The sequence below is a fragment of the Gossypium hirsutum genome, chromosome D06, assembly GCF_007990345.1.
Source record: "Gossypium hirsutum isolate 1008001.06 chromosome D06, Gossypium_hirsutum_v2.1, whole genome shotgun sequence".
NCBI classification, from domain to species: Eukaryota; Viridiplantae; Streptophyta; class Magnoliopsida; order Malvales; family Malvaceae; genus Gossypium; species Gossypium hirsutum.
This window is the reverse complement of record NC_053442.1, coordinates 8,885,986-8,951,136: the sequence shown is the minus strand read 5'-3', so window position 1 is coordinate 8,951,136 and position 65,151 is coordinate 8,885,986. Positions and strand designations below refer to the sequence as shown.

General features: G+C 35.2%; 5 protein-coding genes, 3 long non-coding RNA genes, 1 other non-coding gene and 1 pseudogene across 9 annotated transcripts; 4 read left to right on the top strand and 6 right to left on the bottom strand.

The window, feature by feature from the left end:
• Positions 1 to 17,565: 17,565 nt before the first annotated feature.
• LOC107900306 (protein NRT1/ PTR FAMILY 6.2-like) lies at positions 17,566 to 22,732 on the top strand (annotated as a pseudogene).
• A 4,953-nt stretch (positions 22,733 to 27,685) lies between these two features.
• On the bottom strand, positions 27,686 to 30,659 carry LOC107899988 (probable polygalacturonase At1g80170). Its single transcript, XM_041095243.1, has 9 exons — positions 29,755 to 30,659; positions 29,506 to 29,649; positions 29,267 to 29,437; positions 29,154 to 29,180; positions 28,871 to 29,078; positions 28,713 to 28,794; positions 28,324 to 28,432; positions 28,137 to 28,253; positions 27,686 to 28,056 (listed from the first exon to the last, which is right to left on the bottom strand). The coding sequence occupies exons 1-9, from the start codon at positions 29,917 to 29,919 to the stop codon at positions 27,832 to 27,834; spliced, it is 1,248 nt and encodes a 415-aa protein (XP_040951177.1). The 5' UTR covers positions 29,920 to 30,659; the 3' UTR covers positions 27,686 to 27,831.
• A 319-nt stretch (positions 30,660 to 30,978) lies between these two features.
• On the top strand, positions 30,979 to 32,324 carry LOC107901292 (uncharacterized). Its single transcript, XR_001685211.2, has 4 exons — positions 30,979 to 31,233; positions 31,440 to 31,534; positions 31,621 to 31,839; positions 31,921 to 32,324. It is a non-coding gene; the product is annotated as an uncharacterized lncRNA (long non-coding RNA).
• LOC121218281 (uncharacterized) lies at positions 30,981 to 31,536 on the bottom strand. The gene is made up of 2 exons (XR_005914472.1): positions 31,395 to 31,536; positions 30,981 to 31,279 (listed from the first exon to the last, which is right to left on the bottom strand). It is a non-coding gene; the product is annotated as an uncharacterized lncRNA (long non-coding RNA).
• A 2,446-nt stretch (positions 32,325 to 34,770) lies between the features above and the next one.
• LOC107901294 (uncharacterized) lies at positions 34,771 to 36,952 on the top strand. The gene is made up of 2 exons (XM_016827226.2): positions 34,771 to 35,567; positions 36,209 to 36,952. The coding sequence occupies exons 1-2, from the start codon at positions 34,959 to 34,961 to the stop codon at positions 36,566 to 36,568; spliced, it is 969 nt and encodes a 322-aa protein (XP_016682715.2). The 5' UTR covers positions 34,771 to 34,958; the 3' UTR covers positions 36,569 to 36,952.
• Positions 36,953 to 37,233: 281 nt separating this feature from the next.
• Positions 37,234 to 39,697, bottom strand: LOC107901295 (uncharacterized). The gene is made up of 8 exons (XM_016827227.2): positions 39,543 to 39,697; positions 39,248 to 39,375; positions 38,973 to 39,045; positions 38,390 to 38,472; positions 38,121 to 38,159; positions 37,799 to 37,869; positions 37,612 to 37,725; positions 37,234 to 37,366 (listed from the first exon to the last, which is right to left on the bottom strand). The coding sequence occupies exons 1-8, from the start codon at positions 39,589 to 39,591 to the stop codon at positions 37,342 to 37,344; spliced, it is 582 nt and encodes a 193-aa protein (XP_016682716.1). The 5' UTR covers positions 39,592 to 39,697; the 3' UTR covers positions 37,234 to 37,341.
• Positions 39,698 to 39,797: 100 nt separating this feature from the next.
• LOC107901296 (protein BUNDLE SHEATH DEFECTIVE 2, chloroplastic) lies at positions 39,798 to 42,636 on the top strand. Its single transcript, XM_016827228.2, has 5 exons — positions 39,798 to 39,993; positions 40,083 to 40,180; positions 40,746 to 40,809; positions 41,619 to 41,715; positions 42,382 to 42,636. The coding sequence occupies exons 1-5, from the start codon at positions 39,936 to 39,938 to the stop codon at positions 42,458 to 42,460; spliced, it is 396 nt and encodes a 131-aa protein (XP_016682717.1). The 5' UTR covers positions 39,798 to 39,935; the 3' UTR covers positions 42,461 to 42,636.
• Positions 42,637 to 43,141: 505 nt separating this feature from the next.
• On the bottom strand, positions 43,142 to 43,214 carry TRNAR-CCU (transfer RNA arginine (anticodon CCU)). Its single transcript has one exon. It is a non-coding gene; the product is annotated as a tRNA-Arg (tRNA).
• A 7,011-nt stretch (positions 43,215 to 50,225) lies between these two features.
• LOC121218280 (uncharacterized) lies at positions 50,226 to 52,151 on the bottom strand. The gene is made up of 3 exons (XR_005914471.1): positions 52,072 to 52,151; positions 51,521 to 51,601; positions 50,226 to 50,500 (listed from the first exon to the last, which is right to left on the bottom strand). It is a non-coding gene; the product is annotated as an uncharacterized lncRNA (long non-coding RNA).
• A 1,441-nt stretch (positions 52,152 to 53,592) lies between these two features.
• LOC107901297 (heme oxygenase 1, chloroplastic) lies at positions 53,593 to 57,106 on the bottom strand. The gene is made up of 4 exons (XM_016827230.2): positions 55,469 to 57,106; positions 54,367 to 54,590; positions 54,016 to 54,123; positions 53,593 to 53,892 (listed from the first exon to the last, which is right to left on the bottom strand). Exons 1-4 carry the CDS (start codon positions 55,899 to 55,901, stop codon positions 53,800 to 53,802), a joined length of 858 nt encoding a protein of 285 aa, XP_016682719.1. The 5' UTR covers positions 55,902 to 57,106; the 3' UTR covers positions 53,593 to 53,799.
• Between the last annotated feature and the right edge of the window lie 8,045 nt (positions 57,107 to 65,151).

Genomic DNA, 65,151 nt, shown 5'->3' with positions numbered 1-65,151 from the left:
TATATAATAATAAAAAGTAAGATTAATTAAAATAATAATATATTAATGTGAAATTAATTAATTTGGTCATATATTATAAAGGCTCTACTTAAAAGAAAACATAATATATTATTAATTAATAAAACTATAAATCTATAAAATCATTGAATATAATTGGATGAATTTAAAATAATAAGAATTCAAGTTTTTTAATTAAATAAAATATTTTATATATAAATACTCTTTATAAATTTAAAAATAATTAAAATTTAATAGAAGTTGTGAGAATTATATATTTCAAAATAATTATAATTTAAACTGCAATTATTATTAAAAATATTGTGCTAATTTTAAAATAGAATTGTTATTTGAATAGAACTCTAAGCATAAAATATAGGAAAAAGACAAAAATATTGTGATAATTATAATTATAATTTATTGTTATTAGTTAAAAAAATTTGACGATGCTACTTTTATTAAAGTAAAATAGAGTTATTACTTAATTAGAATCCTAAGTATCTTAATAATCACTTAACTAATATTAGATTTAATTAAAAAAATTAATAGAAATACCAGGCATGCTTTATTGAAAAACTAGAAGTAATAATAAAACAAATCACCCATAAATGTAACCCAAATAGAAAAAGTAAATTATAATTATAAACTATTCTCATCAAATTTAGTAAATTTTTTTATTTAATAAACTATTCTCATCAAATTACCAAAATAATACATAAAATGCGAATTAGTTTATACTTTTTTTAAATAGTTTTACTTTAGGTAAAATATATTTACTTTAATAATAAAATAAAAGGCTTTTATGAGTAAAAATCATAGATTAAGAGCTTATTTAACTACAAAAATAGGTTGAGGGCTTGTTTATTAAATAAAAAAGTGAGTTGAAGTGGAATAAAAAGAAAATAATAAATAAGGAGGGCTTAGAAGGCAATTAGCCAAGTTTCAGCTTTGGCGCTGACACACCCACAGGCGACACCAATTCACTTTCAAAATTCAAAATGGTAAATTTACATGTCAGGTCCTTGAAACTGCAGATAGTTACATTTTAGTCCTGTGCCGCCAATGGGAATGACACCACCAGTGCCGCCAATGAGAAAGGCACCACCGGTGCCGCCATTCCATTACCCTCCTTCAGCCATTTTTTTTGGTATTATTTTGGTAAATAAGTTTTTTTGTATATTATTTTGGTATTTTTTTTATTTCTTTTGTATTATTTTAGTAAAAAACCCCTATTCAGCTTTTGCCGAAAGAAAGGAAGAAAAAACCTAAAGAAAATCCCCTCTTACAATCGGTTCAAAATATGGCTTTATAGCCGAAAATTTCAATATTTGCTGTCTTCTTTCCCCTTTTTTTTGTGCTGCTGTTGCGTGTTCCTTTTCACTTTGCAGGGACTGATGGTGGCGTAACAGTGAGCAGGTGGAGCAGAGGGCAGGTGGCTGAGGTGATGGTGGCAGAGTCATGGGAGTGGCGGCTGAGGGCAGTAGGCTAGGGTTTCAGTTTTCTGAAACCCTAGTTTGACTGGTGATTGGGTCCATTGGGCTTATTGGGCCGATTGTATTGGGCCATTTGGGTTAGTTTTGGGGCTTGTAAAGGGGCTATTTGGGTAGGTTTAGTTTGGGTTTAATTAATTTGGGTTTTGGGTCTCTACTTGTTGGGCCCGAGCATAAATTAGGCTGTACAAAGGTGTGATTTGTCTATTTCCATTATAATTGATATATTCCTATTGTTTTCTTTTTTTTTTTGTTCCTGGGAAATGGATTCAACTAAAGCTGATGTAACATCTACAATTCAATTCCTTCACTATTTCACCGGCTCTTCCAAAACCTAGAGGTAAATTGGGTACACAAGTTGTATAGTTTGGGATGAATTACCTTGTGTAGTTAGAGATATACCGCCTTGTTGTTGCAATTATTGTGGAAAACACCTCGTATAATCACTTGAAACGTTGCCCTAAATATTCATTTAATAAGGAAGATGAAACGCAAAAAGCTTTTATCTTTTAAACTACAAGAGGGTGGGGAGAATAGTTCAGGTCCTTTTATTTGGAAATTTGATCGAGCATTATGAAGAAAATATTGTGTTAAGATGTTTATAATGGACAAGCTTTCTTTTAGAATTTGATGGGTGTCGAATTTATTAAAAATAATATTCTTACACCTAAATAATATATAAATAGTAGTATAAGGTGTATAAGTAGCTGTCATATTGTACAAAAATAAAAATGAGAATTTAAATCTAATAAAGGTAAAAATAATAAAAATAGCGGAACCAAAATTTAATTAAATAAATCAATATGAAGAAATTTTAGCTTTAGGCTCAATTTTGCTCCGATTTCAAACCAATCCTTGATAATGAATATGTCTCAAACCATCAGCTCTTCCATGTGTAAATTAAATGTGGGAACACCCAACAACTAGCATTTACCAAACGAACAACCATGAAACACGCATCTACGATTTAACTCTTCGGTAGTCTTGCGAACTAGAAGGGTCCAACTCGAACCAACAACCTCAATCATGTGAGTTGTTTAGATAATTGCTATTTCCTTTGATAGAATCCAAACAACTACTTAATAGGATACGCCAATGTGTTCTTCACTAAACCGAATACAACAAACGATCGACTCAATACTTCCAATTGTACGCCTGTCAACACCCAATCAACGAGCTCTTTTTAATTGGGTGCCAACATAACTTTGTGAGATGATGAAATTTATTTCCTAAAATGAAGAAACAATAATACCAAAATGAATATTTTTAAATGCTGATTTGGGTTTCACGACTCTCTACCAAATTATTTATCCGACTAAAGTTAGATGGAAAATGTAGCTGGTAATAAAATTAAGCATATTCATACGAGGGATTTAACAAAAATTAAATAAAAGAATGGGCAAATTACCATTAAAAGCCCTTTTTTAAAATAATTACCGAAATGGGCCCGGTAAATAATTATTTACCGGAATGGGCCCATTTCCCAGAAAGCGCGTCCATGTCAGCGCGATATCAGGGTACGTGATAGGAAAATGCGTCCCTGAGGGAGCGTTTTGCCCGATTCACTGCTTTTAGGGTTTAAAGTTTAGGGTTTAAGGTTTTAGGGTTTAGAGTTTAGGGTTAAAGGTTAAAGATTAAATAAATAAGGGATTAGAGTTTAGGGTAGAGGTGTTCATGGGTTGGGTAGGGCCTGGTTCGGACGGGGCACAAAAAAATTTTGGCCCGCTTACTAGGCCCGGGGCCGGCTCGGCGCGAAATATAGGACTGAAATTTTGTCCAAGCCCGGCGGGGGAAAAAAATTTATAAGCCCAAGCCCGGCCCGGCCGGACTCAGTTTTTAATAAACAACAAAAAAATTATTTTAAAAATAAAAAGAATAAAAAAGTATTTTAAAATTAAAGAATAAAAAACATTTATTTATTTGTTATATATTCAAGCTCGAGCCAAAAAAGTGGTGCCTGAGGCCCTGCCCGTTTTCTAAACGGTCCTTGCTTTTTTGCTCAAATCCATAATTCATGCTTATATTTTTACCTAAACCCTCCCATATTTTTTGCCCGGCCCATGAACACCTCTAGTTTAGGGTTTGTCAATTAAATTATTTTTAAAATTTTCAAAATTGGATTAGTTTTCGTGTTTATTATTTTTTAAGAAAAATTCAATTAAATTAGAGTTTTGGTGTTTTTAAGCAGGATGCTTTGTTAGCAGAAGTACTGAAAAAGTAAAGCATTTTTGAACAAAGTAAAGCAGGATGCTTTAACTTATGCATATGTTATACTCAAAGAACCATCTACCGAAAACATTATTTTTTTTAAAAAGAAAAGGCAAATTAAATTAAAAGTAAGGTTTATATGTCATAAAAAATTCCGAACAAAGTAAAACATTTCTACAAGAATAATTCTTTGCTTTCAAAGTAAATTTTGTTCTTTTCTTGTCAATTAAATTATCTAATTGGTCCATCAATTGGGTTTACCAATTGACTATAAATAAGGCAAAATATTCCCTCAGATTGCATAAGTTAAAGCAAAAAAAATTTAGAGAGGCTAAAAAGGATAGAAATTGAAGATGAGTGAACGTATTAGTCTGTTATTTACTATGACGGTGAGGTTTGCCACACCGAGAACGGTGTTATTTTTTTATCGGAGAATATAGTGCAACTGGTTTTTGACCAGAACATAGATTTGACAGAACTTCGTAAAATAATTAGGCATAAAATATTCAGAACGATGCCAATGAAAGTTTTGTTTATTACGTATCGATTTTGTTCTTCTGTTAATCGAGTGACATATGACTCGTTCGACATAAGAGGTGCTCGTAGCTTGGAGGCAATGGTGCAGACTCATCTCGTTAGTGGAGCACCGTATATTGAGTTATACGTACAATTTACGTCTATTATATTAAAAGTGTAAAAGTAAATTTCTATTTTAGTACATGAAATAATATAGAAGAATTTCTATTTCATTACATAAAATAATATCAAATTATTCAAAATGTTTGTACAAATATATTAAAATAGCTTCTCAATCTCCGTGGCCGCCGGATTCAGTGCCACATGGTGGTCGTCGACGGTTACGCGCTGGATTCCTCCTTTGTCCAGCTTCTGGTGGGGGTTGTGGTTGGTTCAGCGGGGATTTTGGTTCCTCCGTTAGGGTATCTGGTTGTCGGTGTTGGGACGATGCGCCACCTTGATAGAATAGTGATTGTGGAGGTGTTTGCATCACCAACGGTGAAGCTGTTTGAAACCCATACGGTGACGGGGATTGGTAAAAAGTAGAGCTTCCCGACGGCCCCTTTTGTGATCCCTCGTGCGATGTTGGCATATACATCGGCAGTCTACTCGGTGTAACAGAAAATGGAGATGAACCGGGCCATTGACTCCAACCTGCCATAGGACTCGGAAAAGGAAACATATAAGAGTTAGGATAAATAAAAGGGCTAGAATATGCACCTGACATCATTTGAAAAGGCTGTGTCGTGGGTATCGTCGGTTGAACTGTTGGGTCAGATTATTACGTCGGTGCTCTTCGTTTGGCCTTTGATTGAATGGCTACTGATGATGGGCCGGGTGATTGTTTAGGCCTCGTTGATGGGCCTGCGTCGTCGTCCCTTCGTCTTGGATTTAAAGGCCCACGTCGTTCCCTTTGGACACGTAATTGCCTCTGTCTCTTCTCTGCAGACAGTATATATGGCTTTCCATGGATCCTAAACCATGGCATGTATTTCGGCATGCACGCTAACTTCAGAACGATGATCGGTCCTCGAGTAGGTATATAATCATACCGATCTTTCCAAATTCGGATGTAGTACGACCAGGATCTCAGTCAATCCGTATGCAATTGTCGTAGGTCGATTTTGTGGTGATTATCAAACACCTCAGGTGCCACGGGAATCGGTTGTCTACATTCAAATGACCGTAACACTCTGTCTAACTGGTGCATCTCCACGGTCGCTTAGTTGATCAATGCGACTTTCACCTGCCAAGCGTTTGGATTTTGGAAGTACTCATCTGGAATTACTACCCAAATTGCTGGATCTTCGTATGGTGTCCATTGAAACTATATGAACATGATGGAAATATTAGTTATATATATAATACTAAATATTAAATACCAATCGACTAGCTCATGATGGAAATACCAATTTTATTTAATACTTACTTGTGCTTCTGACTATTGGTCTAATAGAAGCCGTATATCTTCAAGAGAGGTAGGTAATCGAGCATAACTTGCCGGATGGTTCCACCTAATTAAATAAATTTTTAGCATACTATTATTTTTAAAAATCTACGTAATAATTGTAAAATCTAATATAAAATTTACCTCGTTATGAGTGAGAATGTATATGGGTGGTCCACTTGAGGACGTAAAAATGGAAAGCGAAACCGTGCCCATGACTGCAGTCGTGACAGGCAACCTCTGATTTTCACTTTACTCGGTCGCGTTGCCCCGCCCATCTCCCGATATAATGTTGCCAACACGGCAGACCCCCAACTCAATTCACCAACTGCTCTAAAATCAACGAGTTTCAACAGCCATCTTAGATGTACGAGGTTCTGTGACAAGTTCGACATCAGATAACCTCCAATTATCTGAAGAATGTATGCCCGAGCATATCGAATTCTTTCTATTTCGGTTGAATCATCATCCGGATCTGGGAATGTGTCTCGTAACCAGCCCATCTCAATCCGACCTCCGTTAATTTTCTCCAGAATAGCTCCCAAAAGCTCGTAGCACACCGCTCCCCAATCGCCATATTGAACAGACCCGGTGACTGGGTACCCGTCCACCGGCAATCCGAATTGCAGATTGACATCTTCCAAATTGATAGTGCACTCTCCACATGGAAGATGGAATGTGTGCGTCTCGGGTCTCCACCTCTCAATCAACGCACTGATAAGTTTCGAGTCCAACCTGCATCCCCGGCCTACCGTCGTCACGTGCCAAAAACCTGCTTCCCGTAGGTAATTCTCTACCAACAGTGATGGAGGACCATGCATATTACAGATATAGCATTCCAATATCCGATCTACAGACTTTTATAACAAATAATAAATTAATAATTATTTAAAATTGTATAAATACAAAAATCTTAAATAATATTTAAAAATAAATTTAACACTTACTATTTTCATTTGATCGACGGATATGTGCTTGTTATCAAGACGAATCAATTCTCCGGCCATTGCTAAATGCGTACAAAATTTTACGATTTAAAAAAATAAAAAAAATTAAAAATAGGGATTTAAGAGAAATTTGAGAGGAAATTGAGAGCAAATTGAGAGGAAATTGGGAGCATAATTGAAAAATGATTAATTTGTGAAAAAAATGAAGGGGTGGGGGGTATTTATAGCTTTTTTTTACCGTTAGGGGGCCCAATGGTCAAAAAAATGACCGTTGGTACTGTTCACGCTCGGGGAAAACGTGTCCCCAGGGACGCACTGACGTGTCAGGAAAACACGTCCACGTAAGCAATTTCAAATGGTTCATCTCTAAATGGTTCTTTTCACTCTACTCATGGCGGCTTCGGTTTAGCGAAGCAATTTCAAGACTTGGCATGTCACTTAGATTTTTTTACGTGAAATGAAATGACAACCCAAGCACCTCATCCTGATTACTAAGTCTAATCTCAGTTCCCTAACTTTTAATCAAAACTAAAGCTGTCAGCGAAGTAGTTTAACGAATTATCCAAGCAAGTTTAACGAATAATCAATTTCATGAAAGATAAATTGTGACACAACATTTAGTTCCAACGAAGCCCAACACTTATCACACAAACTAAGCTATGAGAAACTATTCATCAAATACCCAAACATTTAGATCGACAAAGCAATGTAGTTTCAACCCAATTCAAATGATTGAAGAATGATAAAGTGACAGAAATTAATATATGCAAGATCGGAATAAGCAACAAAATCAGTAGCAACAATCATTATAATTATTTCAAAATTCTCCCTACTTATCCTATGTTACCCTCAATGTGCACCAAAAATTAAATGTAAGGCAAAAGAAAAGAATACTCCCCATGTAAAGTCAACGAACGGGCGGTCGAGGTTGGGGTACCATTGTTTTTGCAAGAAAAAAATAAAATAAAAAAATAAAATATATAGAAAATAAAAAATAAAAAATGATTTTTAATGGAATAAAATGACAGAAATGAAATAAGATAAAAAAAATTATTTGTGGGTTGCCTCCCACGAGGACTTTTGTTTAACGTCGTTAGCTCGATGACCTTTGAATTTAAACCCTCAGTTTTTCGAGAATGAACTTTTCCACTTTGTGTACTTGGAATTGTTCGCAGAAAGATTTCAACATTTGACTATCGACCTTGAAGCACTTCACTGTCACACTAAAAATTGTTCACAAGCAATCATTTTATTATGAAACGTTTTGGTTTTGTCCTTGTAAATTCAAGCATTCTTGTACGCATCTCATCGAATTTTCTCGAGCTCTTGTATGTGTAATTTTTGAGACTCACCCAATTTTTTTAATTTCATATTGCATTGTTTACAACCCAGTAGGCTTTGTGTTCCAATTCAACTAAGAGATGGCACGATTTACCGAAAACAAGTTGGTAAAGTTACATGTCAATAGGTCCCTTATAAGTTGTCTGATATTCCCAAAGTGCATTGTTTAATTGTAGACTCCAATCCTTCCTATCCGACTTAACGATGTTTTTTAAGATTGATTTGATCTCTCAATTTGAAAATTCAACTTGACAATTTGTTTGCGGATGATAAGTGGCAGCAATCTGTTGTTTCACCACATACTGCTTCATAAGCGCGTAGACAACCTTGTTGTAGAAGTGCGTTCCTTGATCACTAATCAATGCTCTCAGTGTGCCAAACCTGAAAAAAATAAAAGTTTTTAGGAAATCCACAACAATTTTAGCAACATCATTACGAGTAGCTTTAGCTTTTACCCATTTAGAAACGTAGTCAATAACTAAGAGCATACAGAGGTTACCAAATGATGAGATGAAAGGTCCCATGAAATCTATGACTCACACATTAAAAATCTTGCATATATCTATAGGTGTAAGGGGGATTTGATTTCGACAGCTCAAGTTACCCACATTTTGACATTTTTCACAGATATACAGAAAATATATGCATCACGAAATATTGTTGGCCAAAATAAACCATATTTGAGTACCATATGTGCAACACGTTTAGGGCCAAAATGACTTCCACAAGCATAAGAATGGAAAAAATGAGAATGGATTATACCTCAATTTCTGCTACACATCTTCTAATTACTTAATCAAAGTAGTGTTTCAATAAATAGGGGTCGTCCTAAATGTAATATCAGGAATCTTTTTTTAATTCTGTATTTCTTAGAACATGGTAAATTAAAAGGAATAGTACTAGTAATGATATAATTTACCATGCCTACAAACCAAGGATAAATGGCTTGTGCCGAAAAGAGATTCTCGTTCGAGAAGTCTATTTTTTAGTGGTATATCATTATTCTAACACAACAATCGGCTCAAATGATCGACCACCAAATTTTTGCACCCTTATCGTTAATATCAAGGTCAAATTCTTGCAAAATTAGGATCCATATGATCAATCTTGGTTTTGCTTCCTTCTTTTCGATTAAGAATTTTAAAGTTGCATGGTCAGAAATAAACAATTACTTTAGTTCCTAATAAATAATATCTAAATTTACCCAAAGCAGATACAATAACTAAGAGTTCTTTTTCAATAGTCGAGTAGTTGCTTTGGGTGGCATCTAAAGTTTTCGAGGTGTAACAAATGAAGTATGGCTCCTTTTTAATTCTTTGTCCAAGGACGGCTCCCACACTATGATCACTTGTTTCACACATGATTTCGAATAGAAATTCCTAATTCAATAGTTGCACTATAGGAGCATAAACTAATTTTTACTTTAAAGTATTAAACACGTCCTTATATGCCTGATTGAGCTCGAACTCTTTGTCTTTTTGCAAGAGATGACAAAATGGTTGTGAAATCTTTGAGAAATCCTTGATGAAACGTATATAAAAATTTGCATGGACAAGGAAAAAAATGAATCTCCCTCTCAATTTTGGGGTATGGTAGTGAGTTAATCACATCAGTTTTAACCTTATCGACCTCAATTCCTTTAAAAGAAATAATATGAACAAAAAGTAAACCTCTATCAACCATAAAGTGACATTTTTTGTAATTCAAAATAAGGTTAAATTCTAAGCATCTCTGTAATATCTTAGTAAGGTTGACAAGACATTCATCAAAAGAATGACCATATGCAGTGAAGTCGTCCATGAAAACCTCAATGGCTTTCTCAACATAGTCACAAAATATGTTTACCATACATATTTGAAAACTATTCAATGCATTGCAAAGTTTGAGCAACATCCATCTATAAGCAAACATGCAAAAGGGGCATGTGAAAGTCGTCTTTTCTTGATTATTCGGTGCAATTGGAATCTAGAAAAAACCTAAACATTCATCAAAAAAATAATATTGAGTTTTACCAATTAAACATTCAAGTATGTGGTCAATAAAAAGAAATGGGAAATGATATTTTTGAGTAAATGACTTAAACTTCCTGTAATATATATAAACTCACCACTCATTCTAGACTCGGGTGGGAACCAGTTCGCCTACTGAGTTTTTCATTATTATGATGGTCATTAAACTAACTATAAATACGACTAAGGCAATCGCACCTATCGAACAATAGTATAGTTATGGTGAGTAGGGAATATCGTATCCACGAGGACTAAAAGTACTAGTAATTACCATTTTTCTATTATTTAGCCTATAAATTGAAGTGATTGTTTTTATTCTAAAATTATTAAACTAATTTAACTAAAAATGCAACATAGAATAAAATAGGAAAATAATCGAATGTACCAATGAGAGAGACAATACCCAGGAAAGAATCCACCTAACCTCTACTTATTATTATGAATTTGAATTAAACGATTTATTCACTTGTGCCTTGATCCGTAGAAATCCCCAAATTATGTTAATATCTCTTTCGAGAGTAAGAACAACTAACTCTAGATTGATTAATTGAAATATCTTTCTAATTAAAACCCCTATTGTTGAATTAACTCGATCTATGGATTCCCCTATTAGATTTGACTCTAATCCTGTAGATTTATGTCGTCCTATTTCTAGGATTGCATGCAACTCCACTCAATTATGCTAGATCTACTCTTAAACAGGGACTTTTGCTCCGCTGATTAAACATATTAAACATGAATTAATATCCTGAAAATACTAAAACATGAAATAAGCATACATAATTGAGAACAAGAATCAAGTATTTATCATGTAACTCAAAACTCAAATAATAAGATTCATCGTAGGTTTCATCTTCCCTAGGTATCTAGGGAATTTAGTTCATCATCCTAAATAGAAACATTTCAAAGTTAAGATAAAAATAACACATAAAGAAACTCAATAAAACTTCTAAAGAAATTAAATGGAGATTTTCAATCTTGAAAGAGATCCACTTCCGAGATGATTTCGATGGCGTTCTTCGAGTCTTCTTTGTATATCCTCTTAAGTCCTCTTCTAATTAATATTTATAGACTTTAGAATGCTCAGAAAGCCTAAAAATTAGGTTTTACCACGTAATTGGGAAGCAGGGTGCGTTATCGACACAGGCTGGCATATGGGCGTGTGGCCAGCCCGTGTGGTTCACTCAATCGTGTAGCCAACCTGTGTGGAAGTTCTCAAGCCATGTGGAACTTGGAAACAACTTTATTTTATCCAATTTTGGCTCGTTTTTCGCTCCTTTCACTCCCAAATGCTCTCCTAAGTATAGAAACATGAATTTAAAGGATTAGGAGCATCAAATTCACTAATTTACGCAATTAGTCACCCAAAAACGCATTAAGAATGAGATTAAAATATGTTACTTTTATAGCTTATCATATTACCACGTCGATTTTTTTAGGCACGACGTATACCAGGCTGACCCAATTATTGTCTGAAATTGGGTAAATTATTCCGATGTCTAGTAGCTTAAGGATTACCTTCTTTACAACCTCTATCGTCAATGAATTAAGTTATCTTTAGGCTTACTTATTTGGTTTTGCGTTTTTTGTTAGATCTAGTACTTTGAGTATAGTATATTTGTTTGAATAGATTGGTTAATAAAACAAATTCATTGATTATATTAATATACTTTATATGATTGTCCTCATGTGGTTTTTGCACGCAAAGTAAAATGGAAGAAAATGTTGCTCATTGGTTGTCAAATGTTTAAACTAATACTAAGCGGTATTACGTGGTTGGATCGTAATACGGAAAGACAACTTGTATTAGTAGACCAACCTAAACATGTCCTTAGTTTAATTGGAAATGATCAAACTGATTGAAAGACTAATATGTAGTCTATCAAGTCTAATTTGGGAGATTCTTTGTATTGGACATCGGAGCAGATGACTCCCAAAAGATAGAGACATAAATGTGACCGACTGAATTGATAGTACATCGGACTGGACCCAATAGATCTTGAATTCGTTTGTGGATTTATTCACTTGTGACGTTCATAGTGTGGCATACCTAAATCCTAAATAGATGACGGACTATGTATGCGTGAACCATATACTTTGATGTAAGTAAAAGCCTGAGTTCGAATAGATGAAGAACTGAAAATCGGTACGTTGGGTATACGATTTCTGTAGTATGTAGCATCATTCACAACAGTGGAATTCACAACTCGAGATATGGGTAAATAATATCCTCTCATGGCAATACATGGTTGATGAAAAGTAAACATGGGCACGGGTCGTTTGTCTTTTGTGATGAATGAATTGATTACTCTTTGATAGTAATTGACTTTTCATGAAGGAAGATTTAATGGTTACCATGAGATAAAATAGGATCATATTGGGAGAACGAATATTATCCCAAAGAGAATAAGGATAACACACTTATGACAAGGTTATTGGACGAGTACTAGTCAAGTTGCTTTTGTAATGGTATGCCATTAGGGAGAGCTCAGTCATGATATTATAGTAGAATGACTTCGTGACTAAATGATTTTATAATTAAGAGGCGAAAAGCAAAAACTTAACTATAAATCATTTGAGCTTCAATTTCATATGTCCAATCGGTCCCTCCGCTAGCTCGTTGAAATTAGAAATGAATTGCATGTTGAATCAAATGAACAGAAATAAATAGAAATGGTGAAAATGGAGAAATAGGAAACATTTGTAAATGATTATGGTTTTCTCCAAAATGAAAATGAAAATAGACAAATGAAATCATTTGGAAATGAATGTGGTTTTCTCCAAAATAAAAATGAAAATGACTTGAAAATGAACTTATATTTTTCAAATTAAATGAAGTTCAAAAATGGAAATAAATCATTTGGTTATAGTGAATCGTTGAATGAAGAAATATTAAATATATATTTCTCATAAATTTTTTATGGTAAAGTCATCATGATTTTAACGGAATTAGAACTAGGTTGAGAAGATTATTTAATTTGAAATATATTGAAGCTTATTTTGGGAAATAGAAAAACAAATATTGGGTTGGATCGAATTATAAATTATTGGGTTAAAAGCTTGGGAAGTACTTGTAATTAGACCCAATATGGGAGAGGCCCAAAAGCTCCTCATGTTAAAGGGGTGAAGGAAAACCCTAGTAATATTAACTAGGTTTGTTGCCATCTATACTTCTAGTTAGACTAGGTGTTCATTTTTTAGTTGAAATAAATGTCTACAATTCAACAAGGGTTCTACATTCTCTCCTATCAGTGCATGGACTGGTTGGGCTATTTACATAACTTTCAAATATCGTTATTTTGCTAAAAAATAGATAGACTTCTATTCTCTATGAAATAAATATATTTTTTGAAATAATGATTTTTTCGGTTTCTATTTGAGAAAGATTTTCATTTTCACATTAAAGAAAAGAAAACTATTTTTTGTTTTTTGTTTGATTCGATTCGTTCGAGCCCACACTCGAAACAGTTTGTGGTATGAAAATAGCAGAGAATATCGTTTAATTGAAAGTTGGGAATGATAAGGATTCGTCTATCCGAAAACATAGGTGCAAATTCGGTTTAGGGTTTATTGTTATAAATATCACAAACCGAGTCGATTTTCAAAATTTTTATTTTTCGTTGTGCAAGAAAGCCATTTTCAAACCCAATTTTTTCAAACATTTTCCTCTCTAGGAATTCTATGTAAACAAATAAAGGGACTCAAACCTTTTATGCAAATTATTGTCTATCTGATCACCTCTTTATAGTCCCTTAGAACACAGACTAAATTTTCTTCATTTTCCTTTGAAAGCTTACTTGAGACTATAACAAGAAGAGTGTCTTTCTCTCCCAAAAAGACGTACTTGAGGTGTTCCAATAACGATTTTAACTCGAAAATTTATGCCTTTAAGATAGAAGGTAAGAGTTTAGTTTGAGAAGAGGACAACTCAAGTTGTTACCTTGGTGTGTGATAGGTTGATGTGCCTCCATGTCGCTAACAACTTTGCGTAACAACTTCTCAATTGTCAAAAATTTCTCAAGTTGGTTCACAATGTCACTATCAATACTCTTATAAAGCACAGTTTTCAACTCATTAATGTAATGAAAATTAGTATACTCTTGAGTTAAACGTTCAATGATGTCAACATTGGAAACATTTAACATTTCACTAAGATTGTCCATGGCCTCATAAACATTAAATTTGACGATTTCAGTGTTAAATTCCACAAAGAGCATGTCACTTCGAACATCAATCTTTGTGTTTGCGATACTTAAAAACAGTCTCTCGAGTAGGATACTGGAAGAACTCGTTGAGTTATCATCCTTCATGTTTATAATGTAAAAATCTGCATGAAAGATTCTTTCATTAACTTTAACTAGGATGTCTTCCAAGACTCATTCTAGGTAGACCACCGACCTATCCCCTAACTGAACTATAACACATGTTTCTTTCAAATGACCCACATTAAGTACTTTATAAATAGATAATGGCATAACATTAATGGAAGCACCTAAACTATACATAGTCTTTTTAATGCCCACGTTACCTATTTTATAAGAGATAACGAACATACCTTAGTCCTTACACTTTGACAGAATTTTCTTTTGCAAAACCGCGAAGATGTTTCCCACACTTTCCCTTTTATTACTCACTAGTTTTCTCTTATTAGTATAAAATTCCTTAAGGAATTTTGCATAATGATGGATTTTCTTGATAACATCGAGTAAGGGTATGGTTACCTCAACTTTCTTAAATGTTTCAAAAATCCCATTCTCATCTTTTTCTTTCTTATCTTTCACCAATCTTCTAAGGAAAAGAGAATGTATTATGATCGATTTTTGGGTTCCTGATTCTATCTTAGTCGCTCGGTCAATTTTCTACTTTTTTACGTTTCGTGTCATGCTCAATACTTGTTCTGAACGCAAGTTCCCAAATTGTTCCTCTTCGTAGGGTCATTGCACTCGCATTTTTCCTTGGGTTTGATCCTATTTGGGATGACAATTTTGTTGGATTTGGTTCCCTAAGTGTAGTATATTTGTTTGTAAACTTGTATTTTTTTCGAACAATTAGTTTAATAAAATTATTCATGAATTACATTAATGCCATTTGTATATTAACCTCGATGGTTTTTGTATGCAAAGCAAAATGAAAGCAGCTCACTGGTTATCTAATGTTTAACTAATACTAAGCAGTATGACGTGGTCGGATCGTACTACAAAAATATAGCTTATATTAGTATATGAATCTAACATATCCTTAGTCTAATCGAAAATGACCAAATCAATTGAAAGACTGATATGCCGTCTATCAAGTCTAATTGAGGAGATGTTTTGTCTTGAGCATCAGAGCGGATGACTCCCAAAAGATAGAGACATAGATGGGACTAACTGAATTGACAGTACATTAGACATGACCCAAGTAAAATAGATCTTGAATCCGATTATGGATTTATTCACTTGTGACGTTCATAGTGTGACATACATTAATCCTGAATGGATGATGAGCTATGTATGTGTGACTCGTATACCTTGATGTAAGTAAAAGCCTGAGTTCAAATAGATAAGGAACTGAAACCTAGTGCATTGGGTCTACGACTTTTGCCGTATGTAGCATCGTTCTCAATAGGGGAATTCATAGCCCAAGACATGGGTAAATGATATCCTCTCATTGACATTACATGATAGATGAAAAGTAAATGTGACCATGAATCGTTTATCTTTGTGATGAATGAATTAATTACTATTTGATAGTAATTGACTTTTCATAAAGGAAGATGTAATAGTTACCATGAAATAAAATAGGATCATACTAGGAGAACGGGTTTATCCCAAAGAGATTAAGGATATCCTATGAGGGTAATACACTTATGACAAGGTCATTGGACAAGTCTTGATCAAGCAGCTTACGTAATGGTATGTAAGTGGGGAGAGCTCAGTCACGATACTATAGTGGAATGACTTAGTGACTAAATGAGTTTATAATTAATAGTTGAAAAGCTGGAACTTAATTGTAAATCATCTGAGCCCTAATTAATCTGTCCCTCCGCTAGCTCGTTAAAACCTGAAATGAATTTCATGTTGAATCAAATAAACAAGAATGAATAGAAATGATAAAGTTAGCGAAATGTGCTACATTCATAAATGACCTAAGAATTAAAATAAGTATTTTGAATTAATATTTAATTAATTGAAGTTCAAAACTAGAATTAAATTGATTGATAATTGTAAATCCATTGAATGTAGAAATTAAATAGATTTTCTCATAGATTCTTTTATGGTAATGTTGTCATGATTTTAACGAAATTAGAATCGAGTTAAAGAAATTATTTAATTGAAAATTTAATTTAATAAATAATATTTATTTGGAGAGAATAGCGGAGAAGGTTGCTCGGTTGAAAGCCAAAAACGTCCAAGATCCATTTCACTTAAAGCACTGGTATTATTTCAGGAAAAAGTTTATTGCTATAAATATCACAAACTGACTCGGTTTTCAAAAATTTCTATTTTTCTATTATGTAAGAAACCGTTTTTGAACCGAATTTTTATACCTATTTAAATCCCATTTAAAATTTTTTAATTTTTTTCGTTGTACTAGAAAATCGTTTTCAAACCGAATTTTTATGTCTATTTAAGTCTATTTAAGTCTCATTTCACACTTCAAAAGTAATCTCCATACTCACCAATAATAATAATAACAATAATATGGTTAATATGCAAAATTGTCGCTAAACTTTAAGTGGAAATTGAGATTTGCGATCATACTTCACTTTTACTTATATTTGTCATTATCCTTATCAATAAAAGATAAATTTACCACTTTAGTTTAACTTTATATTGAATATTGTTGTTTTATTTTTATTTGATTGAATTTTGTAACTAAAATTACAATTTTTTTTATTTTCTATTGTTTTTTTTATGATATATGTAGTTTTATTTTTTAAAGTTATTATTTCATTAAATAGAAATTCTAATATAAGTTATTAATTTTTAATATTTATAAGTTAAATATTAAAATAAAATATTTGAAGGAATTTTTATTATTAAATTATGTTTTTAAATTATCAAAGTTAATATCGAGCGGTAAATTTTAATTAAATAATTAAAGTTGGTGAAAATTTTTAAGAAAATTCAAATATATAATACTAGTAAAATTCAATCACATAAAATTTAATGATAAGTTTACTCATATTTTCAAAATGTAATGACAAATATCAATAAAAACAAAATATAGTTCCACTCTAAACCAAATAATAATAATTACTCTTATTCAAAAAATAATAAGCTTAATGTGCTGCCTGTAACGCATAAGACAAGACCAATATATTTTTGTCTGAAAACCTTTCCTATTCTAGGAAGCAAGCGTTCATCTAGCAAGAATCTCCTCCCTATTGTAATTCTTTCCTTAAATGGATGATTTTTCCCTACTTTTGGAAAAAATAAAGAAAATAATTCATTAGACCTGATCTCAGAGATATATGCTCCCATGCATGATGTGATAACAAGTATTACATGCCTCAACTGATCTTGGAACAATATAAACACCAGCTCTAGTCAATGCCAATGCTGCCTTTCTTCTTGCATTTTCTTCAGTAAATTCTATCATTCTTTTCACCATTTGATAAGCTTCTCATGGAAGAAAATCAAAGGCAACTTGTCTCCGATGCTATTGACTACAAGGGAAACCCTGCTGATAGAACCGCCTCTGGTGGAATTTCTTCACTAGTTCTCTACGTACTCTATAATCAAAATACTTCCATTTTCCAGATTAATGCATGCAGTGGTTTTGTATGTGTTACTATGGATATGCTGTAAATTTCATGTTTTGGTCGCCATTTGATCTTTTGACATTGATGATATATTTCATTTTCTGAGCACTCCAATGACTTCATTTCCACACATGAGAATTAACTGTAATTGCTATGATTACTCTTTTTAGGAGTTGAATTATCTGAGAGACTTTCAACAATGGCAATTGTGGTGAACCTGGTGACATATTTAGTTGGCACAATGCATTTGTCTAGTGCTACTTCTTCAAATATCAGTACAAACTTTGGGGGCACATCATATATGCTATGCTTGCTTGGAGGGATTCTTGCAGATACTTTCTTAACTCGATATCGAACCATAGCCATTTTTGCTGTGATTAATGCAGTGGTAATTAATTAAAGCATCTTGCTTTTTTTTTCCCCGGAGTTCTATTCTTTTACTTGATAGCGCGTACAACCTCGGCTATGATGAACTAGGGTACTTGCTTGTTAGCAGTCTCAACAGGGCTGCCGAAGTTGCGTCCACCGCCTTGTAACCCTGCTCGATCCAATGAGCGTGTAGAGGCCAACAGCCTGCAAATGGGTCTCTATAGTTTTGCTCTATCCTTATACGGAATAGGACTTGGTGGGATTAAGTCAAGCGTTTCTGGATTCGGAACAGACCAATTTTGATAAGAATGATGAGAAGGAAAAGCTGCAAATGGCGACTTCTTCAACGTTTTCTACTTGATTATCAACATAGGGACCCTGCTAGCTGTTACTGTTCTGGTTTATATACAAGACAAGGTAGGTCGAAGCTGGGGATACGGTATTTGCTCTGGTTTTATGCTTCTCGCCGCTTTTGTTTTTGTATCAGGAACTAAAAAGTATAGGTACAAGGAGACCCCGGGAAGCCCTGTGATTCAAATTCTTCAAGTTCTGGTAGCTGCAATAAGGAAAAGGAACGTCAAATTTCCATCTAATATTAGCCGTTTATACGAGGATCCTGCACAGGAACTAAGATTGTCACATACAAATAGGTTAAGGTATGTAGTCAAGAATTGAGTTTCATTGGTAACTGGTCCTAATCCATAACAGTAGACTTTGTTTTGCTGGCATCGTAAGGACTTAATCCGAAAGGATCTTGTGGGAAAACTGCAAAAATTATATTGACGTATAAAAAGTTTGGATGGCAGGTGCTTGGACAAGGCAACTATCATAACGAACAAGGACAACAGAACAAGTGAAGCATCACTAACTCCGAATCCATGGAGTCTTTGCTCAGTAACAAGGGTAGAGGAAGTTAAGATGTTAACTGGAGTACTGCCAATTTGGGCAACAACAATAATGTTTTGGACTGTAAATGCACAAATGGTCAGCTTCTCAGTCCAGCAAGCTCTAACAATGGAGAGATCCATTTTTCCCCGGAGTTCTATTCTTTTACTTGATAGCGCGTACAACCTCGGCTATGATGAACTAGGGTACTTGCTTGTTAGCAGTCTCAACAGGGCTGCCGAAGTTGCGTTCACCGCCTTGTAACCCTGCTCGATCCAATGAGCGTGTAGAGGCCAACAGCCTGCAAATGGGTCTCTATAGTTTTGCTCTATCCTTATACGGAATAGGACTTGGTGGGATTAAGTCAAGCGTTTCTGGATTCGGAACAGACCAATTTTGATAAGAATGATGAGAAGGAAAAGCTGCAAATGGCGACTTCTTCAACGTTTTCTACTTGATTATCAACATAGGGACCCTGCTAGCTGTTACTGTTCTGGTTTATATACAAGACAAGGTAGGTCGAAGCTGGGGATACGGTATTTGCTCTGGTTTTATGCTTCTCGCCGCTTTTGTTTTTGTATCAGGAACTAAAAAGTATAGGTACAAGGAGACCCCGGGAAGCCCTGTGATTCAAATTCTTCAAGTTCTGGTAGCTGCAATAAGGAAAAGGAACGTCAAATTTCCATCTGATATTAGCCGTTTATACGAGGATCCTGCACAGGAACTAAGATTGTCACATACAAATAGGTTAAGGTATGTAGTCAAGAATTGAGTTTCATTGGTAACTGGTCCTAATCCATAACAGTAGACTTTGTTTTGCTGGCATCGTAAGGACTTAATCCGAAAGGATCTTGTGGGAAAACTGCAAAAATTATATTGACGTATAAAAAGTTTGGATGGCAGGTGCTTGGACAAGGCAACTATCATAACGAACAAGGACAACAGAACAAGTGAAGCATCACTAACTCCGAATCCATGGAGTCTTTGCTCAGTAACAAGGGTAGAGGAAGTTAAGATGTTAACTGGAGTACTGCCAATTTGGGCAGCAACAATAATGTTTTGGACTGTGAATGCACAAATGGTCAGCTTCTCAGTCCAGCAAGCTCTAACAATGGAGAGATCCATTTTTCCCCGGAGTTCTATTCTTTTACTTGATAGCGCGTACAACCTCGGCTATGATGAACTAGGGTACTTGCTTGTTAGCAGTCTCAACAGGGCTGCCGAAGTTGCGTCCACCGCCTTGTAACCCTGCTCGATCCAATGAGCGTGTAGAGGCCAACAGCCTGCAAATGGGTCTCTATAGTTTTGCTCTATCCTTATACGGAATAGGACTTGGTGGGATTAAGTCAAGCGTTTCTGGATTCGGAACAGACCAATTTTGATAAGAATGATGAGAAGGAAAAGCTGCAAATGGCGACTTCTTCAACGTTTTCTACTTGATTATCAACATAGGGACCCTGCTAGCTGTTACTGTTCTGGTTTATATACAAGACAAGGTAGGTCGAAGCTGGGGATACGGTATTTGCTCTGGTTTTATGCTTCTCGCCGCTTTTGTTTTTGTATCAGGAACTAAAAAGTATAGGTACAAGGAGACCCCGGGAAGCCCTGTGATTCAAATTCTTCAAGTTCTGGTAGCTGCAATAAGGAAAAGGAACGTCAAATTTCCATCTGATATTAGCCGTTTATACGAGGATCCTGCACAGGAACTAAGATTGTCACATACAAATAGGTTAAGGTATGTAGTCAAGAATTGAGTTTCATTGGTAACTGGTCCTAATCCATAACAGTAGACTTTGTTTTGCTGGCATCGTAAGGACTTAATCCGAAAGGATCTTGTGGGAAAACTGTAAAAATTATATTGACGTATAAAAAGTTTGGATGGCAGGTGCTTGGACAAGGCAACTATCATAACGAACAAGGACAACAGAACAAGTGAAGCATCACTAACTCCGAATCCATGGAGTCTTTGCTCAGTAACAAGGGTAGAGGAAGTTAAGATGTTAACTGGAGTACTGCCAATTTGGGCAACAACAATAATGTTTTGGACTGTGAATGCACAAATGGTCAGCTTCTCAGTCCAGCAAGCTCTAACAATGGAGAGATCCATTTTTCCCCGGAGTTCTATTCTTTTACTTGATAGCGCGTACAACCTCGGCTATGATGAACTAGGGTACTTGCTTGTTAGCAGTCTCAACAGGGCTGCCGAAGTTGCGTCCACCGCCTTGTAACCCTGCTCGATCCAATGAGCGTGTAGAGGCCAACAGCCTGCAAATGGGTCTCTATAGTTTTGCTCTATCCTTATACGGAATAGGACTTGGTGGGATTAAGTCAAGCGTTTCTGGATTCGGAACAGACCAATTTTGATAAGAATGATGAGAAGGAAAAGCTGCAAATGGCGACTTCTTCAACGTTTTCTACTTGATTATCAACATAGGGACCCTGCTAGCTGTTACTGTTCTGGTTTATATACAAGACAAGGTAGGTCGAAGCTGGGGATACGGTATTTGCTCTGGTTTTATGCTTCTCGCCGCTTTTGTTTTTGTATCAGGAACTAAAAAGTATAGGTACAAGGAGACCCCGGGAAGCCCTGTGATTCAAATTCTTCAAGTTCTGGTAGCTGCAATAAGGAAAAGGAACGTCAAATTTCCATCTGATATTAGTCGTTTATACGAGGATCCTGCACAGGAACTAAGATTGTCACATACAAATAGGTTAAGGTATGTAGTCAAGAATTGAGTTTCATTGGTAACTGGTCCTAATCCATAACAGTAGACTTTGTTTTGCTGGCATCGTAAGGACTTAATCCGAAAGGATCTTGTGGGAAAACTGCAAAAATTATATTGACGTATAAAAAGTTTGGATGGCAGGTGCTTGGACAAGGCAACTATCATAACGAACAAGGACAACAGAACAAGTGAAGCATCACTAACTCCGAATCCATGGAGTCTTTGCTCAGTAACAAGGGTAGAGGAAGTTAAGATGTTAACTGGAGTACTGCCAATTTGGGCAACAACAATAATGTTTTGGACTGTGAATGCACAAATGGTCAGCTTCTCAGTCCAGCAAGCTCTAACAATGGAGAGATCCATTGGAAACTCTGAAACCCAGCAGCATCTTTCAATGTTTTCATGATTGGATCTATAATGCTCACTCTTGAGATCTATGACTACCTGATTATGCCACTCTTCAGGAAAACAAGATACTCTCATGGTACTGATGACCTGTTGATCGTGAACATGTTTGCTTTGTGTATTACTTTATCACCATCCTGTTTTTGGTTGTTCATATACACTCTTTTCAGGTTTGACAAGTTCGTAAAAAATCGGGTTAGGCCTCTTGTTCTCAATTATACTATGGTGGGTGCAGCATTGGCAGAAAGGAAAAGGTTGTCTGTCGCTAAAACCAGCAGCAGAACCACTGCCTTAATCCTACCGGTGAGCGGCTTCTTGTTGCTTCCACAATTCATCTTGGTCGGGATTGGAGATGCATTTATCTATGCAGGACAGCTCGATTTCTTCATAACAGAGTCACCTAGAGGGATGAAAGCAATAGGTACTGGACTTTTCCTCGCAACCATCTCTCTTGGTTTGTTTTTAAGCACCATACTAGTTGAAATAGTGAGGAAAGTTACTGGAACGAATGACGGTCATGATTGGCTGGCTCATAGGATCAATGATGGCAGACTCGACTTATTTTACAGACTTTTAGCCGTTTTATGCCTCATCAACTTGGAGTTATTTCTTCTATGCGCCAAAATGTATAAGCCAAATCCTTAAAGAAGAAACTGTGTTGGAGCTAAGTGCAACAAATAGCAAGGTTCAACAAAAAGCTTGCCGAGCAAGAATCGAGACTTGCGGCAGAAACAAAGAAGAAAAATGAAATAAATTTTAAGCAAAGCTAAAATAGAGAGTATATGGATGAAATCTTGATTGAATTCATTCATATTTTTTTTAAAATGGCATAAAGCCTATTTATACAAGCTTACAACTTGACAACTTAGTTGGAATACAACTAAGTTTCATCATTACATCCATTTAAAATAAATCACCACCTACTACACTAACAAACTTAGTTGGAATACAACTAAGTTACATCATTACATCCACTTAAAATAAATCACCACCTACTACATTAACAAACTTAGTTGGAATACAACTAAGTTACATCATTACATCCAAATAATAATAATAATAATAATAATAATAATAATAATAATAAAACATGTGATTGCTACATGCTAACCATTGCTTCAATACTCCTCCTTGGTTTGCATGGAGCAAACACCTAGCTTCCTTCTTAGACATTCGAACCTTGTGACATTAAGGGCTTTAGTCAAAATGTCTGCAAGTTGATCCTCAGAATTACAATGGATCAGCTTCACTTCCTGAGCTTGCTCCATTTCTCGAACAACATGCAACTTGATGCTGAAATGCTTTGTTCTTCCATGGAACACTGGATTTTTAGCAATTGCAACTGAAGATTGGTTGTCACAGAAGATCTCAGTAGCTTCCTTTTGATGCACTTTCAAATCAGCTAAGATTTTTCTTAGCCAAATGGCTTGGTTGACAGCACTTGCAGCTGCCACATATTCTGCTTCAGCAGTAGATTGAGCCACCAGACTTTGCTTCTTCGAGCTCCAGCAAAACATGGCTGAACCAAGGTTGAAAGCATACCCTGAGGTGCTTTTCATGTCATCTATCGAGCCAGCCCAGTCACTATCAGTGTAGCCAACCAGCTTCAGATTTCCTTCCTTGCTGTACTTTAAACCATAGCTCAAAGTGCCTTTGACATATCTAAGCACTCTCTTAGCAGCTTGTAAATGCTTTTTATTGCAACAATGCAAGTACCTTGAGAGCAATCCTACAGCATACATTATGTCTGGTCTAGTGGCAGTTAAATATAACAGACAACCAACTAGACTTCTGTAGGTTGTTTCACAAACCTTCTCAAAATCACCTTGGCTCGATAGTTTTTCTCCAACAGCAACAGGTGTTTTAGTTGCTTTACTGTTTTGCATGGAGAACTTGGTCAGAATCTTTGTGGCAAAGTTTCTCTGACTTAGAAATATCCCATTTTGTGCTTGAGTCACCTCCATTCCAAGTAAATAAGACATTTCCCCTAGATCAGACATTTCAAATACTTCTTGCATCTTGGTCTTGAAATCGACCAGCACTGCTCGATCTCCTCCTGTCACCAGCAGGTCATCAACATATAGGGATACAATGAGCTGTGTTTGTGTCCCTTGCTTCTTGACATACAGTGTTGGCTCACTCTTGCTTCGATCGAATCCCAAATTAGTCAAGTAGCCATCGATTCTGCTGTACCAGGCCCTTGGAGCCTGTTTTAAGCCATATAAGGCCTTCTTCAGTTTGTAGACCATATGCTCTCTGCCAGCTATCTCAAACCCTTGTGGTTGTTCAACATAGATCTCTTCATCTAAGAAACCATTCAGAAAGGCTGATTTCACATCGAGTTGATGGATCTTCCACTCGAGCTGTGCTGCTAAGGCAATCAGTAATCTGATGGTGTCTAGCCTGGCCACTGGTGCAAAGGTCTCCAGGTAGTCCAGGCCATACCTCTGACTGAACCCCTTGACAACTAGCCTTGCTTTCAGTTTGTTCAAGGTACCATCAGCATTTTGCTTGGCTTTGTACACCCATTTCACCCCAATTATCTTCCTTTTGACTGGCCTTTCAACTAATTCCCAGGTCTGGTTCTTCTCAATCATGCTAATCTCCTCAGCCATTGCCTGCTTCCACTCTTGCTGAGCTTCAGCCTCTTCAAAATTGCTTGGTTCAGCTATGGCTACATGAGCTCTTTCATAAATCTCAGTCAATGGTCTTGTTCCTCTAACTGGTTCATCATCAATGTCCATTTCAGGAACATTTTGATCTGGCTCAGCTTGATCTGCTGCAAGTCCTTCTGAAACTTCCTCAGGTTCATGTTTTTCCCAGTTCCAACATGACTTTTCATCAAATACCACATCCCTACTGACTGACACTTTCTTTGTTGAAGGATCCAAGATCCTATAGCCCTTCTTAACAGTGCTGTAGCCCACCAAAATACCAGGTCGAGCCCTTTCAGACAATTTGTCCCTTTTGACAGCAGGTACATGAGCATAACAGATGCATCCAAAGACCTTCAGATGAGCCAGTGATGGCTTGAATCCAAACCAGGCTTCGAATGGAGTCTTCTGATCCAAGGCCTTGGTTGGAAGCCTATTTTGAATGTAGTTTGCAGTGTTAACTGCCTCTGCCCATAGTGCTTTAGGCAGATTCTTCTGAATCATCAAGCACCTGGCCATATCCATCAAACTCCTATTCTTCCTTTCACTTACACCATTTTGCTGAGGTGTATATGTGTTGGTAAGTTGATGTTTGATGCCTGCCTTATCACAGAAGGCTTGGAACTGAGCTGAGGTGTACTCAGTCCCATTATCAGACCTTATGGACTTCAGCTTGCAACCTGTTTCAGTCTCAGCAGCAGTCTTGAACTTCCAAAACACTGAGGCCACCTCTGATTTCTGTTTTAGGAAGTAAAGCCAGCAATATCTTGAAAAATCATCAATGAACAGTATGAAGTACCTGTTTCCACTTAATGACTCAGTCCTCATAGGGCCACACACATCAGTGTGCACCAGTTGGAGTTTTTCAGAGGCTCTCCAGGCTTGATTCGAGGGAAATGGGAGTCTGGCCTGCTTTCCTAGCTGACACACTTCACACACATCATCATGATCCACTGAGTTGATGAAGTTTTCAGCCAAGTCCTCTCTGACCATTCGAGCCATCGATCTGAAGTTGGCATGTCCCAGTCTTTGATGCCAAAGATTGGATTCATCTGATGTGACTGTGTAGGCAATGTTTGACTCCCTGGTCCAGTCAACTACAAAGCTCTTATTAGCCATAGGAACTGCCATCAGCTTGGATCCACTTGGATCATTGATTTGGCATTGGTTGTCTTTGAACACAACAGAATAACCTTTCTCCAGCAACTGAGCTATGCTGAGCAGGTTTCTGTCAATTTCAGGCACCAAAAGCACATTTGAAATCACTTTGGCACCTGTGGGGGTGCATATCAGCACATCACCCTTGCCTTCAGCTTGAATAAAATGTCCATTTCCTATCTTGACTTTAGTTCTGCAGCTTCTGTCTAAAGACTTGAAGATTGCAGCATCAGGTGTCATGTGGTTGGTGCATCCACTGTCTAGAAGCCAACCAGATGAGAACCTTTCTTGAGCAGCTGAGCATAACACAGCAAAGACTTGCTCCTCTTGGTCACTGTCCTCCTTAGCTACTCGAGCCTCAGCTTTCATCTGTTGAAACTGACTCTGCCTTGATTTGGCCTTGCTCTTGCAGACTCTCTCAACATGACCCTTCTTTTTACAATGCTGACATACAGCATCTGGATTGAACCAGCATTTTTCTTTTGGATGACCAGCCCTTCTGCAGTGCTTGCAAGTCTGACCCTCTTTTCTTGCAACATCAGTCATTGGCTTGTCTCTCCAGGCCTTCTTGCCTTTGTAGGCAATGTTTGTTCTTGCCTGAAAGGCACCTTCTTGATGCTCCTCCAGTCTGCTTGCTCTTCTTTGCTCTTGAGCATATAAAGCATTGATCAACTCTGTCAGGGAGATAGTGTACAGGTCCCTTGAGTCCTCGAGAGATGAGATTTTTGCCTCATACCTCTCGGGCAGAGTTGCAATAACCTTCTCCACTATCCTAGCTTCCTTGAGCTGCTCTCCAAGGAGCCTAATGCTGTTAACCACAGCCACAATCCTGTCAGAGTACTGCTTGATAGTTTCTTCTTCCTTCATCTTCAAATTCTCGAAATCTCTCCTTAAGTTCAGCAACTGTTGCTGCCTTGTCCTCTCTGTCCCTTGAAACTCCTCTTGCAACTTGTCCCAGGCTTGTTTTGGTGATTCACAGGCCATAATCCTTGTGAAAATCACATCTGACATTGAGTTCTAGATGCAAGACATGGCTTTGTGCCTCTTGGTCCTCTCATCAGCATGCTGCCTGATTTGAGCTACTGTTGGATTGCCTCTAAGTGGCTCTGGTTCAACATCTGAGTTGACTACCTCCCACAGATCGAAAGCTTGTAGGTAGGTCTTCATTTTAACCACCCATATGTGGTAGCCTTCTCCATTGAAGACTTGAGGTGCAGCTGGTGAAAAGCTTGATGAAGCCATGAATTTGTATAACAGATCCCTTAAGAAATAGGCTCTTGATACCAATTGTTGGAGCTAAGTGCAACAAATAGCAAGGTTCAACAAAAAGCTTGCCGAGCAAGAATCGAGACTTGCGGCAGAAACAAAGAAGAAAAATGAAATAAATTTTAAGCAAAGCTAAAATAGAGAGTATATGGATGAAATCTTGATTGAATTCATTCATATTTTTTTTAAAATGGCATAAAGCCTATTTATACAAGCTTACAACTTGACAACTTAGTTGGAATACAACTAAGTTTCATCATTACATCCACTTAAAATAAATCACCACCTACTACACTAACAAACTTAGTTGGAATACAACTAAGTTACATCATTACATCCACTTAAAATAAATCACCACCTACTACACTAACAAACTTAGTTGGAATACAACTAAGTTACATCATTACATCCAAATAATAATAATAATAATAATAATAATAATAATAATAATAATAATAAAACATGTGATTGCTACATGCTAACCATTGCTTCAATAAACTGCATACCATAGCTAGCATAGCATAGCAATCTCTTGTTCTTCCCAAGTTTCAAAATCAAATGCTATTATTGATGGATTCCATAATAACAACAACAATAACATTAAAACAAGATCAAAATATGTAACATTAACTTTGCAAAAAACTGGCTCTTCAATGATAAAATATTTTAGAAACAAGGGGCTGGTTGAACTACTCCAATAGCTGCACCATGAGCATTAATGCAACTCGACCTAACATTCTTCCCAGTTATGGAAGACTTAAGCATTATAGATTGCAGTAACAGTCCAGTGCATGAAACTGAACGACTGCAGTTCAATGTAATGGCGACTTCAGTGCTTGATGTTCCCCATAGATTTCTGTAAACCACGTCCCTTATCTGAACTCCAGTTTCCTACATAAAATTGTGTTCTTTTGGTTAACTTTCAGCTTTAATTTTTTTTGAAAATGACCCAAGGGCTCGTTCTGAGTTACCAGTTCCTTGCAAGCTCCCCTAACATTGCAGTAATTTTGATCTATGATTATTGGGTTTTTCACTGAGTTGAAGAATAGGTTCTCAAACATAACTCCTCGAACATAACCTTTCCCAACCTTTTAAGAATTTGCAGTGAATGTTAGATTGGAAGATAGCAATGTAGACATTTTAAGAATCAATATTTACCTGCCATGTCTTGATTCGAGCACCATTTGTGGTTCCTTTGAAGGTAACTGTGTTTACACGAATGTTCTGCACTTGTACGAAATTTCCTGACCTTCCTAAGCTTCCAATGCTGTTTTTTTTTAATCAAAGAAAAAAAAGAGAGACAAAAGCATATCACCATCAGTAGTCACAAGTGCTTTGAAAACTACGTTGCCTGCATGAACTCCCGTGACCATATGAAGCCAGTGGATGAATAGGCACCTGGCTTGGAAGTTGAAAATCCTTGGACAGGTACAAACACTCTTGTTCCAAGGTAAAAAAAAAAGAGAGAGAGAGCTTTGCATATCATTCAAAGAGGTTTTCCTATGAGTTTATAAGGAAAGCAATACATCAATTAAATGAGTTTTCACCTGATTCCATGACCAGGTCCACACTTTACATGAGATATATGAATATTAGTAGTGTAATCTCCAATTGAGACACAATCATCTCCTGTTTCATTCACAAGCTCAGGGCTGTGTGTTGCAACTTCATGTAATATAAACCTATATGAAGAAAAAAATTATACCAGTGCCAATGATACTATTTCTAATGAATATATTGCTTGCTGAACTAATATGAATTCCATCAGTATTGGGGCTGGTTTCCGGAGCTGTTATCTTCACATGGTCGACGATAAAACCATCAGTTCCTCTAATTAGTACATGTGTTTGAGAGCTGTTTATCAGCCGAACCTGGCTGAGACTGCTGGTTTTGCAGGACTCGAATATCATAGCCTGCGGTTCACCAGATACATTAAACAAAACAACAATGGTGATAAGCAGCAAAGGGGAATCGAAAAATCTACTTACAGTTGGTGCCAATGAAGTGCATCCTTCCTGGAGAAGTTGAAAACAAATAAGAAAAATGGAAATAGAAAACAAGGATGAAACAGAGAATTGAAAGAGTAGTAGCAAGTAGCAACCAGGCGTGGATGATCCCTGCATGATTGGTTCCACCAACCCCAGCCTCGTCCGTTGATTTCGCCGCTACCCTTGATTTTGAGCCCAGAAACTTTGTAAAACGTTAGCCATTTGGCCTGGTCCAGTCCCTCCCATGTCTTGGGTGAAACCGGTGAAATTATTCTTCCCATTATCTGTTGATAACATCATAAGAATCATGTTGTCTTTTTATTGGAAAAAACTGGGATCATTTTGCTCATACCAGAAACTTTATCTCTTTAGCTTTGCATGGACCGTTAAAAGTGACTGGATGCAACAAAAACGTTTGGTTTTCTGGGACGAATATAACCCGTACACCATTTTCTATTTCCCTACTGCATACGAAATTCCATGCCTTCAAAAATGCCTGAAAAAAATGAAAATAATAATAAAATAATAATAATAATATGTTGAACTTTCACTTGAAGCAAAAGCAAGGGAGGAAAATTGAATTAAAATGAACCGAACTTACCTTAGAACTATCAGCAGTGCCATCTCCAACAGCACCAAAATCTGATACATCAACAACCTCTGATTTCATGGCGACCACATTGTAAACAATATTGGAACAATATAAGCACAATATCAGAACAAAGAAGGCAAAAGAAGTGACCTGCAAATGCAAAGAAACAACCATGCTTCCTTGTGGTTAATGCTTTTAGGAAGCTATTTGTTCAGTTATTATTATTAAAGATTGAAAACAAAATCTCACCATGGTATTAAATTTCCCTCTGATGAACTAAACTACAATGTAAAGTTGAGTTAATTTTACATTACAAGTGACAGTAGAATTTAAAGAACTTTATTACTGTCAAGTTTAGGTGACAAACAAGAGACATCAACCTTCATTTGCTAATAAACATAAGCAAAGAATTACATTTATTTACTCCTTAATTTGAGTAATAAATTATGAAAAAGAAAGGGAATTAAGAATGTGTAAATGCAATGCGGAGAGAGAGAAGTAACGTTTCCAGGTCCAACTTTCTCTATTTTTTTTTCGCTTTCCTTAAAGCAAAAAACATGAAACTCTTTGCCTTCCAAGTTCCAGAAATCCCAATGGATGGCTGAAAATTTTTATGCCAATTGCTGTGAGGATTATTATTTGATGGTTCTTAGTTAGAAGAAAAAAATTGTTGGAATGATGATAAAGAATAAGAGTTAGAGGTTTAAATTGTTTTTCTTTTCTGAAATTTGTTATTGTTAGTGTTGTAAACTAGAATTACTCATATATACTATATATTTTTCTCTTCTTGAAAGTAATAATATTATATAGTTCTATATAACAACTTACCTAACAAATAGGTAAAATGTATAAATATGTGGGTTTAAGTGCGCTTAAGCTATTATCCTCTCATTTATGGGTTGGGAAGGGACTATAAATAATTATAAGTAAAAAGGAACAGATATGATCAAAACCTATAATAAAATTATTCAAAAAAATCGAATAAAACTTATTAATATTTTCATACTGGCAAAATGTATAATTCAGTGAAGATAAAAATGGTTGAAAAAAAATAATATAAATAAAAATTTGGTCCAATGTCACACTAATTATATTGGTGAAAGAAATAAAAATATATAATTATTTAAATAATTTGTTTTTATTAAATGATAATTATTGATAAAGTAAAAATGTGGAATTATTTTGCCCACCTTCAATGGAGTAAAAAAAAAAAACCTTTAGAAGTGGTTCTAGGATGATTTAAAATTATAGCAAGTGTTTTATTCTTCTTCTTTTTTAATAGAAACAGTTGAGTAATAAAAGAACAAAAAAACAGTCCTCAACCCTTCACTTTCCGAAAAGCTACCGGCAAGTAACAAAATGTCGCCTCCCTCCCTCTGTTAAAAACCAATTTTGCAAGGGAAGCCTTAATTAACGATTCCAAGCGTCAACCCAATGGCGGATCGGATCTCTGTCGGTCCTCATTAGCAAACTTCTTCAATCGATCAGGTAAATCATCCCACCAAGTAGTGTTTCTGGGCAAAAATCGGCCTTCCTGAGCAATTTCGTGGGCAAGTTTATATCCTTTTATTGGAATAAACTTAAATTTACAATTATCCAACGATTTTGCTATTTTTTTCTCCTCAACAATAATTGGTCTAAGGACTGACCTGTCGTCTGTTGTGGCTTTCATTCTTTTGATGACGGATTTTAAGTCTCCTTCAACCTCGAGGCTATGAACTCTCAACGAGACAGCAAGAGCCATCGCCTACTTGCATGGAATGGCCTCTACAAGAAACGGGTCATTAATGTTCGAATTTTTTATCACTCCAGCCTTTACTACAATCCCATCTTCCTTTCTCACAACTATACCTGAAACCAAGTGTTTGTTTGCAGAATCGTAAGACGCGTCGAAGTTAACACAAACCCACGGCCTCTCTGGTGGTTTCCAAACAGTTAGTTACTGGTCGTCATTCCTAGCTCCAACAGTGTTATGAATTTTAAATTCCTCTTGAAAAGACCTAATCCATGTGACCACCTCGGTAGTATTTTGAGCAACTTTGTCATGAACCAATTTGTTTCTGGGAAACCAAATACCCCAGATTGTAATAAGTGGTAGCTGACGATTCGAACTGTTCATGATTTCGAACCAACTCATAAACCAAGATTTAAAGTCTTCATTGTCTCTCCTCGCAGGTCTGTTCAACCCCAAAACATCCCAAATACTCCTGAGACAGTCACGGATAATATGCCCGTTTGTTTCAACACCGACCTCGCATCTCGGGAAAATAGTTGTGTTCCTGAGCCTTTTAGTCTGCAAATTATGATAGGTAGGAATCTGCAGTTTATAATCTTCACTTTTGGGGAACTGCAGTGTCCAACAAAGCTTTGTAGAAATGCTTGTAGATAGGTCTATTAGGAATGTTACTTTTAAAGCGAAATCTCTGTAATTTTTTGTAACCACTTCGAACTGAGTACTACCCTGTTGGCTCACCTGACCATGCCATCGTGTCTTCAATCTCAGTTCGAGGAATTAGGATGTTGACGATACGCAAGGCATCAGCATCACAAAAAATCTCTCTAATTAGAGTTACATTCCATTGCTTTGTATCCTGCACGAAGAGATCCTTTACCAGCATAATGTCTTGATTAAGACGAGGAGTACTAACCATATTATGACCTTCTCTAGGTAGCCAATTATCTTCTCAGATTTGAATTCGGCTGCCATTACCAATCTGCCATATTGTCTCGCTTTCCAACAGCCCTTTCGCGCTCCAAATACTACGCCAAGGTAATGAAAGGTAATAACCAAATCCAACTTCCATAAAAGTGGTGTTAGGATAATACTTGGCAAAACTAATAAATTTAGATTAGCAAATAATCGCCACCCTTGACGGGCTAATAAAGCAATATTGAACCGAGCTAAGCTTCTAAATCCCAAGCCCCCATTTTCCTTAAGGTCACAAAGGGTATCCCAAGAACACCAATGAATGCCCCTTTTACCATGTAATTTTTGCCACCAATATTTTGCAATAATAGCCTCAATATCCTTACAAAGGGAATTAGGTAGCAAGAAACTACCCACCTTGTAATAATAAGCGAGTACTCCAATTATTAATCCTTGCACGCAATTGATCTTTGGGCTTTTGAAGCACTAGTTTCAGATCGCATCCCACCATAGTTGGTAAGCCTAGATAGAGCTCAGGATTACACGTTACCCTTACATCCAGAATATTGGTAATATGGCCCTACATAGAATCCCTAATGTTGTCACTGAAATATATGAGATTTTTTAAAGTTTACAATTTTTTCAAAAGCCCTCTCGTACTCTTTGATAATAGCCTTTATCGTATTATCCCCTAATTCTGTAGCTTCCCAAAACGAATGTTATCGTCGACAAACAATAAATGAGAGATGTGAGGCCCTCTTCTACAAACAGAGCTGCCTGTCAATTTTCCCTTGTTACAAGCCAATCGCAATGCAGTCGATAACTCCTCTCTGCAAATAAGAAAAAGGTAGGGGCTAAAAGGGTCTCCTTGCCATAAACCATAAGTTGGTTTTATCAAATCTCCTAGCCACCCATTCGTAGTAATAGAATACGTAACGGTCGAAACGCAATACATGATGAGATCTACCTAATTCTTTGCAAACCCTATCGCTCTCATCATATCTGCCACAAAATGTCATTTGACTCTGTCATATGTTTTGCTCATATCAAGCTTTAAAGCAAAAGAGCATTATTCCTAACCTTCTTTCGTTTTAGTGCATGAAGCATCTCATAAGCTATCAAAACATTATTAGTAATCATCCGCCCAGGGACGAAAGCACTCTATGCTTCATCATAAGCTATGTATTGTTGACAAAGTTAAGGCTATGAAATCTGTTTGAATCTACGAATGATAATTACTTAAGAAAAACAAAATGCGTAAGTGATGGCTGCAATGGTCATTGAAGATGGCACTATAATAAACACATTAAAAATAAGACACGTGAAATTGTTTACTGCAGTTTGGTTTTCCTATGTCTATAGAGCTTAGCTGAGATAGAAAATAAATTATCTTTAATTACAATACAACAAGTGATTTGAGTTGTATCACACTCCACTATAGCAACCTCACTTTTGTACATAGAAACCTATATCACTCACGTCTAAGTTTTCCCCAGAGAACTTAGGTCGGAAAACTAAGCAACAAACTTGTTTTACACTCTCACTCAAATACAAATTCCTCAATAAACAAATAAATGCTATATAAACTACTACCTTCTACCTTACACAAGCATCTAATGTATGAAAGTTTAAAACTTGCTAAGATAAATATCAATTACAATCAAAGTCCCACTAACCTCATAAAAAAGGTTTACAAATATCTTCATAAAATCTAGAATAAATCAAAGATCTCTCATATAAATCTTCAAATCAGTCAAATCATTCTCAATAAAATAAGGGATTCGATTTACTTGATTCCGATTGATTCAATCTTCAAATACTTGTTAATATATAAAATAGATTTTCAAAATATGGATCTTCAAGTAAGAGCCAACACGTCCACAAAATCATCCAAGCCGTTGCCCAATTAATTTTGTTGAAAAGATTACCAACTCTAAAAATAAAAAAATTATGTTGCCTGTCGCAATGCTAGCATTAATAGATACTACCATTGACACTTCAACCATCACTTCAAAAAGAGTTACTTCAATAATAAAACATCTAACAAAGTTGAACAAGCTTTTCTTTAATTACACCTCCCGCTTATTAAGTTGTTTGCCACTTCAACAATGGAACCTTTCACTTTCTTTTTTCCTATCCTGTCTCCATGGTTGGCAACGCCGTCTTCTGTCCCGAAACTCCCGCGGGTGTGGTGATTGGTTCCTTTGAAATGGAGACTTTGGGTTCGGAACCTTTATTTTATGTTGTTGTTCGGCTTCCCGAGTTGGTCCGGGCTTTTTGGGTATTGTATTTTGTTGAAGCCTCTCTGGCTGGGCTTCACATTCCACCCATATTGATATTGCTACAAGTTCCATCTTTTGGATTATTCATTATTCATTAACCCAAAAGAAATTCCTTTATTCTAGACGTGGCAACTCATCATTGGTAACCAGCACACTCCCTCTCCAACTCCTTTACTCAATGACTCGAAACCTCACTCTAATTTTTCCCCACTACCAGAGATCCGATCTATCAAACTGCACAATTTTCCCGGAAAATCCATTAATGAGAAAATAACTCATTTCCCATGGCAAACGCATGGAAGCGAGAACACAGCAAAACCCAAAAGCTCCTCTCACCCAAAACCCTTCTTTCCCTCCTCATCCTCATCCTCATCTTCTACCTCTGTTTCTCTTTTCTTTCCCCTAAAAACCCCACCTTTATCCCCACCACTGCATCTTATAAGACCCAAATATCTACCCAAAATTTCCCAATCCCTCCTTTTAATTGCCGCAACTCCCCGCAATCTCATCCCATTATTGCCAACCAAGTAGAAAATCTCAAATACCCTTTTATTTACTCCTTAGCTGACTTAGGCTCCCTCCCTGACAAGCCTCACAAGAACATCGTCAGAATTCTTAAAGGTAAGCCCTTTCGTCGGCCTGACATCTCCACCACTGTTCAGGATTTTCTGGAAGGGAAAAACAGGGATGGGTTTTTCGTGGATGTCGGGGCCAATATCGGGATGGCCAGTTTCGCCGCAGCTGTTATGGGGTTCAGGGTGTTGGCTTTTGAGCCAGTTTTGGAGAATTTGCAAAGGATTTGTGATGGCATTTGGTTTAATAGGATTGAGGAATTGATTACTGTATTTGAAGCAGCCGCATCTGACCGTAATGGAAATATTACTTTCCATAAGGTACGAGTCTTCTAATTTTATGGGTTTTTTTGGCTGATTTTGATTTGTTATAACCTAGCTCTGAAACTAGTGAGCTTATAAGGTGTTAAAAATGGGAATTTGGTGGCACTGTTGAATTCATAACATCAATGAATCCAGTAGGCTAGGTGCTTCAGTTGCTTCAATGAATCCAGTTTGACCAATAATACTTGCCTTTTTTAAAATATATTTCGAATCAATGGTTAAATTAATGTCACCTGGATCCAATAGATGCTCAAATAAAGGAAGCCTTAGTCTGGGGATACTGAGGGAGCCTCATTTTCAGTTATGAGACGTAATTGTGCTCTCTGCTTGAAGTTAAACTGGTGTGATATGTGATTATGATTTTGCAAGTGCAAACCACTTTACTTGACATCTTGGTAAATTCTGCTTGGAAGAATGAGAGGCTGTAAGTTCTGGGAATTACTTGATAATCTCTGGGTGTTTGCTGTATGGATCATCTGTTGTCGCATCATTTTTGCCATTCAGATTCGGTATTTGTGGTTTCTTTTTTCGTGCAAGGCCATAGTTTTTGTTTATCCTTTCTTATATGTTGCTTCCTTCTGTTACTATATTATTCCCCTTTGTGCTTCTCATGCGAAATCCTTGCTTGTTCTCTCCAGTTGGTTGGCCGGCTTGACAACAGTGCCGTTTCTGCTGTTGGTGCGAGGTTGGCATTCAAGTCCAATGAAGAAATAGCAGTTCAAGTGAGATCCATCCTTCTCGATGAAGTTATCCCAGAGTCAGAGCCAGTGCTTCTGCTTAAAATTGATGTACAGGGATGGGAATACCATGTATTGAAGGGAGCCAAAAAGTTGTTATCGAGGAAAAAAGGTGAAGCCCCTTATCTAATCTACGAGGAAGATGAACGACTGTTGCAAGCAAGTAACACTACCGCCAAAGAGATACGGGATTTTCTAAGTGGTTTGGGTTATACTCATTGCACCCAGCATGGTACAGATGCTCATTGCACCAAGAATTAATGCAAGTAGCACGAATTTTCCATGGATGACAACCTTACTGCAAATCTGTTGTTTTGCATGCCATTTTTCTTGGCTCTCAGACAGTGGAATGCAGTTCATCCCAATACAAATTTCTTCATTTTTTTTATGATAGAGAAGTTGAACTGAAGCCGATAAAAGGTTCTATCGTCAACCCTCTTTTCTCTTCGCAATTGGCTGGTTAATGGCAGTTTCTTCTCTTGTAATTTCCATTTATAGATCTGTTGTTTGATTAAATTTCTAGTAAACAAATTGAAGCTAAGGTTACAAACCTTGAGTTAGGAAAGAACTGTTTTACTTTTTTTTTTTCTGAACTTCCCACAAAATCTGTTTCATATTAATGAGAATATATTACAATTGGCCAAATATAATACCTCTACAGACTGCAAAAACCTGAACTATATAATATATACATCCTTGAGTCTTACATCATTTATAGTTGATTGTCTGCAATTGCAGGATATTACAGATTGTGAATAAATACATGATAGATCTGATATGAAAACCATGTGCAATCTAGAGACAAAATATTCACTTTGATGCTTCAAATGATGGGTATGGCTAGTTTTAACCTGTATAGCAAGAGTTAAAGACATACGTGTAAAGATCATTACAAAATTTGCTTGTTGGACTTGGGAAAATGTCATACCTTCTGCTCTTGAAGTTTGATATCTGAATATCTCCCCATCATGTAACTCCAAGTCTTCAGGATTATTTTGGGCCGCTAGTTTTTTAAGGACCAGCTCTTTCTACCATTACATCATAGAGTTGCTTTCCGTTCTATTTGCAACAGAAATTAACAGAAGGATCAAAATCAAGTATTTCACTAAACGCTTGGGTATTTTGTGCCTGAAGTTTCATGAATCAAGTAGAAATAAACAGCTATAAGATTCGATTAACTGTCCGATATCCTTTACCTTTTGTGTTTTTTTGTCAGAACCAAATACAGTAGCAATCTAGGAGGGGACTAGACAACCATGGAGTAACAAGCAAAAAGATAGAAAACAATCTAAAATTTTACTTACAAAAATGACTGGGAAAAAGTGAACTTGTCCTTCAGGTTTTGTCTGTGTCTCCTTAAATACACCAGAATTGGGAAACTTGGCCACCAAAGTTCCCAATTCACAAATGTTGAGTACCTATGGTAAAATAGATCAGTAAGTGGCTGCTTACTCTTTCAAATTTTGGATAGAAGTTCGAAAGATTACTTACTTCCAACGGTTCTTTCCGCCCACGAAGACATTTTCACCTGAATCCTCAAGCTGCTCTCCTACTTTTACCTCCTAAAACCACAAACGTTGTCAGTCATGTATGCGCACGTGAAGAATTCTAGCCATATCCTCAAAGATGAAGAAAGTTGTAATATTCCAAAATTTGATATCTACAATGCTGTTTAAGTTCAGAAATGAACTTTACAAACATCCTCATGCAAACTGACTCAAAATAATGTTTCTGCACATAATTGTTAGCCATGAAAGATCATGCAAACACCTTGCTTTAAGAAATAGCAAAGTTGAGACAGGAATGGACTAACCAGAGCCTCGTCGTCAAAGACAAATCTCACTCTGGTAGTCTGGAAGAACAAACTGTCAGCTGCTTTGAGCTAAAATATTGAATTATAAAACAAACTGCATTATAGAAATAGAATCTAAAATAAAGTGAATCTATAAATTGGATATTTGTGGATCTCATCAGAATGGTATCTTGAAAACTGCTTTGTATATAATAAAGGGATCAAAGCTCTTCAGATGGTGGCAATTTGGATTCTTCTCAATGATATAATCTATTTCCTGGGATTGATACCTGGAACAACAGGAGCAACCCAAGTAAACCAACAGGTGCAGCTGGTAATAGGTTGTCAGTATAAACCAATCCACCGGCTAGACCTGTTTAAATAAACAAATTTTTGGGGAACATAATTTAGAAAGATGGGAAGACAATTGCATGATAACCGCAGACAATGCCTATCCATTCAATTTTATAAAGATCAAGATCAATCAAAAGACTGTTATATGGATAGTCTATAATAGCATAATACACTCAGCATGCACGTTCTAAAGAAGCAAACATCGACGTAGGCAGCGATAAACAATTGCTCGCAATCTAGCGCAAAACCCATACGCAACTGAAAATGCAACCTTGCTCACATACCAAAATGCAGTTTGGATCATATATAGTTAGAAAGGTCCCAATCTCCAGAAAATAAACAACTAATTATTGAAGAACTATTATGGCCCTAGTGTTGATAGAGTATATTCATCTACAAACAAAACAGGCAAACTTGCATAAACAAGTTAGGTTCATATGAATATCATTCGAGACCATCCAAGATACCAAAAGAAAAAAAAAAGGTTGTGTCTGAGTATGGAAAATGCAGAGAACCCACCAAGTAGGACAAAGGGTATGCGATAATCTGGGTCAGGAACCACAGTTTCTTTCTTTTGGACCTTCCTTCCTAGCTGCCAAGCATCAAAGTAGCTATCTAAAACCATGAATTACAACTAATTAAACCCCAAGTATAACCCAAAATCAGTTCAATCACAATTCATACTTCCTGCCACCAACCTGGATATTTAAGAATTTAAACATTCAAGGTGGGAAATAAATGTTAAAGAAACAAGCAAAAAATATATATATCAAAGTTCATTCAACAAGACAAACCACTGATGCAACAACAAGTCTGCCTCCACGAGGACTATTGGATTCTCTTCTTAAAAAACTTTGCTTATATCCTACTTTGCCATGGAATGAGCTCCTCATTTGTCCCAAAAGACCATTCATTTCATTTCCTGTTTGAAATAAGCATGTAATTAATTCTTTACAATTTTATCTCTCCTCAATGAAAAGAAAAATATACGCTCCACATTTCACTACCCACAGGCACAATTTTTTTTCCCACAAATTTCTTTTATGTATAAACTATAGAATTCTATACTTGGATTCAGAAAGGGCTTACTTTGGGAAGGTAGAAATGGAGCAGCAGTCAACAGGAATCTACTAGCCATTTTCTGCTTTGTGCTCTGCTCACTGTATTTGCCCAAAGAAATTTTTTTTGTTTGTCTGGGTTTTCGACAAGAAAAAGGAAGAAAAATAAAATTTAACTGATGGTTCGCTTGTTTTGTAGACTAAATTGACCCCATTGCCCCTTATTGCCGATTAGCAATTGACATAATGTAATGGTTTTTAAACTGCTGTGTCAAGGGCGTTTGGGTAATTCACTGAAACCAAATGTCTTTGCTTCCATTTAGCCCTATCTAGTAGAACAATTGAAATATCCACCCGTTCAAAGCATTTTAACACGAAGGGCTTCACAAAAGTGAAAATAAACTAATCGAAAACTCTTTTTATAATGGCAAACTCTCTATCTTTCACTTCTGTTTGTTCCTTCAACACTTGCAATAAGCCGGGTACTCTAATGTGGATGTTTTAGTGATATTGGTTTAATCTTAGGTGACCAATTTTTTTGAGTTAATCTCTTTTCTTTCATTGGTTTTAGGGATAATTATTGATAATTCTTTTCCGAGGAAGGTTCTTGTGATAAATGAAGTGTTTAAGAGCTCCAGGAGTGCCAGAATGTGTTCTTTAGAGGCTAAGGTAAGAGGGTTTTTTTTTTTTTTGGTTTTTACTTTACTTTCCATTTGATAAGCTGTCCTAGTTTTGCATTTATTTTTAGTGAAGTTGTGGAATTCTTGCAGTGGGTTCAATCCCTTTCGTAAATTTGCAAGGTGGGAACTGTGAAGGGATGATTCAGATGCTAATGGCTTTTTAAGTTGGATTTCGGATAGGATTTAATATTTATTCTGTGGGGGAAAACATGGTAAAAGTAAGGAAATTGCAGTCTAGACTGAAAACATGAATTCTTGGTTTTTGTTATCTAAGATAGAATGATTTCTGGAAATGGCTAAGGATTTTAGGTATAATAGAGAAGAATGATAACATAGAGAACTAGGAAAAACAATGCAACATTCAACTTTATTGTACCTGGTCTAGATTGTGAATACATATCATTATTCACCTATTCAGCTATGGGATTATGAACATGGAATTGATTCACCTATTAAGCTGGATATTCAGTATGGTTAGGATCTCTGTTCTTAATTTCTTCTTATCCTTCTGCAATTTTCTGCTTTTTAAGTTCACATAGCTTTTTGTTTAACAGGCTGCTGAAAAGAATCAAAGTACTAAACCAACTAGCATTGTTTGTGCTGATTGCGAAGGAAATGGTAATGAAAATTTTGGGTAATTACATTTTTTGTCTGATCTTTTTTTTTTCCTGAAATTAGGTCTCTTGTTTCATATAACTATAGATTTTGTTGATTATCATTGTTCTCTTGATATCTACTGATACCGACTAAACTGTTAGAATTTAAGGCTGTGCTGTTAATATTGTGTATGGCAATTTGGCATCTTAAACATCAATCTAGAAGGATGGTTGGAACTCCCGATTATAAGAGTGATTAGTAACGATTCTAATTTCTTTATATAATATATATATGAAGAGTAAGCAGATCAAAGCATCCAGCATGTCTTTTTATATGTAGCCTATGGTGCTTGTATTCATTCGATGCCATGTAAGGATCTTAGATTGGTTAAACATAGATATACTTGGGTGTTGCATGGTTCATAATGATTCATTACATGGGGCTGCAGAGCTGTATGGTTTCCTTTTGATGGAAGGGACAGAATGAACAACAATTTCATTTCTTCTCAAGTGTGGAAGAAGTGTTTCTCTCTCAATTCACTCTTCCACTTGACCCAACTTAAAAAAAAAAAAAATTCTTCCTATTGATTAACTTATATTCTTCCACATTATGAGCCTATGTTTATCAGGTGTGAATACTTTGTCTTCTCGAACTTCTTTTAACTTTTTGGATAATTATTCCAGACAACTTCCTTTATTAACGAATGTTCAAGTCAACATTTAGGCTCTTAAAGTTTTTCAATGTTCAACTCAAGAGTTCATTGTCTGAGTTCTATTATTCTAAAACGACCAACAGACAAATAATAACTAGTTTCTATATGCAACTACCAGGTGCAAAACAATGTTCTCAATGCAAAGGAACTGGGGTTAATTCAGTTGATCACTTCAATGGACAATTTAAAGCTGGTGGGCTGTGTTGGCTTTGCAGGTACTGTTTTCTTTTCCCTTACCTACCCTGATAATGATAACGAGCAGTAATATCATCTGTGTCATTTCCGGATATGATCACATTCAAAGTTTGTTTTTTATTCTGTTGTCTGCATTCATCAAGGATTGGAAATTCAATTTCCTTTTTGAATTGGTATTGAGAACAAGATAGAATACTGATGTTGAATTTCTGTTCTAAAAGAAAATAGAATTTTTATCCATGAACAATTCAACCGAGCACAATTCATAGTACTCTTATCTGAAATTTGTGTTTAGCGCAGACCAGATTCTTGAAATGTCTTTTTTCTTTCACTGGTAGATTCTTTAGATCTCTAAGAGAATGACTTTAGTACTTTACCTTTTCTATTGGCAAAACAAAGTAATTGATAATTGATACCTAGTATTAGGACTTATGGGCTGTTGAATCTGTCATTTCCAGTTGTCGAAACTGGCACATTCTTGGTTCCAAAGAAAGTACTAAAGTCATTCAAGGATATAGGCAATGGTGATGCACTCATGCTTTAATCTTCCTGCAACCATGGATTAGCATCAAAATTCTTGGAAGTGATTTTATTTCAGTGAATCAGTAGCATTCTAATCCCATGGATGAAAAATGGAGAAGTATTAGCAATTGGCATTTGATAGAATTAATGTGTTTTTGTTGCAGGGGGAAAAGGGAGATTTTATGTGGGAATTGTAATGGAGCTGGCTTTACTGGTGGATTTATGAGCACCTTGGATGACTGATATAAAAGCTACAATTTTGTCTCACCAAAGGAGATTTACCATAACAAGCTTTTGTAATCTCGTCCTGTTTCTTGGATTAACAGTACATTTGCTTCACTCATGTTGTGTTTTTGGCATGCACAAGTTTGTTATAGACTTAGCCAAAAAAAGGGGGAGAACCTTTTTTTTGTTCTTTACAGGCCAAGCTCACAGCAATTCTTTTGTTTAAAGTCACTAAATCGGTAAAATAAATAAATAAACTTTAGGCGTAGCTAGTTGGTACATGCAACCGTTCAAAGGATATGGAATTCAAATGTCTTTAGTATGGGGATAATCCCTTTTTCTATCCCAAGACCATCATCATAATATTAAAGTTCAAATTCATTGAAGTTGCTCATGCATGCATGTGTGGTGAAGTATTCCAAAGTGATAATCTCTGAAATCGATACTGAATTTGTGGTAGTGAAATGGGTGAGGTGGCATCCACATGTAATACTCTGATTTGTGAGGCTTCAAACTCAGCTCAACTACGCTCATAGAAACAGAGACCAAGTTTTACTTTTTCACACTGATGGAGCCAGCCAGCGGCTATATCCACATAAAATTGGCAGCACAAAATGGTACACGTGGACCCATGATGGATGGGAAAAGCCGAATGCACCAAAAAAAATATCTACCCAAAAAGCAATAAACAAACTAGACCGCGCCAGATAGGGGTCGAACCTATGACCTTCTGCTTAGGAAACAGACGCTCTATCCACTGAGCTACAGGCGCACTTGGACATTAATTAATTTTTAACTATAATATTGATAAAATTATAATTCTTGCCTAGTCAGCAAGACCAAGAAAAATATTGTGAAACCGAAAACCGATGTAAACTATGATATTTAAAAAAAAATTTAAATACAAGTTAAAAATTCACAATTATCCAAACCAATTTGAATTTGAATTTTATTTAATTTATAATTATTTTCTATATTTTCTCACTTGTATTCTATATGAAAAGCATATAGGTTTAACTCATCTTGACCTAATCTATGGAGACACAACCTTCATACCATTTTGCCTTAGCTAACAAGCCTAACAAAGCAAGAATGGTTCATCACAAGGAGAAAGGAAAGGCCCAAAATTTATTCCTTATCATGATATATTTGTGAGGAAAAAAAAATAGTATCTCTAGGAAATTGGTAAACTTGGACTTCTCATTTCGTGGAAAAAACTCCCCTATGCCAAGAGTCATTGAAGGCCAAAATAATTAGATTCCTAAAGCTAGACATAGAAGGATCCTCTAATCTCTTCATACAATTCAAAAAATACACCACCATGGAACACCAGGATGTCCTTGATAGTTGCCTTGGGGTGACGTTGTAAACCTCCAGAATCCTTATGAACTAGGGATAAAAGGGAAAATGAAAACATACCTTAAATAGATGTAGGAGAAAGAAAATGCCTCTTCCATCTTCACCGTACTTATACGATTGACACCCGATGGACCTGCAAACTCATACTTATAATGGGACAGCTGAAAAGCATTGTAGTCGCAACATAAACACAATCGCATTCATCATTATTGTACTTTATAATTCCTCACCTTCCACCGTAACATCCTTAATCAATGAATTGTCTTCTATATGGGGGAGAAAGAATGGACATAGAAAATTAGCACAAAAAAAAACCACAAGAATGTAAAAGAAGTAAATAAAAAGGAAAAAAATTAAGATGTCTACTTCAAGATCAATTCTTTATTTATAGGGACATAAAAGGAAAATGAATCAATCAGCCCAAAAGTAACGACGGTAAAAGAAATAACACCTTGCCCAAACACAAATTGTAGATTACCATGCGTCTAAATGAGATCAATAAGATCAAGATAACAAGTATGACAATTAGAGAAGTAATAATGATGCTTCCAAACAACAATCACTTCAAACGAGCATTTTCATTGGAAACACAAATGTTTCAAGTTAAGTTACTTTATAATTTACCTTTTGGCTGTGGGAGGATAATTGCTATACCCTCATATTCTATATGAGAGGCCTACTAACAAAAAGGCACAAATCCATCTAACTTAACCTATGGGGACATAACTCTCATATCTCTTCGTCGATATAACCTTCATATCATTATATCTTTGGAGTCCAAGATTGATGCGATCCGGCTCGGGTTAATCGAGTCGTTTCACAAAGTTTGCTTGATCGTCGACGAGGAGAAGTTCTAGCAGCCAAAAATGTGTAAAATTGTTTTAAAATTTTGCGGAAGCTTACAAAGTGAATTTTGTAATGATAGAAGGTTTAGAAAGATGTAGGTTCGATTCAATAAAGGAATCAAAGGATAGTTAATTTGGGATAATTTGTGGGAATGGAAAAATAGACTTAACTCTAGAAACGATTCAACACTAAAGAGTGTCACCCCAGTTTCTATTTGGTTAAGGTGGATTTGCGAAATTGTAGAAGGGTTGAACGCCACACCAAAAACAGGTGATAAGTTCAAAAAGAGAACGATAGACGCCACTAGCTCGCTAGATAAGTCAAATCGAAACTCATACGAATTTAGAGAGTAGAAAACTCACTCTTTGAACAAAGTTCATTCAATAATCTGGCAAAAAGTTCTTTTACAATGAAATTAATCACTATTTATAGAACCAGGCAAGGCTAGCCGAATGGGCAACTTAATGGCTAAGAATTCAACCATGAATATGCTTGAAAATTCTAGAAAGAAATCATTAATTTGCTGTAGCTAAATTCGGCTGAATGAGCATGAATGAAGTATTAAAAATTCGGTTCATGCTTGGAGATGATTCATGGATTGACCGAAACATCATGTTGCTTCGCTAGATGCATTCATGCATTCTTAATCTTGAAGAGAGCTTAATTCCATGGATGTGCAGCCCCTTATTGTTCCAACATCTCCCTTGGCTGAATGGAGCTTTAAAGTGCCTTGAAAACTTGATTGGCCATCTTGAAAATACATGGAACATGCCTGAAACGTCCCAAGGTATGTTCTTCCATAAATTCGATCCATGAATGTGCAAATGCATGAACATTCAGCAGCCCCCTCTTGCATGAACGTCCCAAGTACTTGTGCTCCCTTAAATGCCTTCCATTGAACCTCAATTGTGCATGCACACTCCCATATGTTGCACCAAGCCGTTCATGAACCTTGCATTAAACACATCTTCACATTCAGCTCACCTACATATACACATGAACAACATTAAATGACACAAAATTTAGCTGAACATGCATTAATATAATTTAGACACACTAATTTAACATAATAATTAACTTATGACAAATTTAATATGATCTTAACAAGACATTAAATTCGGCATTGACTAAGACACATTAAAAACATGCAATAGACTTAGACAAATTAAAACATGCATTAAAAAACAAATAAAACACATTTAACATAAAAAATTAATATGTCCAGATTTTACAAATTTATTAACTTAAACTAATTAACTAATTTAACTAGCAGCAATTTATTTATTTATTCCAGCAAAATAAACACAAACTAAAGTAAGCTAAAAATGAGCTCATTGAGTTAAGAACGAGCTCATTGAGCTAAAATTGAGCTGAATTGAACTTGATTGAGCTGGATCGAGTTTCATTTTGCACTTGGGCACCTAGAGTTTAGGCCACTCTTGATGATGTCGAGTTGTGTTAAAACATGATGCAACCAGGTTCGCATCATTCCCTCCCTCTTGAAGACGATTTGTCCTCAAATCGGGCCACTTGCTCGAGAAAAATTTTTCAAATTGACAAGCCCATTTGTTCTTGATCCGAATAGATTCGTTTCCAAAACTCTGAGAACCACCAATGGTTCGAGAAGAAATCGGGTTATTTTCAAGCCCTCCCTCTTTAGGAGGGTACCACCTCACATCGTCACCTACAAAAGAATTAAGCAAATGAGTGACACGATGAAGGTTAAACACAAAGAAACTTTCTAAGATTTTATTCACAATTTGAACAAATAAACCAATACCGGGATCAAAAATAGAAATCGGTCTTACCTTTTTCTTCAATGGAAACAAACCTAAATTACAAGACATTCGATAGCTATGCTTTTGGAAATCAACTTTCCTTGGTTCGTTTCCCTTAGACAATGATATAGAATGATGTGCACCGGGGTCAAAGACAAAATATTCTCTTGCCATTTCAATTTGATGTAACAATTTCAAGATAGGCATCATAGAAAGGAAACGATGCATTCTTAAGTCATTTTCATGCAAAACATGTTCAAACCTTTTAAACCACAACATGGAGCAATTTCCAGAATCATAAATCGAATTTTGACTTTGCAAGCCAATGATATTCACATGCTTTGTTCTCAAACAGAATAAAGATAAAACTCGGAGCAAATAGAAGGGGTCAACACATTGATTCAAAATACAAATCTGACACTCACCTTCGCTTGACGTCAACTTAGGAATACATGCTCCGGGTTTAAAAACATGATTTTGATCAGTCATTCCGTAATGCAACAAAAACTTCACTTTCACCAAGATATTACACATGCCAAATAAAGAGGATGTAGGCAAGAATGAATTCAAACAATCAGACTTCTTGATTCTCTTTTGAACTAACATGTAGAGACATGAATATATCACACAAGAATTTAAAAATGTCCCAGGAATAACACAATCAAATAGATTAATTGTCTTACACGAAAACCTTTTACCAAATGCATTAAATAAAGAAAATGTGAACATATTAACATTCGAATAGCCATATATCTCAAATTTCACTCGATCAAACTTACACAAACATGCAGAATTTACACAACAAAGCAGAAACGTCTCACCACCATCACAAACAATCGAACTAGGAATTTTACATGGCAACTTTTTAACACTCAAGTTCGAAAGTTGTTTGTACTGATTTATACTTACTTCACAAATACACTTGTCAATGCGATAATTTTCATTAGGGAAACTCGTCTTGCCATCTTTTAAAAGAGGCGCGTCAACATTAAACAAAGAATGGCAGTTAACCATATCAACTATATTATCACAAACATTGAAGTGGGATGGTGGAGACTTAAACGTCATAGAATCCTCACCTTGCTTACCTTTAAGTGCTAGTGGACTAGGGTCGTCTATGATCTTACCTTTCTCGATCAACTTGAATTGCTTCTCATCAGGAAAATATTGTAGTTTAAACTTGTCAATTGATTCCTTGGAAACCTGGAAAGAAGAAAATTTACGCGGCAAACTTGCAAATGGGTTAGTTAGGACATTCCTCACTTTTGCTCGATTACTTTCTCCTTTTTCACTCATCTCTTTTTCAAACTCTTTTTCAAACCCTCTCTCATTTTCCATGAAACTCGTTTCTTTTACATTCTCATGTCTTTCTTCAATCTCACTCTCTTTTTCGATTTCTTGTTCTTTTTCTTTCATTTCTTTTTTTCGTCTCTCGATTTCATTCCATATACGCTCATTTTCTCGCATCAATATTTCTTGTCTTTCTCTTCTTTTATTTTCTTTTTTGTCTCGTTCTTTCATTACAAGAAGATGATAACTTATAAGAATCATAACAACAAGCTTCTCGTTGGAAAGAAGTGATAGAATCTTCATGCAAGTCACGATCATCTCTTTGTGAATAACCCTCATTGGGCATATATCTTGATGCATAAGAAACTCGTTCATCTCTTCGTGGTTGATCCTTCGTGGACGAGTACCTTGGTGCATACAAAGTCTGACTTGTGATTTCTTGTTCGTCACCTTGAAAAACTTCATACTCGAAACTTGCTTTGCATCGTCTTGGATTCCTCGTTAAATAGGAATCATGATATAAATCTCTTCTCGAATAATCATTAAATGTATGCTTTCGTGATGATCTTGTCTCCATCTCTTGACCCGGTGAATTTGGCTTCCATCGGGCTCTTTCCTCCACACGATCCAATCGTTCATGCAATTTATCAAATTTTGATTTCACCATTCTACGCATCTCTTGCATCAAATATTGGAATTCTGATTCGAAAAATTCTTTTTGAGACATAATAATTTTTTTTTGCTAAAAAGAAAAAGTGATTAAAATAAAATAGAAAGTAAATATCTCACCACAAAACCTCGCAAAGAAAATTAGATAGCACTCTACTCGTGTTTACGCTCGTTTAATGGCTTTTGCTCGCTCTAATGTACTCACCACTCGTGCCTTTTTCTGCTCGTCTCACTCTCGTGAATTCGTATTTTGTTTCAAGAAGACTTATTGCGGCTTAGAGGGTCGGCTTCAAATGGGTGCAAAGGATAACGTTAGGGTGTATAGGGTAGGCTGAAACAAGGAAAATAAAAATCAAATTATGTGCGGCGTTTTTGGGGGTAGAAGAAATGGTAGAATGAATGGATATTCGGAAGTAACAAAAAAATAATAACAAAATAAAGCTCACAAGACTTTACACTTCTTTTTTTTTATACTTCGAAATTTTTTTTTACTTCGTACTCTTTTTTTTTGTAATTTTTTTTCAATTACAATAGATGAAATACAAAGAAAGAAAAAAATTACAACTTGAATTTTTTTTTGATTTTTTTTCACGTTACGAACCTACTCCGAGCTTGATACGTACGTCGGTGCTCCTCGTTTTAGTAGCTCTGATACTAAATTATACGATTCGGCTCGGGTTAATCGAGTCGTTTCACAAAGTTTGCTAGAACTTCTCCTCGTCGACGATCGGGCAAACTTTTGAAACGACTCGATTAACCCGAGCCGGATCGCATCAAAGATCAATGAGCTTCGCCTATGGAACCTAAACTTGGCAAACCTTGCCATTGGAAACTTTCTTTGCTCTTGGAGCCTAAGCTTGGCAAACTTCACCCTTTCCTCTGAACTCGGACATCACATCCTCGCCCAAATGTCACATCTTCGAGACCTATATGATCTAAAAGAAATATATTGGGACTACCCCCAAAGACATCCTTCATATCCAGCAATCCTCTCATTTAGTCTCTTCAAGTCAAGTCTGAATGCACCTTAGGTTGATACTCGTCACTTTACCTCAAAACTTAGGCTTAACAGATAAGCCTCACAACCAACCTTCATTTTCTTATAAATACCTTCCCAACAATAGGGGAGTAGGGGAGGGAAGACAACACGCTTAACTTTACTTAACAAAAATCCTCTTTCATCTTCTCTTTATCTCTCTAAGAATAAAGACTCTCACACCTCTAACGTTGTGAACCGTCATCACAAACCACTTTCTATATTTGTATTATAACATGATTAATGTAATTTTAAAAAAATAGGGATGCTATAGTTTTTGGCCACTGAACTTGACAATTAAGTCCACTTTGGTACTTAAACTTGGCAACTAGATTCATTTTGGTCTCTGAACTTGAAAAATATAAAAGTTTGATAATGTGAAACTCTGAGATTGTGCCACATGATCACTTGAAAATAAAAAAAAATACTTTTTTTCAAGTGATGACGTGGTACAATCTTAGAGTGTCACATATAGTGTTCTAATAGATGGATCGATGATTGAACCGGTTAGTCCATTGGTTCTCGATTTAATCGGTTCAATTACAAGACCGATAATAATTAAATAAATAATTAAAATTAAAAAAATTTATTAAACCTGTAACACCTCTAACATCTAACCGTCGCCAAAATCAGGTTACAAGGCATTACCAGATAACTCGGATAATATACAATAATTCTTAAATAAATAACAAACATATATAATCAATAAATTATTATAAATTCTTACTAATTGACTTCATTTTTTTTTTAGAAAATTTGAACATAACCCCTTTATAACTATTGAACCTTCCCTGCAAATTTCAAATTTCAACCAATACATTTATATACTCAACTATACCAAAATACCCTTTATCAAAGTGCACCCAAAATGAACATAACACATAATGTTTCCATTCTAAACTAAACATTTCCAACTCAAGCCATATCACATAGCTTGATCAAACCCAAAAATTCATACCAAAAACTAACTATACATGCCATATTTACATTAATTGCATGAGGTCCAAAAGTACCAAAAATCGTTTTGATAGTGTGATAGCCAATCTCCGACCTTGTCCAAAATTGAGCTAGCTTCCGAATCTATAGAACATAAGAAAATGAATGAAGTAAGCACTAAGCTTAGTAAGCCGTATAATATAGAATTAAATTTTTCCAATTTAATATCTAAGCATTAAAACAATTATAATCAATTCATTTGTCCACAAAGTCTATTCACATCACCATCCAAAAGTTAGTCATATAGCAAATATATCATGCCGTCCCTATAATTCATATATTCATTAAACAACAATCCATGTAAATCATGTATTTCATGTAACTTTTAAATCATGTAAATCATATAACATTTATATCAATTTTTTTTCCTATTCGTATAACCTGCAATTCATCGGTAATAACAGAAATTTATCCGTAACTTATACATATCAACGGTAATTCATCCATATAATTACATAGCTTATTCATATAATCAGTAACAGTAATTATGCCCGTTGAACCTATTAGAACATCGAGGGATACACGGGTGATACACTATAAGTGTATTTATCAGAAATTCGTCAATTCATTGTCATTTTCGCTCTTTCGAGCCATGATTGGTAAGCTCATTCCGAGCTGAATAAACGGTAAGCTCTATTGAGCTGAAACGGTAAGCTCCGTAGAGCTGAAACGGTAAGCTCATACGAGCTGTGGTGAGTCCGCAACAAATGCAGGAGCTCGACCAAACGGTAACCCTAGTGACAAGTCACTCGTATCCAACAATTTTCTAAAGTTCAAACGGGCTCAGTATTATCCAATTTCATCAATTAAGCAATGAAAAAAAATCAGTAACTCAATTTCTCAATTCATAGGTGTATATATATATCTAATATTATTGAGTACATACATTTAAATACTCAAAATTTCATATTCAAAGCCTATTATCATGCTAAATCTATATAACGTATATAGTATTTGTAACATTTCATTTGCATTCATGTAAACAGTAATATAATAGTATACCGGTAATTTAAAATTCAAGTATATCATTCATTCAACTTACATACATTCATTTTTGGACAATTACAAATATTTAATAATTCAATTCTAGCTACACGAACTTACCTCGTATTTGCTCGAATACTTTCGTCTACCCGTCTAACTTTTGTTTCCCCCGATCAAGTTCCGGTATTTGTTTATCTTGATCTATATAAATTCAAATTTAACTCATTTATTCACCAAATCAATCAATTCAATCCATATAAATATATTTTGGCATTTTTACAAAATAGCCTTCATATTTTCACATTTTGACACTTTAGTTCCTAATTCACAAATACACAAAATATACGAAATTTCTTTATACGTATTCTTAGCCGAATAATATATATCTTCTAACCAGCCCATATTTTCATTTATTTCACATTTCTAACATAATATTTCTATTTTTTTATTAAATCCCTAAAGCTCATTTTGTCAAAATTTACTTTATAAAACTTGTATATATTTCAATACCCATCAATAATCTAGCATAATACTTCAAAATATACTAGTATTCAACAATGGTATATTTCAAAATCATCAAAATTTTCAGAAATTGAGGAACGGACTAGCTAGAATACAAAGCAACGATCTCAAAAACGTGTAAATTATTAAAAACGGAATAAAAACCATACCCTAATTGAGAATCTAAGCTTGGCCGAATGTAAAAGCCATAACTTTGGCTTTCTAACTTCAAAATCGTGCAGAAAGAAAATGACCGCCACTTTCTGTTTTGTTTTTTTTTTAACTTTAATTCACTATTAATAACTATTTTACCAAATTAACCTTAATGAAATAAAAGCATAATTCACATATTTTAAGGTCATTTATGACCAGCACCACTATCATTGGTCCAATAACATAATAAGGACCTCTCATTCAACTTATCAGCAAATAAATACTCTTAACTTATAGCATGCTACTTTTACATTTTACGCGATTAAGTCCTTTTTATCAAATTAAGTATTTAAACGGTAAAATTTCTTAATGAAATTTTTATACTATAAACTCCATCATGCAGTAAAACTTATTAAAATAATATAATAAATATTTTTACTCGGTTAAGTGGTCCCGAAACCACTGTTCCAATCAGACTCAAAAACGGGTTATTACAAAACCAGTTCAACATGTTCAACTGCTAATTTTTGTCCCAAATTTTGATTTTTATCAGTTTGAAGCAATTTCCTATTCAATCGATTCAACCCCTTTAATTGGACTAGTATATCGGTCGATTCTCGATTCAATCAATTCGACCGACCAATCTAGCCATGTTCCAAGAACACTAGTCACAACATCAAATCTTGACGATTTCTAAGTTTAGGGACCAAAATGGATCTAGTTGTTAAGTTCAAGTATCAAAGTGAACCAAAAAAGTACATGTACCAAAGTGGACTTAGTTGCCAAGTTCAAGGGCGAAAATTTATATTATCCCTAAAAAATACTAAATAAGAATTGTTGATTATTTTTTATTTACTTGAAAAATAAATTTTCTAAAAAAATCTATGAAAGACTTCAAAATTTTACCAAATAATATTTTAAAGTCATAAAACAAATTCATTTTTATCAAAATAAGTCCAAAAACTTAAAACCCAAAATTAAGATTAAAAAACCGAGAACTAAACCAAACTAAATTAAGTAAAATATGCCATAAAGCCATATACTCATAAATTTGAAATCTAGTCATTATACTTTTATTTGTAAAAATTTAGTTTTTCTACTTTTTCAGAAAATTCAGTCCCAACCTTTAACACTGCTGAAATTATTTTGTTAAATTCAAATTCATTAAAAAATAATTTTTTTAGTTACATGGCTATCAAGCAAGTAATTTTTTAAATTTCACAATCTCACACCAACAAATTTAATAAGAAAAAAAATAATGTTGACAATTGAACTTGAATTTTAAAATTTAAAAAGATTAAATTTCTAAAAGTAAAAATATAAGAGCTAAATTCCAAATTTGTAAAACATATTTCAACCAACTAAATTACAATGAATTATTTGAAAAATTCAAAAATGAAGAACCCTATGACCGAACTTACTCCTACTCAACGATTATCATGATTGTTTGCATTGTGGATTTGTGGGGGGTGCATAAATAAAGTGAAAAGAAAAAAAATTTATGAGATAATACTATTAATATTTGAAGTTTATCAATATTGTACCCAAATCAATATTCATCATAATAATACAAATGAAACTTTACAAGTAGCTTAATGGTATTAAAAAAGGAAGAAAAAAAATTCCAGAAATATGTTTACAAGTTCAGTCCACATTGTTGATTATGAGTTGGAATCCCATATGAAAACACAAGAAGTGAAGATTCGAAAACAGAAAAAGCAGAAGAAGAAAGCAGCATTGGCATACTATGACAATATCAGTCGAAGGATATCCCCAGAATATTTGAATGATTTCTCAGTTTCTTCCAAGCAATGGTTCTTCTCTTCTCTAGTCCAGCTCTTTAATGAAAAAACAACATAGGTGTTAGTAAAACATATTTCACTGCTATTAACTTATACATCAAGGAAGTAGTCGAGAAAACAGAATGGGAATGGGAGTTTACAAGATACAATGAAAATTACCTCAGCAACTTTATTCAGCTTGTCCCTCACATTTTGTAACAGTTGCGAAAGGTCACCATCCCATTTGTAAAACTCTAACTCCTTCTTGTCAAGTATCTTCTCAGCTACCTGTTACACCCAGTGGGGGTAAAGGAGCTTGAGTGCTTGAGGACATTTCATATAAATCAAAGGAAGTGCATGCATTTAACATGTTATAAGAAGAAACTGCTGAGCTGACACAAATGTTAAAATGAAAGAAATGGGGAAGCGAAGAAAGATGGAGCAAAACAGCACATGCTACTTCTACGCAATGTAGATCAGGATCGAGTAATTTACTTTCCAGTAGACACTTAAAGCTAATATCTTGCTTACCTTCTTCCCAATCATCCGGCCGCCAGCTGAGTGGGCAAAATAAATGTTGTAGAAATGGCATATGAATGCTTGTGGATCCTTCTCAGATAATTCTTTGAGATACTCAGCATACGTAACACCAGGAGAAGATGGTTCTGGAATAGTGTAGCCTTGCTCTTTGAACCACTGTAAATCCTTTGCCAATTTTTCAGACCTTTCCAGTCCAGTGTCTCTAAATTCAGCATCTGAAGCAGACCACATCAGGCTTATCACTTTATTTTTCTAGCATTATCATAAAGCCATAAAATACCACACACAAGAAACACATACAAAACCATACATGACATGACCAAACTATGAACCAGGGTGGTGCATTACAGACCATCTGAAAGTTTGGATTTAACACAAAGTTGGAACCAATCATGCGTTTAAAGACATTCATTTCAAGAATTAAAGCTACAGTTCCATCATCTAAGTTAATGGTGAAGAGCTTTGGTGTTTCTGTGAAAGGCTATCGAATCTACCGTCATCAGACCTCATTAGACCGGACAACAGAAGCAGGAAAACGAAAAAAGAAAGAACTCTTGGCACTCAAAAGCACTACAGTTACCCTGACATAGCAATAGCATACAATCTGCTTTCTTATTTTGTCATCCCCATATGGAGGAGGTGATAACTGATTCCATTTAAAAAGAAAAAACACATTTAATGTATTCTTATAGATTTTTCATGGAATTGAGTCTAATTACTTCAAGTCCCTGGTGTTGTGAACAACATGTAAGGAGCATCGCGTGAAAAACTTCAAGCTACCTTCTTTGTCTTATTTTCCCTCATTAAAGTCCTCTTTTCATACATGACCCGATTCTAAAATCAATCACAATACTGCAACAATATAGCATTAGTAAAATCCCATGACATTGAATCCATCTTCATATAAAAAGATCATGTCATTCAGCCCATGTCAAATCATATAATCAACTCTTCACCTAAACAAAACTAAGTACAATAAGTATAAAAACAGTCCAACATGCACAACTATGATCTAATGAAATCAAAAAACCAAAAACAAACATATGTAGGAGCCAGAATTCAGATTCAATAAAAATAGAAAAAGGGTACCCACAGCTAGGGAAAGGAGCCTTATCAATAATTCCTTCGAGCGTATCGTAAACCAACTTGCTATCCACAAGGAACTTCAAGTACCCATCAACGCTGGGCTCCCATCTCTGAACGGGCCGCTCTTCAGGTTGTTTCACTTCCTTCTCTCCTTCCTTGGCTTGCTCCTTAGTATGCAATTTCATAGCCACGAACCTCATCTCTTCCACAAACCCTTTAGCTTCCCCAGGATACCTCTTCCTGGGCTTCTCCGCCGTCGTGGCTGATACAACGACGTTCCTAGTAAGCATCCTGGGAAGTTTAAGGGAGAGAGTTTTGGAATATGGGAAATCCTTGAGGATGAAACTGGAAAAGAAACTGGGAGGAGGAGGAGGTCTAACGTTGGGCCTTTTAAGAAGGGAGTGGGAGTGGGAGTGGGAAATAGGGGTCAGAGACGCCATTGAAACGCAGATTCCTTGCTATGTTTTTATATGGGATTGTTTAGGTGGTGGTGGTTGTTGTGAAGAAGAAGAAGTAAAAAAGGAGAACTAATATTAGAAGGCTTGAATTAGCGGTTCCAGTACTCTTGTCTTGGAACTAAACAAACAGTGTTCATAAAAAAAAATTGTTTTAGAGAGTAAAAAAAACGCAGGGGTTGCTTAAAATAATGGGCAAAGGTATGGGTTGCTTCTCGATTGTGCCTATCCGGGAGAAATGAAAATCTGCCATATTCATGGACCTTGCTTTATTGTTTTATCTAAATAAAAATTATGTATTACCTTACAAGTATTTCGAGCAAACACCAGATGTGGAAGTAGGGGTCAATATTTAATTCAATTGACTCCGAGTGAAAATATTTTACAGTTAATCAATTTGGTACCAAACTTTCATGATGTGGCATGCAGTCCAATCAGGTGATGACATGTATTCCTTGTTGACTTTTGACCAAAATGCTAAGGGGCATTTGAGCAATAGTTCCATTTTATTTTTCTCCCAATCAACCACCAAAGTAGCAGATTTGGTTGAAGTTTCCATTGAGACCATTATAGCTTTTGGATAACAAAAACCTTGACAGAAGTAGTTGAAAGATTGCTCTGAGCTATACCATGGATGCACCTGTGAAGACCGATTCAAGGAGAAGAAAGGATTTGTCACCGTTGATAAAGGAAGACAACAACATCCTTCGGCTAACTGCAATCCCAGTTGTACTCATGAAAATGGTCCGATAATATTTAAGAAAATGTAAAACAAAATGTTTAGAAAACCCATCTTCTTCAGTGCCCTTTAACCCTCCCCATCAAAGCTTCCACACCACCTCCCTCCCTGAGCCCCCACTACCACCATCTTCTGCACCTCAATCTACATCATCAATAACCCAACCCCACCATCAATAATCTATACCCATAACCAATAAAACCATAGCCCAAAAATAGCAAAAAAAAAAAGAGAGAGAGAGAGAGAGAAGAAGAAGCCAAATCTGAGTTTTGAGATGAAGTTATTTTGGCGTGGATGATGGTTATCTTTTGAGATGATGATGGTGAGTTAAGAGAGACATGAAGCTGATCTGGTAATGGTGATGAAAATCGAATAAGATGAAAATTTGAGAATAGGATTTTTCCAGAATTTTTTTGCATTTAATGTATTATTTATGTTTTTTTTCATAAACTATAAAAAAGAAAAGAAATGAGAAATTTATTTTAAAGCTCCTCTGTTTGACCGATTGACTTTTTCTCACGTAAAATGCCACGTGGCACTCTTTCACTGGGGCACACGTCATCCTAGTCTGAAATTAACATTGTTAGAGGAAAGTACCGCAATGGTAGAAGGAATAAAAGTTGAGATATCATATTGGATAAATTGAAATTAAAAGTACCACATTGAAAGATTTGTTAAAGTAAATGGGTAAATTTTGTCATTATCTCAATTAAAAAATTAAACTAATCATATTGAAGTGTTTTTTTTTAACGATACAATTAAAGTGCAAGTTAACGAAGATAAATACTATATATATTTTTTGAACATAAATATGATATGTATTTAAAAATTCTTTTAGAATAAAATAAAAGAAAAAAAAAATGCCATCTCTATTTGAAAATTCTTTTAGAATAAAATAAAAAAATTAGTATGATGAACTTGACTTGATAATTTATTTGTTTAACACCTCAAATTTATCATTTAAGATTTTTTTTGGAAAATTTATAATTTAGCATTTTTATATATTTTTAAGATTTCTTAATAAATTTTATTTTTTAACTTATATTTATTTTTATAAAATTTTGGAAAAATATTTTATAAATATTTTGATTTTTTTGAAAACTATTTTGAATTTTACTGAAAATGATCCATTTGTAAATTTTTAAAACTATCAGGGACACAAGGGGTATTTACATCAATTTATTATTTAAATTATTCGAATAATTCGAGTTGTAAAATTCAAATCGACTCAAAACTCAAAAAATTGAATTTTACTAACCCCTACCAATAAGTAGATAATGAACTATTTATCATTTAAATATAAAAAGATCAAATATTTTTTTATATTATATTATATTCTTCCATTTAATATTATATAATCTTTTAAACACTTTACTTTTATAATTTAAAATTTTATATTTATCAAATAATTTAATTATATTTTATATTTATTTTTAAATAATATATAAGGTATATTTTATAAATTAAATTTAACACTTATTTTTCTATACCTATGTAAAATATAAGACTAGCTCCATTTGAAGCTACCAGGAGTAATAGAGGTAGTGTTAATATTATAAAAAATTTCGAAGGGTCAAAATAAGATTTTTATGAAATTTTATAAATTACCTATTTTTTTTTACTTAAACTTATCCATTTCAAATTGTATTAATTATAATGTTTTTAAATTTTAAATTATTAATTTATGATTTTTTTCTTACAATCATTTAATTTATTTGTTGCAATCTTGATTAAATATGTATTTGTTGTAATTTAAAGAATGTTTTATTTTTTAGAACATAAATTCATTCTAAAATTAAAGAAAAAATTGTATAAAACAGTGACGCCACATCATCTGTATCCCTTTCCAATCATTTAATGACATGTCAACTAATTTTTACATGTCATTCACACCTCATTTAATTAATTAATATTTTAGGGATTTACAATTAAAGAAATTAATTAAAGGAAAAGGATGCTTAATGCTAATTAAAGGAGATTTCCATGTGTGTAGTTTTCTTTACCCACTTATTTGCTTCTTTTATTGCTTGCTTGTTGCTGAAAAAATGCTCATTTTAATCAATATCTATAATTTAATAAAATTCTCTTTAGTCAATTTTAGCATCTTAAGCGCTTTGAAAGCATTTTAATAACATATATGACATTATTTCCATGGTGCTCGAACTAAGTGAATACATAAAATGAAGTTCTAATACATCAAAACAACCAAAAATACAAACCTTGTAGGTGCAGTGGTTATTCTCTCGAGACAACGACTGCATGTCTCTAGACAAAGGCTATATGTCTTGAGATGTTGAGTCTATGTCTTGAGATAAGACCATGAAACTGTAGTGAATTGCCTATTTACTTGCGCATGTTTAGACTTTGATCTCCTAAAGTTAAATTGAACTACTTACTTCAGTTGTTTCGAGCTTAAATGCCATATTTTGAGAGTTGAGAGCATAGGACCAAATTTTAAACACCAAAACACATCTAATGTTCAACCAACATGAAATAACCACAATTTCAAGCTTATCATGCCAAATCAAATAACAAAATATGCTAAATAGTCATAATCCATGCAACCATCTCAGTACCAGACGATCATTCGACCATAGCTCCAAAATAAATAATTGAAAGTAATATGAAATAAAAATATATATATAACATAAGTTAAGCTCCTAAATACATGCCATTAGGAAACTAACTACTATATATGCTAAAGTATCATACTCTTCAATGCCTTGAGGTGGTGATGTGATCCAAAAGATGAGTTAGGTTTCTTGTGATCAACTTTAATCTATGTGTAAGAAACAACGTCGTATTAAGAAAAATTACTTTGTAAGAATTCATGAAATTTACTCAACTTACCTTTTGTCGTGTGAGATTAAACATATATATTACTTACCAAATATTATTTTGTCTGGAAATCTTTGTCCAGAGTTTGGATGTAAGTAATTGATGGGGTTCGAAGGTCTATTGGAGATGGAATGCTCGTCAGTTTTTGGACGGATCACTGGGTTCCTAAGTTAAATCTGCTCCAGGAATATATTGACGTGGCTTCGTTAAATTTAGCAACTAGGGTTAGGGAATGATAGATTCAATTGGCTCCTGGAAGTGGTCTATGCTTTGTGATTTATTGCCACCGGAAATGTTATTAAGAATTGCCAGGATTGTTCCTCTAAGAGAAAATCCTAGTGCAAATAGAATCGTCTGGAAATGGTCTCGAGCTGGCTGGTTCTTAGTGGCAGCTACGTATGAGCACATTGCGAGTAGTAACTGGGAATAGGAAAAAAAAATGTGGTTATTGCTATGGAAAAGTGGGGATCCTCAATGGTTTAAGCAGCTTGAGTGGCTTCTTCATAAAGACAAGCTTCTTACTAACGGGGAACGAGTTCGACGAGGTATGTCGAATGAGGTAGTATGGCCGTTATGCGGATGCAATGTAGCTTACATTCAATGCAAGTTTGTCAGTTTGCAAGATCATCTTGGTTCTCTTTATTGCCAAATAGAGCTAAAGCTCAGTTCTTTAATTTAAATCTGGAGGGTTGGATTTTTTGGAATATTGAAAATATTGATGGAATTCAAAGATGCTGAAGATTGGAGTATTTTCTTTGAAATTACTTGTTGGTTAATATGGAAAAGCATGAATGACTTTGTGTTCAGTCAAGGCAAGTTATGTAGCAGAAACATTATAATTGTTAGTCTTGCTTGGGCAGGTACTTCAAAATAGGGTAGTCAGAGATGAGGTACTGCTATACCGAAGCTAGGGACATGGCTTCCGCCATCCGATGATTGGATTAAAATCAACACCGATGGTGCTAATAAATGAGAGTCTCCATGTTGCTTGGACTAGTGGCTTTCGAAAAATCATTGTAGAAAGTGATAATGTAGAGCACGTATCTGTTTTGGCACATTAGATTGGTGAACCAAGTAGCAAAGCTCTGATTAGGCATATTTTCTTTCTTTGCAATCAGTTAGCTTTCCTAATATCCACCTAAGTGCTATGCTATATCTCCATTCTAATATCATATTTTTAAGAACGTAAATAATCTTTATTGGTATACCAATCGAATTCTAACTATACTCCTAAATTTATAAGGTTGTTCTTATTATTAATCATTTGTACGTTTTAAAAGTTTAATAGCAAATTTCATATACACATGTATACATAGAGATCCATTAGTCATTTCCCATTTAAAAATTATTAGTATTCCATGACAATTCTTAAGTACATATTACACATTATGATTCATAAAGAATAATAATAAAATTCAAATCCAATCTCGTGTATCTTATTCCATTCTCCTATGCCATTTTCTTAATATTTAACCACAACTGCCCTTATCATTAACCATTTCACATAGTTACTTAAAATCTAATATTAATTTCCACTTAGCCATTTGTATAAGTTAAAACTCATGAATGTAAGGAAATTTCATGACAACGTACTCTCTCCAAAATCAACAAAATAAGGGAAGATTCTATTAATTAATCGTAAATATAAAATTATGCTAATAATAAATTACTAATATAAAATAAATATAATTTTCATTATCATACAATAATTATTATCACTTAATTAGATTTCGAATTTTATTATTTTAGATTAATTATCACTTAATTAATGTTACAATTATAAACGAATTAAAACTAATATTTATCATTATAAATATATATACACATTAGCAACACATTTTCATTCAAAATAACATCTAAATAATTAAATCATATTTTAGCATTATTTAAACTATTTTATGTTGGATAGTTTTACTATTATTTGATTTTATAATATTTGCATTAGAAATACCGTTTATTATTGTGTTGTGAAATAGTATGTCAAAGCGTAAAATTATGACTCATATTCAAATGATAAATTATTTTATTTAATTATTTAATATTTTTATTACTTTTAAAATGTTATTTTGTTCTCTCAATTATTTTTTAAAATTAATAGAGATTTATTATAAATTAAACCAATTCTCATCTAATTAGAAAATATTTTAAAATTGTAAAAATAAATGCATAAAATCGATTGCACGGGAGTTTAAAACTAGTATATGTTAAAATCGTAAAGACTTTGTTGCGACCCGTGAGGCTTTGGTGCACCATGTTTATTATTCAAAGCTATAAAAAGACAAGCTTCTAAAAAAACCTGTTGTAGTCTAGTTGGTTAGGATACTCGGCTCTCACCCGAGAGACTCGGGTTTAAGTCCCGGCAACGGAACTTTCTTTTTTGCATAAAAGATAAACGTAAAATCTACAGTTACAAAAACAAAAATCTAGAAGGTTGAAATAGGTTAAAAGTGACTAATTCATTTCCCTTAAGACTGTTAGACTTATACAAAAATATTCAGAAAAGAAGACTTTCTTACTTTTATTATTGCTTATTTAATGCATGTAGAAGTCTCATGCATTTATAGGCATACGTACAATAAAGAAACTGCTAGAACAGACTAACTGCAACTGATAACCACACTAACAGTCTTAACTACTTTGATAACTACTCTAACATTCCCCTTGCTTATTTGTTTTTGTATTACAAAGATCTTTCGATGGCAGCACTCGAAGAGCACGTCTGAAGGAAGAAAATTGCTTAGGCGTGATTGGTTTTGTAAGGACATCTGCAATTTGTTGAGCAGAGGGAACAAAATTGACTTGTAAACAACCAACAAGTATTTTTTCACGAACAAAATGATGGTCTATTTCAACGTGTTTCATTTTAGTATGATGAGTAGGATTTTCAGCAACAGATACTGTAGAAGAGTTGTCGCACCAGATGGTTGGTATCTTACATTGACATTCCAACTTCATTTAGCAACTGTTGAATAGATAGGAGTTCAGACACGCAGTTAGCCAAGCTGCGATATTCTGCTTCAGCAGAGGATCGAGAGACTACAGACTGTTTCTTTGAACACCAAGCCACCGGATTTGATCCAAGATATACCACATATCCAGAAGTGGAACGCCGATCTTCAATGGAAGAAGCCCAGTCAGCATCCGAATATCCTACTAGTTCTAGTTGTCCTGCTGTAAGACACAAACCATGGTCCATGGTGCCAGCTAAATATCTTAATACCCGTTTGACTGCTCTCCAGTGAGTGTCACTTGGTGCACTCATGTATTGGCTAAGTTTATTGGTGCAGAACGACAAGTCAGGCCGTGTAATACAAACATATTGAAGCATGCCCACAACACTTCTATATAAGTGCACATCAGAAAATGGAGGACTGCCATCAGAAGCTACTAGCTTAGGCGTGCTTACCATCGGAGTTGGTGTGGATGCTGCTCCAAGCATTCCAGTCTTCTCAAGTAGTTCAGTAACATATTTCTTTTGACTGAGCATCAGCCCCTGTGAAGTGCGTCGAACATCAATGCCCAAAAAAAAATTGAGTGCTCTCATGTCCTTGAGAGCAAATTTGCTGTGAAGACGCTGCACAACATCTTCAATGTCTTGATCATGACTTCCAGTAAGAACAATATCATCAACATATACCATGAGTAGAAGACACTTTCCATCAAACACACGAATGAACAAGGAGGAATCAGCTTTAGATGCTTGAAAATCGAGTTGAGTCACGAGATACTCCTTAAGAGTCTAAAACCAGGCACGAGGAGCTTGTCTCAAACCATACAGTGCTTTATTTAGTTTGCACACCAGTTTCTGACCAGAGACACTTGGGACTTCAAAGCCAGGAGGTTGGTCCATGTATATTTCTTCAGTAAGCTTACCATTGAGGAAAGCATTGTTGATGTCGACTTGGCGAAGAGACCACCCCTGCATAATTGCAAGTGAAAGAACAGTGCGGATGGTGGAAGCTCGAACCACTGGACTATACGTATTATGAAAATCAAACCCAGCATGTTGAGAAAAACCTTTTGCAACTAACCGAGCCTTGTATCTGTCAATGGAGCCATCAGACTTTCTTTTTACCTTAAACAACCATTTGCACCCTATTGCCCTCCGATTCTCTGGAAGGGAGCACAAAGTCCAGGTATTATTTCGTGCCAAGGCTTGGAGCTCACTATAAACTGCTTCCTGCCAACACTCAAACCTCATTGCCTCATGAATATTGGAAGGATCATCTTTTGGGGAAGAAGCTGTTGTACTAAGATACACCTTTGGCTTAAAAACTCCAGCCTTGCTTCTGGTAATCATGTGATGATTGTTGAGTGTCAAGGGTTGGAGGGTTTGCTCCTGTTGTTGAAGAGAAGTTGACACAGGTGCGGATTGTGGGGATGGTACTGTTTGTTGAGAAAAAGGTGGTAAATGTGATAAAGTAGGTGTATTATGTATTACATTATGGGAAATAGATTGTGAGTGAGACATTGAATGTGATGGAAAAGGTGTAGTGGAGGTAGGTGTTGAATGTGATGGGATAGGTGTAGTGGAGGTAGGTGGCGTATTTGGTGGAGGTGTAGGCAAAGTGCTAGAACACGACACATGAGGTGAAGGAACAACTAAAAGTTTAGCACTAACTTGTGGACTAGAAATAGGTGATGTGACTGGTGAATAATGACTTTTGTATGGAAAAGTAGTTTCATTAAAGGTGACATGATGGGTGACATAGACTTTGCCATTGGGGTCTTTACATTTATAACCTTTATGTACTGAGGAGTAACCTAGAAAAACACAGGGTATTGAACGAAATTGCAGCTTTGTTTTTGTGAACGGCCTAAGATTTGGAAAACACAAGCAGCCAAAAGTTCGAAGAAAAGAATAATCAGGTTTCGTTTTAAACAATTGCTCATATGGGGATATATTACCTAGAGGTTGAGATGGTAATCGGTTAACCAGAAACACAGCACTACAGAAGGCTTCATTCCAAAAACTTAATGGCATGGTGGCATGAGCTAACATAGACAAGCCTGTTTCAACCACCTGACGATGCTTGCGTTCAACAAGTCCATTTTGAGCAAACGTGTATGGACAGGTGAAGCGATGCAGTATTCTTTGCTGAGCTAAATAATTTTTTACCACTTGAAACTCCCCTCCTCCATCTGTTTGCAGAACTTTAAGTTTTGCACCCAACACTCTCTCAGCTTGGCGATGGAACTGTGGAAAAATACCAGCAACATCAAATTTGTTCTTCAAAAAATAGAGCCATGTATAGCGCGAGTAAGCGTCAGTAAATGCAACATAATAGCGAAACCCATTAGACACAACCGGAGCGGGCCCCCAAACATCGGCAACAACCAATTGTAGAGGAGCAGTATAAACCGTGCTGGACTTGACAAACGGAAGTTTACGCTCCTTACCCAGATGGCAAGCAATACAATTGACCATTTTATTAATATCAGTAGCCTGTATATTACAACTTGCAAGTGCCTTAGAAAGAACAGCATGACATGGATGTCCTAGTCTAGAGTGCCAAATACTAAGAGGAAGCTTCATAGTAGTTGTAAAACATTGAGCAGATGTGGAGGATACAGGAGTTGCTGTAGAATTGTTAAGATGAAGTCGATATAACCCCTGATGCTCTGAGCCTCGAAGAAGAACTTCTCTAGTCTGTAAAT

What these genes read in the sequence shown, in the direction of transcription:
- LOC107899988 (XM_041095243.1), bottom strand. Translation starts at nt 29,919, where the DNA reads ATGGTTGTTTCTTTGCATTTGCAGGTCACTTCTTTTGCCTTCTTTGTT. An exon ending in CTCGAATCAAGACATGGCAG is followed by an intron (nt 28,254 to 28,323) that starts GTAAATATTGAT and finishes AATTCTTAAAAG; the next exon opens with GTTGGGAAAGGTTATGTTCG. An exon ending in GGGGAGCTTGCAAGGAACTG is followed by an intron (nt 28,057 to 28,136) that starts GTAACTCAGAAC and finishes AATTTTATGTAG; the next exon opens with GAAACTGGAGTTCAGATAAG.
- LOC107901294 (XM_016827226.2), top strand. Translation starts at nt 34,959, where the DNA reads ATGGCAAACGCATGGAAGCGAGAACACAGCAAAACCCAAAAGCTCCTC. An exon ending in GAAATATTACTTTCCATAAG is followed by an intron (nt 35,568 to 36,208) that starts GTACGAGTCTTC and finishes TGTTCTCTCCAG; the next exon opens with TTGGTTGGCCGGCTTGACAA.
- LOC107901295 (XM_016827227.2), bottom strand. Translation starts at nt 39,591, where the DNA reads ATGGCTAGTAGATTCCTGTTGACTGCTGCTCCATTTCTACCTTCCCAA. An exon ending in GACTTGTTGTTGCATCAGTG is followed by an intron (nt 39,046 to 39,247) that starts GTTTGTCTTGTT and finishes GATGCTTGGCAG; the next exon opens with CTAGGAAGGAAGGTCCAAAA. An exon ending in CATACCCTTTGTCCTACTTG is followed by an intron (nt 38,473 to 38,972) that starts GTGGGTTCTCTG and finishes TTATTTAAACAG; the next exon opens with GTCTAGCCGGTGGATTGGTT.
- LOC107901296 (XM_016827228.2), top strand. Translation starts at nt 39,936, where the DNA reads ATGGCAAACTCTCTATCTTTCACTTCTGTTTGTTCCTTCAACACTTGC. An exon ending in CAACACTTGCAATAAGCCGG is followed by an intron (nt 39,994 to 40,082) that starts GTACTCTAATGT and finishes CATTGGTTTTAG; the next exon opens with GGATAATTATTGATAATTCT. An exon ending in GGGCTGTGTTGGCTTTGCAG is followed by an intron (nt 41,716 to 42,381) that starts GTACTGTTTTCT and finishes TTTTTGTTGCAG; the next exon opens with GGGGAAAAGGGAGATTTTAT.
- LOC107901297 (XM_016827230.2), bottom strand. Translation starts at nt 55,901, where the DNA reads ATGGCGTCTCTGACCCCTATTTCCCACTCCCACTCCCACTCCCTTCTT. An exon ending in GCCGGATGATTGGGAAGAAG is followed by an intron (nt 54,124 to 54,366) that starts GTAAGCAAGATA and finishes TGGGTGTAACAG; the next exon opens with GTAGCTGAGAAGATACTTGA. An exon ending in AGCTGAATAAAGTTGCTGAG is followed by an intron (nt 53,893 to 54,015) that starts GTAATTTTCATT and finishes TTTTCATTAAAG; the next exon opens with AGCTGGACTAGAGAAGAGAA.